Here is a 69,843-nt window from a genome sequence, read left to right on the forward strand (position 1 = left end):
ACAATCCTTTCCCAATTCAAAATTAAACTTGAAATGAAATCAGAAAACTCTGTCAGGATCTCGGCATATGGACCAGGAGGTCGATAAATTATTATAAATATAACAGCTTTTTGGTTTTTCCAATTGGGGCACATAATGGAGAGTGCGAGGCTTTCAAAGGAGAGGTAAGTATAGTTGGGTTTGGGGCTGACAATTAGACTGGAATGAGAGATGATGGCCACACCACCACCTCGACATGTGCTTCGGGCACTCTGAAAGTTCATTTGACTTGATGGTGTAGATTCATTTAGTCTAACAATCATTTTCCCAAAGCCATGTTTCAGTTAGGGCTAGCAGATCAATATTAAGGTCGCCAATTATTTCATTTATTAAAAGGGATTTGGAGGAAAGAGACCTGATGTTTAGCAGTCCACATTTTACACACTTATCATTTTGTTTATTTGCGGAACATTTAATTATTTTTATTAAGTTATGAGATCTGACAGCTTCCTTGTCAGAGTTTAGGGTTGTTTTATTTGTGCTTTTTTACATGGGGCACACACAGTCTCTGTCTGTTTGGAGCTGTTCTCGCTGACTGAGCTGTGCTTCACTGGTCTAAACTGCTTCCTAACGTCACTATAGCTGTGCTTCCCTGAGCTATTCTGCGTGCTAGTCTTACCTGGTCAATCTAGACTAGCAATCATATTCTGAGCTAACAGGGCGGAGCCAGCCTGCGTGGGATGGATGCCGTCTCTACGTATAAGCCTAGGCTTCCCCTCAAATGCCCTCCAATTATCTATGAAGATGACACCATTATGCGGGCACCAGTTGGTCAACCACTGGTTGACTGCTGAAAAGCGGCTGTACATTTCACAATTGGTGTAGGTTGGGAGGGGGCCAGAGAAGTACACAGACTCCGACATCGACTTAGCCAATTCACAGACTGCTGCTATCTGTAACTTAACCACCTCTGACTGACCGCGCCGAGTATCGTTACCCCCCGCGTGCAGTTCCATGTCCCTGACTATGGGGCTCCCTATGACTAGAGTGTCCCGGGTCCAGCTCAGGAGAGCAAACCTGTTCTGGACAGGAAGCTCTCTACTCTCAACCCTATGTCCTTGGTCTTCTACAGTCCTATCTTCAGCCCTATGTCCCTGGTCCGTCCTAGTCCTACGCCTTCTTCTAACTGTCACAAACCTGTCCTGGTCTGATCTCGGCTGCACGGGTTGCGTTGGGGGGCTAGTCTCACTAGCTACACTAAAGAGACTTCCCATATTCTCTCTCTCTACACCCCCCCCCCCCCCCCACACACACACACACCTACTTACCCTTGCAAATCATGATTAAAATATTTTTTTTCTCAGAAACTACATAATGTAAAAAGATCATTCTTTGTTTTTACACTCATCAGGTCCCAATCAGCCTTAATAACAAAGAGAAATTAATAAAACATGTCATGCAAGAGCTTGAGTCTTAGGAGATTAATACTTTTACTTAAGCTGTTTTTTTCATGAAGTATTTTTACTATTACTCCAGTATCTATGGAAGCCCGTTTCTGCCATGAAAAAAAAAAAAAAAGCCCCACAGAAACTCGAAATTACGAGTTTTAAACTCGTAATTATTAGTTTTAAACTCATAATTAGGAGTTTAAAATTCGCTCGTCCTCCTGGTCTGAGCAGAGTGCTAGCTGGTCACAACCCCTGCTGGTTTATTGAGGAAATTATTAAAATACCAAATTCATTTAGTCAAAATTGATAAGGTTCACATTTTGTAAATGTTACATTCCCCAAATTATGAGTTTTAAACTCATAATTAGTAGTTTTAAAAGTCCTAATTACGAGTTTCAAACTCCTAATTACGAGTTTAAAACTAATAATAGTTTCGACTTTCTGTAGGGCTTTCTTTTTTTTTTTTAATGGCGGAAATGGGCTTCCATAGAAACGGGCTTCCATAAGTATCTATGGAAGCCCGTTTCCGCAATGAAAAAACAAAAAAGAAGCCCCACAGAAAGTCAAAATTACGAGTTTTAAACTCGTAATTATTAGTTTTAAACTTGTAATTAGGAGTTTAAAACTCGTAATTAGGACTTTTAAATTCGTAATTAGGACTTTTAAACTCGTAATTAGGAGTTTAAAACTCGCAATTAGGACTTTTAAACTCGTAATTATTAGTTTTAAACTCGTAATTAGGAGTTTAAAACTCGCAATTAGGACTTTTAAACTCGTAATTATTAGTTTTAAACTCGTAATTAGGAGTTTAAAACTCATAACTCATTCACTCACTCATTAATAAGGTTCACATTTTGTAAATGTTCCCAAAATTACGAGTTTTAAACTCAATTAGTAGTTTTAAAACTCCTAATTACAAGTTTTAAACTCATAATTAGTAGTTTTAAAAGTCCTAATTACGAGTTTTAAACTCCTGATTATGAGTTTAAAAGTCGTAGTTTCGACTTTCTGTGGGGCTTTTTTTTCATGGTGGAAAGGGGCTTCCATAAGTATCTGCTCTTTTATTCAAGTAATATAATTGAGTACTGCTAAACAAGAAGAGGAAGAAAGAGGAAGTACAGGGGCTCAGGCTGCACTACACTGCCCTCTGCTGACAGCTCCACGTCAATGATGACTATTTGCTTCTATGTAAGCAAATATGATATATGATAGTTGTTTTTTTTTAATTGTACTTATATATTTCATTCTAGTTTCTCATTGTTTTTCACGTTCAATTCATCTCACTCAATTGAAAACAAATGACCAAACTCAGAGTTTGCATGAGCCTAAAATATGGGGGGACAATGGTCAGCAGTTCTTTAATAATTTAATACATTGCTGTACGAAAGAAAAGTGAATTCAAAATATACAACACTGTACACATTTGAGCTTTTGGGAATCTAGAAAATAAAATACAAAATGGATGATAAAATTATTCATTAATTTATCTACAGAACTCTACAGAGAAAGTAGGAAGTACATCATCAAAATTTGACTGAAAAATATATTCTCTTTTGGGTTTCAGACAGACAGGACAAGTGAAGGTACACTTCAACTTCAACTGAGAATGCATATGAGAAACAGCTACATGCGGGGTAGCAGGTGAAAGTTTGCCCACTAGCCAGAAGGTTTGTGGTCCAATCCCTATGCCCATTGCATACTGTTGTGTCCTTGGCAAGACACTTCTGCTCATTTGAGTGAATGAGCTGGTGTGAATTTCTGTGCTTTTCTCTTGTGACCATAGGCGAGAATGCAAGGCTTTTTCACTTAGTTTGTCCCGAGGTAGCCAGAGCAGACCTATATAACCCACCCATGTATGATTTAGGAGCAGGAGAAAATGAATGAAGAGATTACTTTAAAATGTTATAAGCGATATCTTAATTACTGTAACTAACTTGCCTTTCAACAAGATGGTCTCCAATTCAGTTTTAATGTAGGGCCCTGTTGCCTGGAGTTTGCATTGAAGGATGGGGCACATGCGACAATAGGAACAGTTAAAGTTGCTCTACGTAACTTTTCTAATGGAGGGGCGACTACCTACTTGTCATGAGGATGTTATTGCTTTGCCTAAAATGTTCCACAGTATGACATTAATAATAATAATAATACATTTTATTTGTTAGGCGCCTTTCAAGGCTCTCAAGGTCGCCGTACACATATACACACATACACAATACAAATAGAACAATGTAAAATGATTAAAAATACATTTAAAAACAAATATAGATTAGTTTTTTGTTTTTTTTTTAATCATTTTACATTGTTCTAAACAAATATAGATTACCTCCCGTGGACCCACCACCTGCGGGAGGAGCCATGCGGGGCGGGTGCAAAGAGATCCGGGCGGCAGTCGAAGGCGGGGACCTCGACGACCGGATCTCCGGACATGGAGACTAGCTCTGGGGACGTGGAACGTCACCTCGCTGGGGGGGAAGGAGCCTGAGCTTGTGCGGGAGGTTGAGCGTTACCGGCTAGATATAGTCGGCCTCACCTCCACGCACAGCTCGGGCTCTGGAACCCAACTTCTTGAGAGGGGTTGGACTCTCCATTTCTCTGGCGTTGCCCGCGGGGAGCGGCGGCGAGCTGGTGTGGGCTTGCTCATTGCCCCACAGCTCAGCCGCTGCGTGTTGGGGTTCACTCCGGTGAACGAGAGGGTCGCGTCCCTGCGCCTTCGGGTCGGGGACAGGTCTCTCACTGTTGTGTCGGCCTACGGGCCAAACAGCAGTGCAGAGTACCCGGCCTTCTTGGAGTCCCTGGGAGGGGTACTAGACAGTGCACCAACCGGGGACTCCGTTGTTCTCCTGGGGGACTTCAACGCCCATGTGGGTAATGACAGTGACACTTGGAGGGGCGTGATTGGGAGGAACGGCCTCCCCGATCTGAACCCGAGCGGTGTTTTGTTATTGGACTTCTGTGCTAGTCACAGTTTGTCCATAACGAACACCATGTTCGAGCACAAGGGTGTCCATCGGTGCACGTGGCACCAGGACACTCTAGGTCGGAGGTCGATGATCGACTTTGTTGTCGTGTCATCTGACCTCCGACCGCGTGTCTTGGACACTCGGGTGAAGAGAGGGGCTGAGCTGTCAACCGATCACCACCTGGTGGTGAGTTGGATCCGCTGGCGGAGGAGGAAGCCGGACAGACCTGGCAGGCCCAAGCGCATTGTGAGGGTCTGCTGGGAACGTCTGGCGGAGCCCTCTGTCAGGGGGTTCTTCAACTCCCACCTCCGGGAGAGCTTCTCCCTGATTCCGGGGGAGGTTGGAGACATGGACTCCGAGTGGGCCATGTTCTCCACCTCTATTGTCGATGCGGCTGCTCGTAGCTGTGGTCGTAAGGTCTGTGGTGCTTGTCGCGGCGGCGACAAGCACCACGAACCCCGAACCCGGTGGTGGACACCGGAAGTAAGGGATGCCGTCAAGCTGAAGAAGGAGTCCTATCGAGCCTTGTTGGCTCGTGGGACTCCTGAGGCAGCTGATGAGTACCGGCGGGCCAAGCGTGCCGCGGCTCGGGCAGTCACAGAGGCAAAAACTCGGGGTTGGGAGGAGTTCGGAGAGGCCATGGAGAAGGACTATCGGACGGCCTCAAAGAGATTCTGGCAAACCGTCCGACGCCTCAGGAGGGGGAAGCAGTGCTTCACCAACACTATATACAGTGCGGGTGGAGAGCTGCTGACCTCGACTGGGGATGTTGTCGGGCGGTGGAAGGAATACTTTGAGGATCTCCTCAATCCCACTGTCACGTCTTCCGAGGAGGAAGCAGAAACTGGGGACCCAGATGCGGACTCGTCCATCACCCTGGCTGAAGTCACTGAGGTGGTTGGCAAGCTCCTCGGTGGCAAGGCTCCGGGGGTGGATGAGATCCGTCCTGAGTACCTCAAGTCTCTGGATGTTGTGGGGCTGTCTTGGCTGACACGTCTCTGCAACATCGCGTGGCGGTCAGGGACAGTACCTGTGGAATGGCAGACCGGGGTGGTGGTCCCTCTGTATAAGAAGGGGGACCGGAGGGTGTGTTCCAATTACAGGGGAATCACACTCCTCTCAGCCTTCCCGGTAAGGTCTATTCCAGGGTACTGGAGAGTAGAATCCGACCGATAGTCGAACCTCGGATTCAGGAGGAGCAGTGTGGTTTTCGTCCTGGCCGTGGAACACTGGACCAGCTCTATACTCTTCATCAGGTCCTCGAGGGCTCATGGGAGTATGCCCAACCAGTCCACATGTGTTTTGTGGATCTGGAGAAGGCATTCGACCGTGTCCCTCGTGGTGCCCTTTGGGGGGTGCTCTGGGAGTATGGGGTCCGGGGCTCTTTGCTAAGGGCTGTCCGGTCCCTGTATGACCGGAGCAGGACCTGTGTTCGCATTGCCGGCAGTAAGTCAGACCTGTTCCCGGTGCATGTTGGACTCCGCCAGGGCTGCCCTTTGTCACCGGTTCTGTTCATTATATTTATGGACAGAATTTCTAGGCGCAGCCAGGGGCCGGAGGGGGCCTGGTTTGGGAACCACAGGATTTCATCTCTGCTGTTTGCGGATGATGTTGTCCTGATGGTTTCTTCGAGCCAGGACCTGCAGCAGGCACTGGGGCGGTTTGCAGCCGAGTGTGAAGTGGCTGGGATGAGAATCAGCTCCTCCAAATCCGAGGCCATGGTTCTCGACCGGAAAAAGGTGGTTTGCTCTCTCCGGGTGGGTGGTGAGTCTCTGCCCCAAGTGGAGGAGTTCAAGTATCTCGGGGTCTTGTTCACGAGTGAGGGAAGGATGGAGCGGGAGATTGACAGGCGGATCGGTGCAGCGTCTGCAGTGATGCGGTCGCTGTATCGGTCCGTTGTGGTAAAGAAGGAGCTGAGCCGGAAGGCGAAGCTCTCGATTTACCGGTCAATCTACGTTCCTACCCTCACCTATGGTCATGAGCTCTGGGTAATGACCGAAAGGACAAGATCGCAGATACAAGCGGCTGAAATGGGCTTCCTCCGCAGAGTGGCCGGGTGCACCCTTAGGGATAGGGTGAGGAGCTCGGTCACACGGGAGGAGCTCGGAGTAGAGCCGCTGCTCTTACACGTTGAGAGGAACCAGTTGAGGTGGCTCGGGCATCTGCTCAGGATGCCTCCTGGACGCCTCCCTAGGGAAGTGTTCTGGGCATGTTCCACCGGGAGGAGGCCCCGGGGAAGACCCAGGACATGCTGGAGGGACTATGTCTCTCGGCTGGCCTGGGAACGCCTTGGGGTCCCACCGGAGGAGCTGGAGGACGTGTCCGGGGTGAGGGAAGTCTGGGAGTCCCTGCTTAGACTGCTGCCCCCGCGACCCGGCTCCGGATAAGCGGAAGAAAATGGATGGATGGATGGAAATATAGATTAAAAGACAGAGCAGTTATGGTCAGAGTGGTCAGGATGAGAAGGCCTTTCTAAACATTAAAGGTCATATATTACACAAAATTGATTTGTGTGAGCTTTTAACCATGCTGGAATGTTGTCACCTCATACCTGGAGTTGTGTTTTGTTTCAGTTACACGTGTAACACTATTAGTCTGTCTACATCTTCAACGATCAAAATGCTCTGTTCCACCTTGTAATGTCATGTAGTGGTAGTTTTCAAGTTAACAGCTCCTTTTACCTTTAGTTCAATAGAGATTGGCAATTCCAGGGCTAAAATTATCCAAATGATTGTAGTGAAGGTGTATGGAGTTTAAAAACACAGTGGAGCACTTCCTGTTATACCACATGACATCATAAGGAGGAACAGTGTTTTCTGTTTGTGAGAAGAAGGCTAAACAAACACAACTCCAGGTCTGGTTGTGATGAGGAAACAACATTATAATACAGATCAGAAAATAGTGTGATATGGGCAATTTAAACTTTTGGACAAAAACAGATGACTAGGCCAAATTACAAATCATATCTGTGTATAGGCAATTCTGCCAATGGTATGAATGTGAATGTTTCAATAACAGCAGTAGTAAATGAAAGATAGACTGAATAAAATAAAGATCATTTTAATTGCCATACTGTGGAATATTTCAGGCAAAGCAATAACATCTCCATGGAGGAAAGTAGTTAGCAGGCCTCCCAACAGAAAATATACACAGTGCATCTTTAAGTTTACCTCACTTGTTATGGTGTCAGCATCACCTTTAGTTACACTTGCTCACCTACTAACTGAAAGGTAACCAGTTCAAGCCCAGCTTAACCACATATTTTCTACCCATTGTACGTATGAATAACCTTATGCCTCTTGAGATGGTGCATTAGTATAAAGGTTTTGCCACAGTCTGAACAGCTGTAAGGTCTCTCTCCGCTATGAGTCCTCTGGTGCACCCTGAGACTGCTTTGCTGTGTGAACCTTTTTCCACAGACTGAACACCCGAAAGGTTTCTCTCCTGTGTGAGTGCGATGGTGAATCCTCAAATGGGATGAACACATAAAACTTTTACCACAAACAGTGCACCAAAACGCCCTCTTCCTCCTATGGCTCTGCTGGTGCAGCTTAAACTGGTGTAAACGTCCGAAAGTCTTCCCACACTGCATGCAAGTGTAACCCCGCATTGTTGTAATTGTCTTATTTTGAAAGTTTTGCTGGGAACTATAGTTCGAACTATCAAAAATACTAATTCCCTGGTTTACAGTCGGCCTATCATTATTTTCTCTTTCTTGCAAATGCGTATTGTGCAAGTTGTTTGGAATTCCGGTTTGAAAATTAGCCATTTGTGAAGAATCCTTGGAAAATTCACTATTAAAAACACCGTTACATTGCGTTTGGACTTGATCGGCAGTACTAGCTTTAGCCACCACTTCCGATTGCTCTGAAAATGTGTTTGAATATTCGTCGACAACGCTAGAAAAATCTGGAAAACTAGAATCTATTTCGTTTCCGTCCATTATTGAAGACCAAAGTTGGCTGCTGCGTTCTTCCATAGAAAAGTCACTGTTGTTCATATTGTTTGGTTGAGGTAGCTTTCTAGTGCTATGTTGACAGCTATCCTGGCTGAACCCTGCTTGGTTCTCCTCTTTTTCGGTTTTTACAGTGAAGTTTTGGCCCATGTTGTGGTGAGATGGGTTGTACGTGTGGCTTATGTCCATGTTTTTCTGCGCCGTGGATACTTCAGTTTGGGTTATTTGGCAATTCTTTTCAAATCGCTGCCCTTCGGAAGTTGTCATAAATTGTGCAGAAGAACCTAGAAAATGACAAATTACACTTATAGATTTATCATATAATTAGCTAGCTGTTCTAAGCTCCATTTTGACGACTTGTGACCAATCAAACAATAAACAAGTTTCACGCTACAATAAAAATTAATCTACAAATGAAAATTAGCATAAAATAAAATGAAATATATAAAATGAAAATGAAATAAAATAAAGCAAAAGTCACCTGTGCTGAGAGCAGACGGACTGATCCACAGGTCATCTGGACTCTCCTCTTTCACTGTGAACGGAGCAGAACTGTTCTCAAGAAGGTCTGGAAACTGGACACACAAAAATGTATCATAAGACATTTTATAAACATATAACACATAAAACAATCATCAATATTACTTTTATAATTGGGTTTTGAAATTGCAATTGAATTTCTTCCTTATAAGGCCAACACAAATCTAGAGGCCTAGTTCACTCTTACTCGATACTGGCAGATATGAGCAAAAACCAGGGCACTGCCTCTGACCCAAAAAACATATTGAATTTTGGCTGGATAACTTATGATTTGGGGTCAGAATGTCTCCAAAACTAGACGACAAACAACATTATGACCAACATCAGCACATATTAAATCAGACAAAGTGCTAAAACTGTGGGAGGCTCAAGTATGAAATGCATTTAATCAGTTCAAATACCTTGATATCTCCTTGCACAGTTGCACTGCTGTTGTCCATAGAGATGCCACGCTCCAGGTATTTGTCTGCAAACAATTCCAATGTAATACAAACGTGATAATTATAATGCATCCTTATTAGGCTATGATGAAACTATACATTTAAATCATGAGACATTTACAGATTTCTGCAGACACTGTATGGAGGTAGAGGCAATGCTGATTTGAATGAATTTATTTGTAAAGTGGAAAGGAAATTTATGTGTATTCATGTTGTGAACAAAATATTCTTATATGTTTTTGTGTAAATGTATTTGATCTGTGTCAGTCAGACCCACAGAAGACATTAACATGTGTGAAGGCTCAGTCCCCATCCCACAGGAAACTATGTTGTTCTGCCTGTCTAAGTGTAAGTTCATTATCTCATTGGTGTGAAACAAACGTCGCTCTGCTTGGAAATGTATGTAGCTTTGTCATTCTGGTATAAATACTCAGAGCAGATGCTCCCACAACAATAATATTTAGGAGTAAAACATCACTTATTGCTCCTACCTTTAGGAAATCCATCTGAGTAAGCTAATATCTACCGGTAATTTTATATAAACATATAAGCACAAGGCAGCTGCGCTTAACCCTAGTGCCCTCATGTAAACATTAAACAACGTAATATGCTTCAAACTGACCCCAAATTCAACAAAGGAGGGCCACACTGGTCTGAATATGAACGTCCATCACTCTGTAAACAACACATTCATCTTCAGCTGACCACCTACAGCTGTGAAATAACTGGGTTAATAACGGGGTTAACAGCTAAAATAACATCAATATCAGTTTACCGTATCCTTGTTGCAGCAGCGCGTTCTTGCTCTCCACCGTCTGCAGTCTCCGTTTGAGCAACTCGTTTTCGCTTTGCTTTCGGGAGATTTCCAGGTGCAGAAAAGCGCATTTTTCATCCACCAGTTTGGAGATCTGTGCCACGGCCGAGCGCACCAGAACCTCAAGAATGGACGATAACTGGCTCTGGAACGGCACGCACGTCGCCATGTTTGCGCATTAAAGTTCGTACAATGGGAACAAGCTCAAATCAACGTGTTTGCGCTGTGTAAGAGGTGAAACAGCGTCAGAAACGAGGATTCAGATGTTTTGTAGCAGCTCGAGCTCGGTTTTCTTCCGCGTGAGGTTTACCGTAACGCGTGAAGTAAATGGGCAGGTGAAATGTAGAAAACTGCACAAAATAAATCGTTATTATAATTAAATACATAAAAACGTACAAATAATTATTCGCAATACTAAAACTGTAAGGGACTAAATAATAATAATCATCATCATCATGATGAGACTTATTTAAATAACAAAAATAGTGTAGGCAAAAAATAAAATGGGCTAAAATAATACCTATGCTTTTAAATTCACATTTCTTAACAATACAAATCATATTATATCCTGTAATAATCAGATTCTAATAAAATCAAGACATCCACTTGGCACCCACTTTACAGTGAAAAGCAACACATTTACATTAACTCCTGTTACTTCCATTCACATTTCATAATTGTAATGTGTAATGCGCATTAATTAATTAATTTTGCATTTTATTCCTATGTGGGTTTCTTTCATGGGGTGTCCCATAGAACCCTTCAGATGGTACACTGCACATCAAGATGTGGGCCCATGGTGCTGCTCCTGAGGTTTAACCCAGTCACATTGTAGCATGGGTCAAATGCAGAAGACGCATTTTTCTACAGGGATAAGTCTAGAAATGTAGTACAACGAACATAACATAAGTACTTAAATTCAACTAATAATATTGTAAATACTGTAGAAATAATACTAATTGTAGTCACCTTCACATCTTGGTGTATGCATGAAAGATGATGTATGTTTTTTGGGTTATTGAAAGTATTGAAAATCAGATATTAATTGATACTAAGTATCAAAATTAGATATTCATTTACTAAAAAAGTCACATTCACAGGTCAAAAATGAATATTCCTGAATATATTTTAATAATATTTATAATATAATAATATTTCCTGAATATGTTTATAATGATCCTGAGCTGTATCTTTCACAAATATAAGACACATAGACTAGTACACACCAATGGCTCACTATGAACCCACTGGACACTGAGGGATTACACACATATAAAACACATGGGAATAGAAAGTACTACCATTTAATGTAATAAAACAGATTCTATTGTCTACAGAAATTGAATGTGTTATTATTATTATTATTATTATTATTATTATTATCATCATCATCATCATTGTGGTATTGGAATTGGTATCGAGTCTGTTCCTTATAGTATCAAAATATAGTGTGAAATTTTAATATGACAACACTGACGCATTTAATCACATCACACAAAACCTTTTAACAAATTTTTTTTTTGTTTATTCTTATGTTTAATTATTTTGTCAACAAATTTTGAGTTGGATAATTGTCTTTAAACTACATTTAAATCTGAATTGTTACAGCATAGACAAAATAGTATAAACGTTCATAAAATAAAATCCTAAAATCCAAATATAAAACTAAAATAAATATATTTAATCAAATTAATTTTGTAAATAAAAATGCATAATTTGCAAATTTTCAAATCAAATAAAAAATTTGGGAATCTGGGATACCAAAGCACTTAAAATACAAAAACTAGATAAACAGCACAGTTCAGTCCGATTTTATGTCACATTCATATTATGGCACATTCACAGTCTATTGTTAACACTTCATATATTAACGTATGAAACATGTATGGTACAAAACCTTCAAATCCTAAAAATAATCAACTATTTCTACAATGGTCTTGAGCTCTGGGTCTGAGGGAAGTGTTGGGGGAGGTAGAAGTACATTCTCTTTAGCTACACAATATAATCTGGCCCTATTTTAATGTACTTCATTAAAGATACACGATGTAACTTTTCAGATGGAGACAGAACACTACCTTCTTGTCTCTGTGGTATAGCTTTGCCTGAATGTTCTACAATATGACATTAAGCATTTACCTCAGTGCAGACAAGCAGACCACCAGGCAAAGTTAAAGGTCAGATCTGTGGTGAGACGCGCCAACTCACAGTAAGAATTCATATATTTCAAGGTTTTTAAGTGACATAAAAACACCTGCAATTAAATAGCAAGTTACATTAAAGCCACAAGCGGTGAAGATGGCCCTCGTTCTGGTGTGCCTGCCCGTCCTCATACAGTTGCCAGGGACTCGCGACTACCCCCACATCGCATTCTCCTCGCTTGGCCACTACCCGGGCTACTTTCTGTCCATTATATTCAGGCCAGTATAACGCATCAGTGACCCATGTCTGCAATATATTTTTTAGCTTCTTGTCATTCATCAAATTTATTCCCCAAATTTAGTAGGAATCTCATAAAAAATAACACTATAGTCACCAGTATTATCAGACTTCATAGTCCCTTACATTGAGACTAGGATCACGTAGCTGTGATTTGAATTTGAGCTCTCTAGGCAAATGCCCGTGGGAAGTCATCGAAAAACAGGAAATTAAGGTGTTTTTTGCTGGCGTGTTACCCTGTATCTAGATGTGACATGTGAAATCTGAGCTCATTTAGACTCAATCCGTCCAGCATGTCCTGGGTGTTCCCCAGGGCCTCCTCCCAGTGGGACAGGGAACATGTCGTCAAGGTCCTTGCCTTTGACTGCTGCTGAGTCAAAGGCAAGGACCAGATCTGTCAGCATTGGCAAACGTCATGTAAACAAAATTAATATTGTGAAAACTAAACATTGTTTGTGTATGCTCTTTATTCTTGGTACTAAAAATTATATATATGTGACGATGCCAGGTCAGAGGGGGTTAACATTAAGAGACTGGGTACGAATTAACACAAGGCAACTCTGACACCACCTGCAGAGACTAAGTGAAGGACCATCTCCTAGAAGTGATCCTAGAGATGCTTGGCTATAAGAGCAACCATGGGAGCCATGAGAAAAAATATCCACCATGGAAACAACGATTAGGTTAAATCAAGGCAGTGCAGAGGCCCAGAGAGGTGCGATAAAAAACAGTCAGATGCCCATACCTGAAGCACTGGAAACTGCCAAACAAAGGCTCCAAGCCTTGGCCAGCCGCCTAAAGAGGTACACACGAGATAATGACGCCAGACGAATAAACCGTCTTTTCATCTCAATACTGGAAAGGTATAAGCCATATCACAGTGGCAGACATCCAGGAAAGAGTCTCAGGCATGAAAAAGAATGCACCAGGCCCTGACATGATCCATGTGTGCCTGCTAATGGATGGGACTCACCCTAAATGGCTAACCAAAGGGAGTACAATCCTGATCCAGAAGGGTACAGCCCCATCCAACTATCGGCCAATAACCTGTCTCTCCACAACATGGAAGTTCATGTCAGGCATCATTGCGGCTAAGACAAGTGGGCACATGGGCACAGCGCAGAAGGGCATCGGCAAAGATACCAGGGGAGCCAAACACCAGCTCCTGGTAGACCAAACAGTCGCCCGAGACTGCATAACCCGTAAGACCAACCTGTGTACTGCCTGGATTGATTACAAGAAAGCCTACGACTCAATGCCACACACATGGATCACTGAATGTCTGGAGCTGTACAACATCAATAGTACTCTAAGACCCTTCATTGCAAACTTTATGAGGTTGTGGAAAACCACCCTTGAAGCCAATTGCACAAGTGACCATCAAATGTGGGATATACCAAGGAGACGCACTGTCCCTACTGCTGTTTTGCATAGGTCTGAATCCCCTCAGCCAAATCATCAGCAACACTGACTATGGATACCAACTCAGGAATGGGGCCACCATCAGTCACCTCCTCTACATGGATGATAACAGACAAAATAAAATAAAAAATTCAACATAGAAATCTAAAGCAAGAAAGGAACTAATTAAAACCGTGTCAGGAGTAGTAAGATTCTTGCCAGTAACTGTTATCGAAAATTAGAACTCAATGAGTTCTAATTTTGAATGAAAAAAAAAAGAAAAAAAAGATGAAAAACGCCACCTCAAACTTTGATTTCTATGGGGCCAGTGGGAGCACGATCCGAAAAAAAACAAAAAACAAAAGAAACCCATAAAAATCTGACACTCATCAACAAAAATAGAACATGTCAGAAAATAATATTAGGGCCCCACCCTAAACTGTATAGGAAGTCCGCTATATTGAATCAAATTCAGGAATGACAAAAGCGCATACTGTCGTATTTAGGACGTCTCCTCGAAGTTTTCATCACAAACACTTCAAATTTGATCAAAACACACTCAACCCATGTGCAATTAAAGATTATCAATTACATTTTAAATATCACTTTGGGTGTGGTTATGGTGAATTTTCAACAAAATGTCAATTTTTTGAAAATTTCAAAAAAATATTTCTCTTTCACACATTTTTTGTCTGGAATAAGCCAATAGAGCGTTTATGTAGATTTGCGAGCTGAACACAATGATATGCAAATTACAACGCAATAACAACAAACAAACAAACAAAATGGCTCTCTTCGGCCCTCTTCAATTGGCCAGTTGAAATTTGGCTCACACATCTTCCTTAACATACTGATCAAACAGCCAATGAGGACATACCCCTATCTGCAGCCCAGTTATTGTGGTAACATAAGAAATGTGTCATTAAAATACATGGGGTTCAGACTACTGGACTTTGTTGTAGAATAAATAGATGCTCTATGCTAATCCAACTATTTTATTATAAAAATGTGATCATGGCTCCCCCTTAAAAATTGAAAATAAACCTTTTTAAACATAGAAAGATGAAACTTAGCATAAAAATAGTTCATGACATAACAAGTAAAAAACTATTATGACCCCATCCTAAACCCAACAGGAAGTCCGCAACTGTGGGCAAAACCCATTTTTTGGCAAATTTTACCTCTCACATTTGAATTTTTTACATTGTAGATTTTCATTGAAAAAGCTTGAAAGTTTGTCAAAATGAACTAGACCCATGTGCAATTACAGACTAGTCTTTTGAATTTCTTTTGAAAGTCATAAAATGTGGGTGTGGCCAACCTGCAAGCAAAAAAGCATTAATTGAAGTATTAAATTGTGTGCAATGTGTGCAGACATGCAATGTCCTATTGCCCAGTATCAATATACGTACAATTTGTGCAAAATGATGTTCTGAACGCAATAATATACATTTTACAATTCTGAGGCATTAGACATCCAAAGCCCCCCCTTGAACTTCTGAATAAGAAAAAAAAATGTGTTTGGCTTTTTTGTTCAGGAAGGCAAGCCAGATGTTGATGCTGAATTTCAAATGTTTGTGACAATGAGGACTTACCTCCATTTTCAAAAGTGCTGCCATGGCAATGTCCAACATGTCTCATAGAAATACATGGATTTTGGTTAACTGCGACAAAAAAAGGTTTGTCATAGGCCATTGAAATTTCCTACACATATTCCACACATCACACTGAACAAAAATGAACAATACTATTTCCAACCGTACAGGTGTGACTATGTTTGAAATAGGTTCATTGGAATGAATTGAGTAGTAATATACAGATGCTGATTTTGGGGATAGGGGCGATGTAAACAAGAAAAGGCAGGATCTTCGCATTAGCAGGAACCCCGGGGTCGCAAGGGGTGGCGAGGGCCTTTATCGCCACGTCTGGCTTTAATTTTTATTACAAAACTACCTATAAACATAACGTGGCAGTTTAGTAAAGTGATCTCTGCTTAGGCCTATATCTCACCACTGTCCAACTGTTCTAGACACTGGTGTTTTTGAAATAAAATAAAATCATCATAGTTTTCGCCACAGACCGAACAAATGTACGAGCTCATGCCTTGTTTGCTCACGGTGCAGTTGAGATTTTGATTTTTAAAGTCTACAGAATTACCATTTTGTTTCATGTTTCCTTCCTGTGCAGTTTCTGAATTCATCAAAGGCAAGCAATGATTATTAGGCAGCATTTCTATACTGATTTGTGCATCGTCAAAATCCATGTCTTCAGTTTTGAATGTGTCCTGGTCCATAGAAATCCCAGAAGTCCAAGCTACTTCCTGGTTCATGTTTGTAAGGTTGTCCCCTGGTTCAGTATCCAACGGCTCCTCTTTCGGCTCTAGCTTCACGATTGTAGTTTGGGGACACTCTGGACGGTGCTTTGAGTCTAAGGTGTCCATTACAGTTTGGTTTTCAGAAGAGAGGGTCATGTGTTGAGAATCCAGAGGACCACTGTTGTTCCCTATGAAAAAAAAAAAAAGTTATGTAATGTTATGTAATGTTAGTAAATATAGTCTGGTTAAGATTAATAATCACCAATCATTTGACAAACGGTGCATGTTTTGGGTTGATGGGAGAAAATGGAGGAAACTTACATAGGTGCAGGGAGAAACATGCAAATTTCACACAGAAAAATCAGAGAGTTGAACCTGGACCCTTCTTGCTGTGAGGTGTGAGTGCTAGATACTCAGTCACCATGTTTAAACAGTTTGAATGTCATACTATAAAGTTGTTTTCACACTGCCACTAGTAAGGTCGATGTAAAAGTGAGAGCAGTGCGCTTGGGCCAGTGTGAACCCAAGAGTCACATTCTGATTTGCAATAAAAGCCCGATTACAGAGCACTTGAAACAGGTGGTCTTAGAGCATCTCAACTTGCACTGTAGAGTGAATGTGGTGTGAATGTGGCTGACCTTGGGCAAACATACGCAGTCCATGGTAAAAGTAACCAGTCCAAAGTGATAGGACTACTATTTGTATGAATTGGCACTGCAGAGCTTCTAGATGTGTTTGTCTGGTGAGGCAATTTGGATCATCTTATTATCAATGACACAACATTCCTGCCTCTGTCTAGTAAGCCTGGGTTTGTGTATATGTTGTTAAAAAACACCTATAGTACTCTTAGTGTATTTAGCCACAGGTGAAAGAAAAAACTACTGCATATAGTGGGTGAATGAAGTAAACAGAACTAAATCTAGTGTGCACTGGGGGCACACCAACATGTATTTTCACACACGCATTAACATTTGTGAAAATAATATAAAATACTCTAAATACTCAAAATGTTATCATTGGATCAGTAAATGTTTTAACAAATGTTATGTGCTCTGTGAACTAAACATAAAAATAGCAAATCTAATCTCACTTGCTAATTAAAGAATCCTTTGCATTTAAACCCATGTTTGCAGAGGTCTTAATGACTGGATTAGCAAATTTTACACAGAATTACAAACCTTGGACTGGCAACATATCTTGTTGCTAAACGAGCCCATTCAATTTGTGATTTCGATTCAAGGGTGAACTGAAATAATTGAAGTAATTATTTTACTGTCATTATTCAGAGCAAAAGAAAATTTATTTAAAACTGAAAGCAGTGATAAAGGGCCCTCACAACCCTTGAGACCGGAGAATGGCACGTGACAGTGGGAGAACTGTAAAACTGTAACTGTATAGACCTTAGCTTGACATAGACATCTTAGCTTGACATGTGACTCAATATTTCCAGTGTCTTGTAGGGGATAAATGTTTATGGCCCATTGTAACTTTGCAGGGAGCACTAGAGAGCCATTTTAAAAGATTTTAATCCACACATCATTTTGTCCAGCTCATCAAGATACACAGACATGACATAGGGTTTGTCTGAATCTGATGATGTTCGCAAAAGTTACAGGAATTTTTATACTTTCAAAATTGCTGCTTCGTTAGGAGCTCATTATGACTACACCCTGAGACTTATAAAAAATCTTTTAACAACTTTTGTTCCAAGATATGTCCTGATGTTGCTGCCTCAGTTTGGATTCTGTCGAATAAAGCCTAAGATAGGTTTGTTAAAGTATGAGGTATAGATTTTGGCCTGCATAATTTGATTCAAAATGGCCTTCACGTTTGAGATAGGGTGTGGTCCTCATAGAATTTTTTGCTCAGGGTCACAAAGAATGAGTGTTCCAAATTTCATCGGATTTAGTATAATTAGTATAATTCAAATATTATGTCCAGATTAACAAATCCATCCAGATCCAACCATCCAACCATTTTCTTCCACTTATCCAGGGCCAGGTTGCGGGGACTGCAGTCTAAGCAGGGACCCCCAAACTTCACATACCCCAGACATGTCCTCCAGCTCCTCTGGTGGGACACCAAGGTGTTCCCAGGCCAGCCGAGAGACATAGTCCCTCCAGCGTGTCCTGGGTCTTCCCCGGGGCCTCCTCCAGGTGCGTCTTCCTCAGAACACCTCCCTAGGGAGGCATCCTGGAGGCAACCTGAACAGATGCCCAAGCCACCTCAGCTGCTCCTCTCAGCATGTAGGAGCAGCGGCTCTACTCTCAGCTCCTTCCGTGTTACCAAGCTCCTCACCCTAGCCCAGCCACCCTACGGAGGAAACTTATTTCGGCCGCTTGTGTCTGCGATCTTGTCCTTTTGGTCATTACCCAAAGCCCATGGCCACAGGTGAGGGTAGGAATGTAGATTGACCAGTAAATCGAGAGCTTTGCCTTTTGACTCAGCTGCTTCTTTACCACAACAGACTGATACAGCAACTGCATCACTGCAGACGCTGTACTGATCCACCTGTCAATCTCACCCTCCATCCTTCCATCACTCGTGAACAAGACCCGAGATACTTGAACTCCTGCACTTGAGGCAGGGACTCTCCACCCACCTGGAGAGGGCAAGCCACCTTTTTCCGGTCGAGAACCATGGCCTCGGATTTGGAGGAGTTGATTCTCATTCCAGCCACTTCACACTCGGCTGCAAACTGCCCCACTGCCTGTTGGCTCAATGAAGCCATCAGGACAACATCATCTGCAAACAGCAGAGATAAGATCCTGTGGTTCCCAAACCGGAACCCCTCCAGTCCCTGGCTACGCCTAAAAATTCCTGACGGTGTCCAACATGCACTGGGAAGAGTTCTGACTTACTGTTGGCAATGCGAACACAGCTCCTGCTCCGGTCATACAAAGACCGGGCAGCCCTTAGCAAAGGTCCCCGGATCCCATACTCCCAAAACACCCCCCACAGGACACCACGAGGGACATGGTAGAATGGCTTCTCCAGATCTACAAAAGACATCTGGACTGGTTGGGAAAAATCCCATGATAGAGCTGGACCAGTGTTCTGTGACTGGGACAAAAACCACACTGCTCCTCCAGGTTCAACTATCAGTCATATTCTCCTTTGGACTGTTTGTCATAATCTCTTTGAGGCCGTCTGATATTCCTCCTTGTCCTTGTCAAACTCCTCCCAATCCCGAATTTTTGCCTCCATGACTGCACAAGCAACGGCACTCTCAGCCTGCCAGTACTCATCAACTGCCTCAGGAGTCCCATAAGCCAACATAGGACTATTTCAGCCTGACAGCATCCCTTACTTCTGGTGTCCACCACTGGGGTCAGGGGTTGCCGCCGTGATAAGCACCAAAGACCTTACGGCCACAGCTACGAGCAGCCGCGTCAACAATAGAAGAGGAGAACATGGCCCACTCAGAATCCATGTCCCCAGCCTCTCCCAGGATCTGGGAGAAGCTCTCCCAGAGATGAGAGTTGAAGACCCCCCCCCCCCCCCCGACAGAAGGCTCTCACGATACACTTGGCCCTGCCAGGTCTCTCCAGCTTCTTCCTCCGCCAGCGGATCCAACTCACCACCAGATGATGATCGTTCACAGCTCAGCCCATCTCTTCACCCGAGTGTCCAAGACACGCAGCCAGAGGTCAGATGATGACAAAAAGGTCTATCATCAACCTCCGACCTAGGGTGTCCTGGTGCCACGTGCACTGATGGCCACCCTTGTGCTCAAACATGGTGTTTGTTATGGACAAACTGTGGCTAGCACAGAAGTCCAATAACAGAACACAGCTCGGGTTCAGATCAGGGAGGCCATTCTTCCCGATCACCCCCCTCCAAGTGTCACTGTCATTACCCACATGGGCATTGAAGTCCCCCAGGAGAACAATGGAGTCCCCAGTCAGTGAACTGTCTAGTACCCTTCCCAGGGACTCCGAGAAGACCGGGTACTCTGCACTGCTGTTCGGCCTGTAGGCTGACAACAGTGAGAGATCTCTCCCCATCCCAAAGGCGGAGGGACGCACCTCTCGTTCACTGGGGTGCACTCCTACGCGTGGTGGCTGAGCTGTGGGGCAATAAGCAAGCCCACACCAGCTCGCTGCAGCTACCCGCGGGCAACGGCAGAGAAATGGATAGTCCAGACCCTCTCAAGGAGTTGGGTTCCAGAGCCCAAGCAATTTGTGGAGTTGAGGCTGACTCTATCTAGAGGCCTCCGCCTTCAACTACCACCCAGATCTCTATGCACCGGCCCCTTACGGACCCCACGGGTGGTGGATACTAGGGATGGGACGATATTATATTTTAGACTCACGATTATTGTGGCCAAAATAATCGCGATTAACGATATTATCGCAATAATTATTAACCTGTTAACGTTCCGACGGCCCGTGCCTACTTTACAACTTTACAGCAATGTACATATACTTCTGCGTCACCCACACAAACAATCTACACATCAAATGAAAGCTGCGGCGCTTGTCTTTCTGGATATGCAAACCATTTCCATCTGCAATCACCACAGCGCTGACAGGAAAGACGTATTTACAGAAAAGTCACAAAGTGTGAATCTGGACTTCACTTACCATTGAGCGCTCTGGTTCTGTCAAACATCAACATATTCACACAAAATCGGTCTCTTTTGTTCCGTAAAGGTCCAGAGAATATAATCCAGTCAAGAAATTATGTCCACAAAATAAGATCCTCCATGTCCAATCTGCTGCAAGAAAGTACTCCAAATATGAAATCTGCTCCGTCACTTCTTTGCCTTTCTTTTGTTGATTTCAGGCATAATAAACTTCTGACAGCGCCAACTTTGTTCCCCAGTGCTAAACACGCGTGTCAGCTTGTGATTGACACCAATGTTGGCCAATAAGGTGGGGGTTGTGGGTTACTGAGGCCGCAGACAGCGAATCAGTGCTACAGATGACTGAAAGTTTACGCCCCACTCTTCCCCTTGTAGAATCAACTAATTACATCACACACATTTAGTGACATATTCCCCTTACAGCCAATGAGCAGCGGGACAGGATGATGTAATACATGCCATGGTTTTCTGTAAACAGACGTACCCGGAAGAAAATGTGTACTCCTCAATGCCATGCTGTCGAAATGGACCGGTCCTTGTGCCCGTCGACGAACACTTAATTTTTTAAATTAAGGCACTTTGGTGAATTGGGAAACAAGTGGATGCAGAAATGTGTGCATAATGGCGCATTTTACGCACTGTTGTTTTGCGTTTTAAACATGACGAAATGGACAAACCAAAGGGAGTACGTGATCAAGGACACTGTGGATGTTTGTACAAGTTAAACTAGAGGCATCTTGGACCCGGAGCGGTTCATGGCAAAGAGTAAAGATCCCACAGTGGACTCAGGAGTAAAGGACCTTATTTTTTTTGGATGGATTGGATGCTGTTCTCGATCGGTAAGCGTGGTTTATTCTGCTATTGACTTAATTGTAGGTAAAATATACCGTGTATAATCGTTAGCTTTGCTGCTGTGCACATAGTGCGCATTCGGACCATGCGCTCTGGCACATTTGTGTTCAGCTGTATGAATTAGCCCTTCCCCGAACCGCCACCTTAACGTGGTGGAGGGGTTTGAGCACCCGAATGATCCTGGGAGCTATGTTGTCGGGGGCTTCATGCCCCTGGTAGGGTCACCCATGGCAAACAGGTCCTGGGAGACGGGTCTGACTAAGAGCGGTTCAGAAGCCCATCATGAAGAGAAATCCAACGAGGCCGTTTACGTCGCCCGGACTGGCGTTACCGGGGCCCCACCCTGGAGCCAGGCCTGGGGTGGGTGCTCGGCAGCGAGCGCCTGGTGGCCGGGCCTTTCCCCACGGAGCCCGGTCGGGCCCAGCCCGAAGGAACGACGTGGGGCCGTCCTCCCGTGGACCCACCACCTGCGGGAGGAGCCATGAGGGGCGGGTGCGGAGAGATCCGGGCGGCAGTCGAAGGCGGGGACCTCGACGACCGGATCTCTGGACATGGAGACTAGCTCTGGGGACGTGGAACGTCACCTCGCTGGGGGGGAAGGAGCCTGAGCTTGTGCGGGAGGTTGAGCGTTACCGGCTAGATATAGTCTGCCTCACCTCCACAGCTTGGGCTCTGGAACCCAACTTCTTGAGAGGGGTTGGACTCTCCATTTCTCTGGCGTTGCCCGCGGGGAGCGGCGGCGAGCTGGTGTGGGCTTGCTCATTGCCCCACAGCTCAGCCGCTGCGTGTTGGGGTTCACTCTGGTGAACGAGAGGGTCGCGTCCCTGCGCCTTCGGGTCGGGGACAGGTCTCTCACTGTTGTGTCGGCCTACGGGCCAAACAGCAGTGCAGAGTACCCGGCCTTCTTGGAGTCCCTGGGAGGGGTACTAGACAGTGCACCAACCGGGGACTCCGTTGTTCTCCTGGGGGACTTCAACGCCCATGTGGGTAACGACAGTGACACTTGGAGGGGCGTGATTGGGAGGAACGGCCTCCCCGATCTGAACCCGAGCGGTGTTTTGTTATTGGACTTCTGTGCTAGTCACAGTTTGTCCATAACGAACACCATGTTCGAGCACAAGGGTGTCCATCGGTGCACGTGGCACCAGGACACTCTAGGTCGGAGGTCGATGATCGACTTTGTTGTCGTGTCATCTGACCTCCGACCGCGTGTCTTGGACACTCGGGTGAAGAGAGGGTGGACACCGGAAGTAAGGGATGCCGTCAAGCTGAAGAAGGAGTCCTATCGAGCCTTGTTGGCTCGTGGGACTCCTGATGTGATGTGATGAGTACCGGCGGGCCAAGCGTGCCGCGGCTCGGGCAGTCACACAGGGGCAAAAACTCGGGGTTGGGAGGAGTTCGGGGAGGCCATGGAGGAGGACTATCGGACGGCCTCAAAGAGATTCTGGCACACCGTCCGACGCCTCAGGAGGGGGAAGCAGTGCTTCACCAACACTGTTTACAGTACGGGTGGAGAGCTGCTGACTTCGACTGGGGATGTTGTCGGGCGGTGGAAGGAATACTTTGAGGATCTCCTCAATCCCACTGTCACGTCTTCCGAGGAGGAAGCAGAAACTGGGGTCCCAGAGGCGGACTCGTCCATCACCCTGGCTGAAGTCACTGAGGTGGTTGGCAAGCTCCTCGGTGGTAAGGCTCCGGGGGTGGACGAGATCCGTCCTGAGTACCTCAAGTCTCTGGATGTTGTGGGGCTGTCTTGGCTGACACGTCTCTGCAACATCGCGTGGCGGTTGGGGACAGTACCTGTGGAATGGCAGACCGGGGTGGTGGTCCCTCTGTATAAGAAGGGGGACCGGAGGGTGTGTTCCAATTACAGGGGAATCACACTCCTCAGCCTTCCCGGTAAGGTCTATTCCAGGGTACTGGAGAGGAGAATCCGACCGATAGTCGAACCTCGGATTCAGGAGGAGCAGTGTGGTTTTCGTCCTGGTCGTGGAACACTGGACCAGCTCTATACTCTCCATCGGGTCCTCGAGGGCTCATGGGAGTATGCCCAACCAGTCCACATGTGTTTTGTGGATCTGGAGAAGGCATTCGACCGTGTCCCTCGTGGTGTCCTTTGGGGGGTGCTCTGGGAGTATGGGGTCCGGGGCTCTTTGCTAAGGGCTGTCCGGTCCCTGTATGACCGGAGCAGGAGCTGTGTTTGCATTGCCGGCAGTAAGTCAGACCTGTTCCCGGTGCATGTTGGACTCCGCCAGGGCTGCCCTTTGTCACCGGTGGCACCCCTGGCTGCGCCTAGAAATTCTGTCCATAAATATAATGAACAGAATTTCTAGGCGCAGCCAGGGGCCGGAGGGGGCCTGGTTTGGGAACCACAGGATTTCATCTCTGCTGTTTGCGGATGATGTTGTCCTGATGGCTTCTTCGAGCCAGGACCTGCAGCAGGCACTGGGGCGGTTTGCAGCCGAGTGTGAAGCGGCTGGGATGAGAATCAGCTCCTCCAAATCCGAGGCCATGGTTCTCGACCGGAAAAAGGTGGTTTGCTCTCTCCGGGTGGGTGGTGAGTCTCTGCCCCAAGTGGAGGAGTTCAAGTATCTCGGGGTCTTGTTCACGAGTGAGGGAAGGATGGAGCGGGAGATTGACAGGCGGATCGGTGCAGCGTCTGCAGTGATGTGGTCGCTGTATCGGTCCGTTGTGGTAAAGAAGGAGCTGAGCCGGAAGGCGAAGCTCTCGATTTACCGGTCAATCTACGTTCCTACCCTCACCTATGGTCATGAGCTCTGGGTCATGACCGAAAGGACAAGATCGCGGATACAAGCGGCTGAAATGGGCTTCCTCCGCAGAGTGGCCGGGCGCACCCTTAGGGATAGGGTGAGGAGCGCGGTCACACGGGAGGAGCTCGGAGTAGAGCCGCTGCTCCTACACGTTGAGAGGAACCAGCTGAGGTGGCTCGGGCATCTGCTCAGGATGCCTCCTGGACGCCTCCCTAGGGAGGTGTTTTGGGCATGTCCCACCGGGAGGAGGCCCCGGGGAAGACCCAGGACACGCTGGAGGGACTATGTCTCTCGGCTGGCCTGGGAACGCCTTGGGGTCCCACCGGAGGAGCTGGAGGACGTGTCCGGGGTGAGGGAAGTCTGGGAGTCCCTGCTTAGACTGCTGCCCCCGCGACCCGGCCCCGGATAAAGCGGAAGAAGATGGATGGATGGATGGATGGATGAATTAGACTTAATTTGTCTTGTTTAAAAGGTGTTGTTTTATTCTGCAGTTTGCATTATTGTAGGTAAAAATCTAAGATGTGCACACATTAGCCTCTCATCTGTGCGCACGGGTGAGGCGCGCACTGTTACATTCCTGTGAAGAGTTACGGATCAGACTTTGTTTATTGTTGATATCTGACAGAATATAGTTCAGACAGAGATAAGCACAGAAGCTACAAGTGTCATTGCTATGTCAGAGTGGGCAAACACCACAAACTAACATCTAAACGTTGTATTAGAACTGGAAACATGAGGCAGTGTGGTGCCGTAAAGGCGATTATAATTGTGCGCGATGATCATGATTATAAAAAAATGTCACGAACGATTAATTGCGGACCTTTTTTATCGCGATTAACGATATTATCATATATCGTCCCATCCCTAGTGGACACACAGAAGGAAATTAATTATAAAAATAATAAATTATTAAATTAATTAATAAATTATTATATAAAATAAAAATAAGTTTAACAGGCCCCCTTGTAGGACCCAGAGAGTGCTTGTTATGCAGTCCACTGAATGCTCACAGTCTTCGCGCTGCAGAGACTGCAGTGGTCTGCCGTCACAGGGGCAACTTCAGACCACATGCTTCACACACTTGTGTCAGGACGAATTAACTCATGTTTTATGTCTTTTAAAGATAACAGCTTTCACTCCTTTGCTGAAATCTTGTAGGAAATACGCTGTCTACGGTAAATGCTTTGTTCGCGCCACATGAAAATGAGCGTCTTTTTCAATGAGCTAAAAATGACCAGAATAAAGCAGATATGAGGTCTATCTATGTAAAACATTCCTAGTCTTCAAAAAATGCCTTTATTTTTTTTCTGCATATGGGCTACGGCCTAAAAATATCAGCAGAATCTACTAGCCCTCGGTTTCTCTGGATCTTTTACAGCATCAGCCATTGAAAAAAAAACAAAAAAAAAACATATTGATGGAGCTCTATGCCTTACCTAATAGGTGTCCCCTGATCTTGATGTTGATGTGAGTTTTCATGTGTCCTTTGAGGCTGCTGGTTTGACTGAAGAAGCGGCCGCAGATATAACACCCATAAGGCTTCTCACCTGTGTGGATCCGAACGTGCCTCTCCAAATGTTCACTCCTCCAAAACACCTTCGGACAGTATGGACATGGATACATCTTCTTTGGTCTAGGCGCTCTTTTAGGCAAGTCTAGCATGTTACTGTCCTTTATGCAGTACTGCTGACTGCCACTAGAGGTGTCCATAGGAGGAGAGAGCGGCTGTAAACCCAAAAATGAGGTTGAAGGTTCAATTCTCAGGCTTAAATCATTGCATTCTTGGGGAATTGTTTTGGAAATCGTTTGGTGGTTTTGTACAGGTTCGATTCTTGGCTCAACAGGTTCAGACTTGACAGGTGCATACTTGACAGGTGCAAATGAGATGAGGGTGTCATGGTTTTGGGTGAGGACGACAGGGTTGGGTGCCGTTTGTTGGGTCTCCTCTGGATTCAGTGAATGATTTTCAATGGACTCGTTTTTGGGAGCCAACTTCTCTCCAGATGCCGAGTTTTGGACTGCAAGTTGGGCATCTGTAGGAGAAAGACAAATCATATTAAAAGTACATTTTAAGTAGCAAAACATTTTAAATTGAACAGTTTGAAGTTTTTAATTTGAAACTTGGCAGTTTCTAAAGTTGTAAACAGATGAAATATAAAAGACAAAAATAAAGGAATAAATCAGCCGTTGAAATTACATAGATTACATAAGTACTTGATATAGTAGATAAATTGTTCCTTGTGCCCAGGCTCCTACTTATTCAAAAACTATTCAAAAGAACTCATCAATCAATCACAATATTACATTAAATTTTTTGTCATGTAAAAATACTTAAAATTTTTATTTTTATTTCCCGCAAATAAATACAACAATTTAAACCCCAAAAATGTTTACATTTCTTCCACCAAAGTCTGAACTCTAAACCACATGCTTTTACTGACAGAGGATTGGCTGTAGAGCTCTCCATTAAAAAGATCCAAGCTGATCATTGACCAATAGAAATAATCAAATCTCAGTGTAACCGGTTCAGACATATGTATAATTAAAATGGTGTTCTGTTCATACCTGGTGTTTAATTTTATGTGCAGCCTTGGTCCTCCAGCCGCTTCTATGTTGTTTTTTTTGTTCTTTGCGTGTCCTTCGCCTTGCCCCTGGTATAAATTTGGGGTTTGACTCCCGCCTCTTTCATTTGCGAATTAGTGTTGGGAAGAGTGTGAGCTGGACCAAATTGAGGCACATGTTCATACAGTTTTATATTTTTGTGAAGCAGATTAAAGGCCTCCAAAAGTTACTGCTGTGCCTCCTGACTCCTCAGCACCTCACAAAATAACAGAACGCAGAAGTGCAGCAGTCACACTTGGTGCTGTTCAAACCGTGACATTGCCATTGAGCGATCTCCTGGCCTCCGTGCTGCTGTTGGCATCCTTTGGCTTCTCTGCTCTGCTGCCTCTCCCTTCTTGCACCTTTGGTGTGCTGTGTGCTGGACCCTGTGACGTCACCCTCTTGCCGCCGAATGCTTCCCTGAGCGCGGCCTGTCAGGTTTTGGGCTTGCGCAGTGTTAAAGGATATTGGCTGTTTCATTCTGACAAAATGCTGTTAAAAGTGAATTTGATTTTGTTTTGAGTTAAAATAAAAAAAAGGCTCTTCATTGGGTTTAGCCAACATGTTTAACTCGAATCTGCCTTGTATTGGGAAGGGCAAGGCCTTAAATACTGATAGTAATTCCATGAACTCTGTTATTAATAGGACTGTGTTAAGCCCACCCATTGCCACCTCTACTCCCATTGCTAATGTACACTCAGACCCCACACGTGTTGTGACACATGATGCACTTAGTGATATAATACCTGATTTGGCAAAACAAATAGGGGATAGTACTGCTAACAATCTGAACACCATGCACCAGCATCAGCCCTGCCAGACTCAGCTGCCTGCTGTCGGTGTGCCCCCCACTCCCCTGGACTTTTTGGACTTTTCCCAGCTGAAAGTTGTGGTTCAGTCTTAAGCCAAACCCCACCGTTGACTGGAGTGACACATTTTCCGTGCAGGAATGGGAGGGGATGATGAAGTTCTATCTGTCTAGGGCTAACTGTGAACCACCTGAAGAAAAATATGAACTGATAATGTCTAGGCTGGCAGGCAAAGCTCGTGATGTGGTTAAGGTGTCACTCCGCTGTCGCCCTGATCTGGGTGGGTGTGATTTGATTACAGCTGTATTTGACATCCTAAAATGGCACTTTAGTGAACTCACATGCTCCAACATGCCAATGAGAGACTTTTACAGTGGACTATTGGATTCGTCTGAATAAATCTATTGATGCAGTGGAAGAGTGCCCCAGGAGATGTGGTAAATCTGTGGAGGACCCCAGCTCTGCGGTTGTGATGATGTTCATAAGTCACTGTCCTGACCCTGCTCTTTCTCTGTCTTTTTAAATGAAGGCCCCAGAGGAGTGGACAGCTGTTGAGGTTGCCTCCGCCTCCAGTGTTGCCAAACTTGATCGTGTTGCCCAGTAAATGGTGGCCATGTTTGACAAGGTGCTTTCTCTGTGCACTGCCTCTTTGACAAATAACCAGAAGTGGGCAGGTCACGGTCGAACCCATCAGCGTCCCCCAGCGGCGGGCTTGTCAAGTTTGTGGTTCCGGTGAACACACCACTCATTGACATTGTAGATTGTACAGGCATATTTATTTATTTGACTGGGACAATGCATATTGATGAACAGACATGATTCAACATGAATGTAAATACGCCAGATTATAGCCAAAGGCTAAGTTCCATCTGTTGTCCCAGGGGCTGGGGTCACAATGAGGAATGAATGTACACAAAAGGGCAGGCCTCTGCCCACCACTCCTCCCCTTAATGTTGATTTAAACTAGTCAGCCTGTGTGATGAGAGGGGCAACACGGGCGATGTTACTGATACCCTCATCAAGCCATCTGATCCTCACTCTGTGTATGTCAACTGTTGTAAAAGCTACCCTGAAGACAGGACTGTAATTCTGGTTGGGTCTCAAAAGATTGAAGAAGTCACTGAGCTGTTTTATACTCCTGTGTCTGTCAGCAATAAGATGTCTTTGAGAGAGATGCTGGACTCTGGCAGTATGTCATGTACACTCAGTGAGTTGGCGGAGGCCAAGTTGAGAGCTGCCGGCATGGTCCTAAATCCGTAACCTGTTCCTGAGCAGGTGGTTCTCATGGGTTGCGGTGGTCTCGTTACTCAGCCTAGACGTATCTATGAGTTGGACATTGAGATCTATGGTTTCAAGTTCATGGTGCAAACAATTCTGGTTCCTGGACAGAAGGATGAGTTTATTGTTGGCACAAATGTGATCCGTCCCATTGTCCAGAAGATGAAATCTGAAGAGAAATATTGGGAAATGATATCCTCTTGTACCTCCGATGCGGACTGTCAGCAATTCCTCCAGTTGCTGTGTTGCACTTCCCGGTGGTTGGGCTCTGAGGTTCTGGACAAGGTTGGAACTCTGAGATTACAACAGGCTGTTATATTGCTGCCGCAGATGGAATACATAGTCTTGGGCAAGCTGCCACCCTCTGCTCCTCTGTTACCTGGCAGCACTGTCATTGTATAGCCCACGTCTGCACATTCCACGCCTAAGAAGATCATGGTTGGCCGAGTCATTACACCAATGTGGGGAGATCACTGGGTCCCCATGAAGGTCCTCAATCCCACACAGACTGCTGTCACCCTGCAATGAAATGTCAAGCTGGCTGATGTGTTCCCCTGTGTGGCCTTAGAGGATTTTCCTGTCACCCAGGGTCTGTCCACTGCTTCATCTGGTCTCCCAGGTACTCCTCCTAACCCTGTGCAGTTGTTGAAGGACTGTGGGCTCAGTGACACTGACATAGAAGGCTGTCAAGTGTCGGGTGAGTGGAAGAACAAGCTGGCTGACCTGCAGTCGAGCTTCCAGGACGTGTTTTCCAGGAATTTGTCTATTGAATTCACCTTACCGATGACCGTCCCTTCAGGCTCCCTTTTTGAAGAGTGCCACCTGCTCACTATCAGAAGTTGAGAGAGGTTCTGTCTGAGATGGAGATGAGAGGCATAATCAGTAAGTCTGCCTCTCCTCTGGTGCTGGTGTGGAAGAAGTCGGGAGACTTGCGGATATGACTTTCGCTGGCTTAACGCTAGGACTTTTAAGGAGGCCCACCCCCTGCCCCACCAGTCGGACTGTCTTGCTGCCCTTGGAGGGAACGCCTTATTCAGTACTGTGGATCTGATTTCAGGGTTTTACAACATCCGTCTCCATGAATCTGACAGATGTTACACAGCCTTTACTACACCCCTTGGCCTGTATGAGTACAATCGCTTGCCCGAAGGCCTCTGCAACAGTCCTGCCTTCTTTATGCGAATGATGCTCAGCATATTCGGTGATCTGAATTTCTCCAGTCTTCTATGCTGCTTGGATGATTTGTTGGTGTTTGCTCCTTCTGAGGAGGAGTTTTTGAGTCATCTCAGTGTTGTCTTCTCCCGGTTCAGTCTCACCAAGAATGTGATGCTGTGGTGTCCAGAGTGGCCTTCTATGAGAGGAGGAAACAAAGGCCTTCCAGGCGTGAGGGTGCCCATGAAAGTCAGCAGAGCCTGAGGACTTTGACGCAGTGGGAAAGGCTGGCAATCCTGGATGGAATTCTGTACCATGTCACTAAAGATCCTTTGACCAAGCACAAACGCTTCCAGTTTGTTGTCCCGGAATCCCTCAAGTCATCTGTGCTCTCTGGCATTCATTACTATGCTGGTCACCAAAGGCAGCCATGCACTCTATCACTGGCTTGTCAGCGTTTCTTTTGGTATGATATGGAGAAAGATGTACACAACTACGTGTCTACGATGTGTTCTCAGTAAGACCCCTGAACCATCTGCTAGAGCCCCACTAGAGAACATAAAGACCAGTTTACCAGTGGAACTAGCGTGCATTGACTTTTGGTCTGCCAAGGACAGTAGCAAGAAATCAGTGGATGTCCTTGTGGTCACAGACCATTTTACTAAATTGGCCAACACTTTCCCTTGCCGCGATCAGTCCGCAAAGAGTGTGGCTAAGAAGCTTTGGGAGGGGTTCTTCTGTGTCTATGGCTTTCCCCAGTGCATCCACTCTGACCAGGGTCCGAGCTTCGAGAGTGAATTGGTGGCAGCGTTGCTGGAAATGAGCGGTGTCATCAAGTCTCATATCACACCATACCACCTTATGGGCAATGGATTCACAGCGAGGTTCAACAGGACATTGGGGAATATGTTGAGATTGTTGCCCCCACGGACTAAGCAGAAGTGGCCATAGATGATTCAGGCCTTGAGATATAATTGCACAGCTCATAAAACAACAGGATATGCCCCCTTCTACCTGCTGTTTGGGAGAATTCCCCGGTTGCCGGTCGATCTCCTCTTCAAGAATGTTCTTCATGATGCCTCTGTTGGTGACTACAAATGCCTATGTCAAGTCACTCATGGATCATCTTCATTCTGTCATGACCCTGGCTCATGGACACAGCGTTGTTGAGAAACACCAATCAGACAAACAACCAAACAGAACAATAAGCGTGTCAAAGGCTTACCTCTGTCAGTTGGAGACTGGGTGCTGTTGGCAAATAAGGGTGTCAAAGGAAAGAGGAAGCTGTCGGACAAGTGGGAGGCAGTAGTTTATGATGTTGCTGCTAAGTCAGACCTTCACATCTACAAGATCAAAGATCAAGCAGGTAATGAAAAAACTGTGCACCGCAACTTACTCCTTAAGGTCAATTTCCTGCCACTGGATGGTTTGCTGGATGTAACAGAGGCTCAGCCTGCTGCTGGTGTCACTTTTGCCCTAGAGGAGCATGAGGTATCCATGGTCAATGGAGAAGCCAAATCCTACCTTCCCACTGCCCCTCTGAATCTGAGTGAGTCCAGTGTTGACCGCACCACATCCTGGGTCTATTTGATTTATGGGGCTCCGCCTGGTGTGAGTTGTAACCATTTGTTGGGCCACTTGCTAACTATGTCTATGTTCCTCCTATTTTATGCACATTGTGAATGGTTGTTATTAGGTGGTGTAAAGGGCAGCACTTTTTGCCTCTTGGTCTTTAGATGGTTTTCTTGCCTACTGGACTTATGATTTCTGTGACTGGCTTTCTTTTTGACAACCTGTGTTATGTGCTGTTAGAATTTTGTGTAATTCTAGGTATATATAATTACACAAAATGGTGTTTTTGTTCATTACAATTCTGTTCATACCTGGTGTTTAATTTTATGTGCAACCTTGGTTCTCCAGCCGCTTCTTCTATGTATTTTTTTCTTCTTTGTGTGTCCTTTGCCTTGCCCCTGGTATAAATTCGGGGTTTGAGTCCCGCCTCTTCCCTATGCGAATCAAGTGTTGGGAAAAGTGTGGGCTGGACCAAATTGAGGTACATGTTCATACAGCTTTACATTTTTGTGAACCTGATTAAAGGTGACTACCTCCAAAAGTTACCATCGTGTCTCGTGGCTCCTCAGGACCTCACAAAATAACACAACACAGAAGTCCACCGGTCACATCAGTCTCTTTTAAAATTGTTAGCTGCACAAATTCCAAAACTCCAGATTTAAGGGTTCTATGGCTAAACGTGCTATAGATTAAACTAAAATGTCCAACTGTATGGCATAATACAGGCCTTGCAGCTGTGCTTCTCATGGCCTGAAGCTTGCTCGTTCTATGGGATTTACGGCTTAGATCTAGGCACAACTCTGCCTGACTGCCTACATTCCAAACCTCACCTTAAAAACTTAATTTACTAAAGTTACAGATGGAGAAAGGTGTACATAACTGTAAGAGTGAATCACAGTTTATAAAAGAAAATCCACAAATGAACCTAGTCATCATTTGTTTGACTTGGGTCCATAAAATTGCCATGCTGATCTTGTGGTTTAAAGTCTTTAACAGAAAATAACTCTGTATGTTTGAAAAATGCAATCACATATTTATTCCAGTGTTTCAAGCTATTGTAACAGTCCTACTATGCCATAGTCCACATATTCTCTGAGCTTGCATGCTAGCTCCATTCTAGTCGCATCTCTCTGATTTGTCAGAAGTGATCATATGGTGCACGTCGCTGTCATCACTTGACGGGCAGTGGTGGGCCAGTATTGAAGTAACCTTTGTGAAGTGTGCGGATAGAGGTAATACTTAACATTGTGCCAGTTTTTGTTTCAGGTGAATAGGTCCAGTAATCACAGAGATATTAACCATAAACCAGGTCAACAAATCTGCAATCTGACAGTTGAACAGCAACTTCCACCATAGAATTCTAACCTGTTCTCAAGCTCAGTTTTAAAACCAGTTGGTAGTTAGGGTTAGGTTGGTGGTCCTATTGATTACATTGTACTTTTGCCATTAAATATCCAAAAGGTAAATTTACAAATGTTGAACATGATTATTTATATTAGTGACTAGACCAGGGTTCACCAACAAGGTGGCTGCGGGCACCAGGTCGCCCCCAAGGCCTACAAGAGTCACCAGCAGGCCGGTTCTAAAAACAGCACAACTCACTAATAAGCTGAATCTAAAATTAAATTTTATTCTGTTGCTCTTTTTTTTTTTTAAATCACCCTTTATGTAGATTTATGTCGAGTGTCCTCGACAGCACACTTTCCTTCACCTCCCATATCAACAACATCACCCGGTCCGCCTATTTCCACCTCAGAAACATCCACCGCCTCTGTCCCTCACTCACCCCACACACCACCGCCATCCTCATCCATAGCCTGGTCACTTCCCGTATAGACTATTGCAATTCTCTTCTGTTCGGACTCCCACAGAAATCACTCCATAAACTCCAACTGGTCCAAAACTCAGCTGCCCGCATTATCACACACACACCCTCCCATCACCACATCACACCTGTCCTGCAACAGCTCCACTGGCTCCCCATCACGCACCGCATACACTACAAAATCATACTCCTCACATACAAAGCTCTCCACAACCTGGCCCCTCCATACCTGTCTGACCTCATTCACATCATCACACCTGCCCGCTCCCTCCGCTCCTCCTCTTCCCTGCACCTCATTGTCCCTCCTGCCCGTCTTGTCACTATGGGGAGCAGAGCCTTCAGCTGCTCTGCTCCCCAGCTCTGGAACTCCCTCCCCCATGACCTCCGCAACACACACTCACTCCCACACTTCAAATCTAAACTCAAAACTCATCTGTTTAGAAAGGCCTTCTCACCCTGACCACTCTGACCATAACTGCTCTGTCTTTTAATCTTTGTTTTTAAATGTATTTTTAATCATTTTACATTGTTCAATTTGTATTGTGTATGTATGTATGTACGGCGACCTTGAGAGCCTTGAAAGGCGCCTAACAAATAAAATGTATTATTATTATTATTATTTATAAATGACAATATCTTAAAAATATGTTCAGTATACATTAAGTTAAGGTGAAATCTGACCTACTCAGTTCAAAGGTTAGTATTGTGCACGTGACAAAAACAGTGCTCAGCCCGCGAGCGCTGTGAAGATGAGCACTGAATGCAGTTTCTTACCCAAAAATATGGCAGAAAAAAAATAATCACTTTCACAATGAACTTTACGACTGTAAAAGAAACCTGCATGTGTCTCATCTACGAGGCGACTGTGACAACTGCAAGCAGTGCAATGTGGTGGGACGTTTCACTACATGTTACAAAAGCTCCATGCTAACTACCCACCAGGAGGTGCACGACAGGCAGAAAAAGCCTTGAGCTAAAGGCAGCTTTGGGTAAGCAAGTCTTTTTTCACAAGACCGGTGAAAAAGTCACAAAAAGCAACTGAGATTTATTTAAAAATATGTAAGTTGATTTTTCTTTAGCATTACATAGTTGATCACTTTTTTAAACAGGTGCAACAAAGTTCATGTTTTGTTAAAAAAGCTTGTCAGTGGCTTGTGAAAATGGGACACTTTTCCTATGAGATGTAGTGATGTAAGTGATCATCTGAAAATTTTACAATTATTAACATTAAAGAAGTTAAAGAGCTGAATATTGATATCGGTTTCCCACCTTGCTCATTGTTGATAATTGTGAGAAATCATTAATGTGATCAGTGTCTTCACATAGATGATTATCATTAATCATTATTAATAATGTATAACTAAAGGCAAACTGAGCAAATATGTTATTTACTGATAACCCTTTGTGTGCCTGTGAAGTAGCTCTCAGTTTGAAAAAGGTTGGTGACCCTCGACTACACCAAAGACCTCACTGTATTACACCATAAATCAGCATTTTCACAACATTTATTTTAACTGGTGTGATGTTACTAAAACTGATATCGGGTAGGGTAATCAAAATGATCAAACATCAGACACTAATTGTCTAGTTTCGATATCAGTTTTAGTATCACTCATTTTAGCAACTGATACTATAAAAAAAAAAAAAAGTCACATTAACAGGACAAAATTTTAGATTCCTGAACAGTTTTAGTATGATTTTGAGCTTTATTTATTTATTTATTTAAGCTTTATTCTTTATCCTAAATCTTTACTTGTATTGTTATGGATCTCTTTGACCTATCCTTTGTTATACTATCTGTTATTACGCACGGGTATACTGTATCTCTTGTCTGTTAGCCTACGAGATGATGTGTGCAGCGGCTTTGAGCCACTTAGATTAAACTAAACAGGTATGATTGTTCTGATGGTATAAATACACTGTATGTATGTTCATTTGTCAGCTGAGGGTGAATCAACACTATTAGGGACAACAGCTCTTTGACAATTGTGCCCAATTGATTCAATAAATCAGACTCTTTGATTCAAGACAACTTCTCTGTTGATTTTATAGTTTAAGGTTTTTACTATTACAAATTCCACAACAGAACGATTATGAGACCTCATCCTTAGATAAAGAAAGTACTTATATGTTGTATATGAAAATCACATTCCATTACTGCAAAAGGAGCATATTTTATCGTCATGTGGTATTGTAAATGGTATTGGGTATTGCAGAGTTCAAAATGTTTGTATCGTGACAACATTAATATGAACCCAATCTCTCTTTTCCCTCCTTACCTCGGATGTGGATCTTGCGGTGCTCCTTTAAACTGCACTTCTGGTTAAAACAGCGTCCGCAGGTCTCACACTGAAATGGCTTCTCTCCTGTGTGGATCATCTTGTGTCTCTCCAAATGTGCCGATCGCTCAAAGCACTTCCCACAGTATGGACAGATTTTTTCCTTCTTCGCCTCCACGCTGTATGGGTTAAATCCAAAATGTCTCCCACTCACCCCCACTTCCACAGAAGAATTCGGCAAATGGGGCAGGCTATTTTCAGACCGTCCTAAATTGGCATTTTGTGATGCGGTTTGGTCATTGTCCCTTTCCAAAATGGAGATTCTGTGTGATTCTATTGGCCTTGAAAGAGGGTCTTCACTTCGGTCTTCTAGCGTTCTACTTTGCACCAATGACACAGGTTGGTTGTTGTGGCTGGTTGTTGGGATAAAAGTGACAAATATGGAGGATGTGTCTTTGTTTTGGATAGACAGGTTGTCTGTGAAAACAAACATCAATGTTAGTTCTTATCTGACTTTCAGAATGATAGAAAATTATGACTGTTACAATAGCAAATGACAATTAAAAATAAAATATTATATCTTTTGAATGGTGGAAAGTCCTCTAAATGTCTCATATAACAGGAAGCTGAAACCCATGATCTGCACTGACTACTTAGGGTGCGCAAAAATATCAAAACAAAGATATATTGTATAGTTTAATTTAATGATACAGTATTGATATCATGGCCTGCTGTATTGATATATATATATATTTTTTGTATACAGTACTACAATTGTTTGGCTTCTTTAGAGGAAAGAAAGTTGTTTATGCAGAAAATCTGACATGTGATTCACTGTTTTGATTAAAATAGGTGTATTTCATATTAGCTTAGCACAGATAATGGTTTAATAAAAACCTTTAATATCACAGTTGTGCTTTAGTAGATATGTTGTGATCCTTTAGAGTCGTTAAGCTGCACATGTAAATGTGGCGCTCATATAAGCTGCGAATTAATAACATTGACCAATGAAACAGTGTGATGTGTTGTTCTCATTAGTAAAAAGTGTACTTGGTTATGTTAATTCATCTTCAGTAAATGGAAGATAAATGCATCATTAATGTTTATTTTTTGTGAAAATGGGGTTGAAAGCCTATATTTTCCAATGAATCGTATTGAATTGATTTGAAATATATTGTATTGTATTGTATCAAATTGAAAATGTACTGTATCGAGGTATGTATCGTGGCCTATGTATTGAGTATATCATATCGGCAAAATCTTAAAGATGCCCAGCCTTACTGACTACTTCACCAAAATGATCACAGGTGGTGTGGGATTGCCATTAGAGAAGAGGACTTTGGTACTTAATTGTTTAAAGGTACAGAATATAACTTTTTGGAGATAGCACGTCACCTGCAAGATTCCATGCAAATAGAGTAGAAAACATATTTTGGAACATTCTCAATAGACGTTTTAAACCATACTGTGAAATACTATAATCAAATAAATAAGATTTCCATGGAAACATCATCTCTCCCAGTAAGGATCTTGTTTTTCTACTTTTTTCAATGCAGCAAAAGTGAAAAACATGTATTTTTTTAGACTATTTTGGTGAAAAATTACATACTATGACTTTAAGATACACTACATAATATTTCTGGCTGAGGGTGTGACCTGCTTGTGTATAGTATTTGTTTTGCATGCATTCCATTACAGGCATTGTCCATTCCATCCATTTTCTTCCACCTATCCGGGGCCAGGTCACGGGGGCAGCAGTCTGAGCAGGGACTCCTAGGCTGTGTCTCAATTCGCCCACCTGGCCTTAGAATCACCATTGGAAGGGCGGTTCGAAGGGCAGTGATGTGATTTCCGGCGCGACAAGGGCTGTCCCATTTCAACACACCCTACTGAATGCGCCCGACAAACCTGCCCTTCCCTTTGCACCGTTTCCATGGAGATCGGACGTAACCGAAGCCTGCATCCGTGCACACTTCACGCACTTCTATATCCCGTCATGCACCGCGGCTACGCAAAAAAGAGAAGAAAATGGAGTCCGTTGCGCAATACACGTTCAAATGTTCGTACTGGTTTACCTCATCTACAACAGAGCAACATGAAACTGTTAAATCTGAATAAAGATCTGTACAGTGTGTTTGATGATTAAAAAGGAGGAGAGTTACATGGAATAAAGGAATGTGGAGTTATTGCTAGACAATAAGAGACATTATTATCATTAAAAATTATTACTGCAATAAGAATAATGTAAGAATCTTCGTTTCTATTGTAAGTGTCAAAGACCAAGAGACTGAAACATAAAGTCAGAAGAGTTTAATGATCCACACAGGTAATGTGAACAATAAAGCAACGGACTCTGAGGAAAGGGCAGAACAGAGTCCTGAGACGTGCACAAAATCTTCCTCAGTTCCGGTACATTCCATAGGTCTGCGCCCCTCGTGGGCACGTGTCATTTACCTTCGTGTTAGTAAATCAAGACACTAGCTTGATGTAGCGCTGCACTGCTAAAAAATACCTTATAATAATCAGATGAAAAGAACTGGCACGGCATAGAAGGGAAACAGCGCCCTCTACTGTTATTAAAGTGGTGTAGCCACTGGCCAAAATACCGAACCATTAAACTGGAATATCCCACTATATGTACAACTAATCAGTGTCTCTGGTTTATAGACTATGAATGTCAAAATGATATTGTTACCTCTGTCTCTGTTGTTACGTTTTCACAAGGTTTATTTTGTTAAAGTTATGAAGTAGCTACAATTGAGTAAAAAAATCACCTCGAACGTTATATTTGCCTATTGATATTCAATCTAAACAGAAAGAAACGGCTGTGACGACGACATCTTGACTTTTTTCTATTAAATAATAAATCATTAAAAATAACGTACGTAATGTACGTATCGTACGTTCAAAGACAGAGGTGGAAGTGCGGTCCGTGGTGTGGGCCTGTCCCACTTCAGCAAGATGGAGGCTACACTGAGGAGGGCAGACTCTCGACCGGAACCTTGAAACTACACTTTTGAAGAGTACTTCGTAAGGACCCTTGAAGGGTGCATTTGGCGAATTGAGACACAGCCCTAGACTTCCCTCACCACGGACATGTCCTCCAGCTCCTCCAGTGGGACCCCAAGGCGTTCCCAGGCCAGCTGAGAGACACAGTCCCTCCAGTGTGTCTTGGGTCTTCCCCGGGGCCTCCTCTCAATGGGACATGCCCAAAACCCCTCCCTTGGGAGGCGTCCAGGAGGCATCCTGAGGAGATGCCCGAGCCACCTCAACTGGTTCCTCTCAACGTGTAGGAGCAATGGCTCTACTCCGAGCTCCTCACCCTATCCCTAAGGGTGCACATGGCCACCCTACGGAGGAAACCCATTTCGGCTGCTTGTATCCGTGATCTCGTCATTACCCAGAGCTCATGACCATAGGTGAAGGTACGAACGTAGATTGACCGGTAAATCGAGAGCTTTGCCTTGCAACTCAGCTCCTTTTTACCACAAGGTGTATTGCTAAGAAAAATCTTGAAAAACCACGGATCTGATCTGTGACTTGGCCTGGTGACGTGAACTGTTTGTATCCATGGAGAAAGGTTTAATGTCAGACTGTGGAACATTCTAGGCAAAACAATACATCTGAATGAAGACAAGCAGGTGACGGGCCCTCCACCAGAAAAGTTACGCAGTGCATCTTGAATGTTGAGGACTCATTAGGCCATGAACGATTATGAAGAATATGTTTATATATGGTAATTTGTATTGAATTCATCTGACCTTCACCAATCAAATGCCACGTCACAACCCCAACACTTTGTGTCGCTTCACATTTCTCTGACAACTGGGTGGGATGTTCCTTGTCCAACTTCTGCTGAGAAAGTCTTAAATCCCATTTACTTAGCAACAAATAAACGCAATTTGTTATAGCGTTGTCAATAGAATAAAAAATCAAACACATTAATCAATACTAAATCCAACTAGTCATTTATCAAGTCAAGTATCAATGCTAAAAAGTCACATTAATCTTGAGTTGTATCAGAACAAGTATAAAAGCACACAGACTTGTATATGGACCACTATGGAACCTACCTGGGCGAGAGATTATAGAGATACCACATGGTAATATAAAAGAAAGAGCTATTAATGTTGATGATCTCATTCGGCTGTGTGTTTGTTTTTATTTATTTTTTTATTATCATTGTGGTATCAGAATTGGTATTACCTATTGAATCGATTCCTTGGTATCAAAATTGAATTTTAAATGTTTGTATTGTACTCATTTGTTATACATTTTCTATCACTCTACCTTCCCCTTCTCTCCCACTCTTGTAAATCTAGAGCTGTGAAGTGCTTGTGGGAACTTAGGGTTATTCTGGTTCCCAGGGCTCTGCTGTAAGCCTTACCCTAATCATAGCTCCCCACCCCCTAAACTCAACTGGTAAACTCTTCACACAGAATACCACTTAAGAAAATCCTGGCTTTCTGAGTACCACTAGTCCTAAACCAGGTCAATATGGAGTGATGGGCAATATGACACAAAATTAACTTGAATGAATTTGATTAATATGAATTTAATGAATTGACTTTAGATTAAAGTATCTGCATAATCTGATCCATCACAAAAGAAAAAATATAATCTGTCAACTGGACAAAACGTTGTAGGAGTGAAAACATTTGGCTGCTCATCCAAGCCCCTACTTCTGGTCAGATTATTGGTGAACACTGCCTTATATTTGTCAGAAGGGAGGAGCTAACTACACTGAAACTCAAAACAACTATTCTTTACATTTTTTTGTTTGTAGGTCTATTGTGCTACGCTAAGGGTGCACAGTGCTTGAGTCCTAGTTAGCCTAGTCATTTTAGCCCCTAATGAGTGGTTTCACACCTATTAGCAACCTTGCTAGCCCTGTTGTTCCCTATGTTCTTTGTTTTGCTTTAGGTCTGAGGTCGGATTGAGGATAGATGATGTCTGAGGCCCCATTCCTGTTTTAACTTTGTGAATCAAGTGTAGAATTGTGCACTTTTACTATACATTACTGTTAATGCACCGGTGGTGTAGAAACTGGGACTGTGTATATTCTGCAGATAATTTACCTTTCCATTGTGTTAAATTTCTGCAAGGTTCGTGCTCTTGTTTTGATAAATCACGCAGACCCTTATGCATTTTGGCCTGAACTCGTTATGCCTATTTATTAGGTCCCAGGAGCAAAATCTGCACTGTGCCCCTACTGTCCCTGACATTTTACCCTCTTTAGAGAGGGGATATTATGCAAATAGATTTTTTTTTTAATTTTGTACCCTGTTATAATGTTGTTCCCCCATCAAAAACATGCCTAGAGAGGTTTTAGATGTCATCCTTGCGTGTAATTTTGAAATCTCTCCCCAGCCCTATTCAAACCCATTTACAGTTAGCTGTAACATTATGTGTGAAACTTATAAAACAAGTTGTTTTTGGTGAATAGAGCATTTTTAAAACAATAAGAAGTGATATAGTATAATGGGTTAGCAGCTAATACCACATAGAAGTAAAATACCCTGTCTTTATGAGTCAGGGTTATGTTTGAGTTTGAACTCTTTACACAAAGTCCAACAGAAACAACTCTCTAGGATAGTCTATGCAGTTGTTTCCACATGGTTCTCATTGATATCTGAACTTTGTGCTTTTTTCCCCCTCATTGTTTATAATGCTCCATGATAGGAAATAAACTGTCTGGGATAATGTGAGACAGTAACTTAACGCATAGTGTAAACAATTAGGGTATTAGTTAATTTCACTGAACTACCCAGAGGTGTGAAATGTCACCCGAGTCATTATTTGCACAATCGTTCATGACCCCAACAAATCATCAGTCTATATTCTGATTATCCCTATTTTCAGGTAAACAGTTCCTTCCTGATACCAACGTTTTTGTGACTACCGTTCCCCATAGTTATTTATCTGAGTAAACTGCACTTCATTCATTTCTAGTTGTTGACAATAGGCTTCTTCATTTTGTATTGTACAGGTCAAGAACACCCATCGTGATTTCCCTTATAGTCATTATACCTAGGCTTATACCTTACTGCTCTTTTAACACGAGGCTATCCTCTTTTGAAACCAAATCCATGCCATCCATTTTATTCTAAGCGTGTATCGAAACACATATAGCTCTGCGTATACATGCATGATAATCATACATGCATGATAATCATACATGCATGATAATCATACATGCGTGATAATCCAGTGGCCTATTTGGAAATACTAGCCTCCCATAAGAAGGTCTTTAAACTGTATGCCCTCGGTTCAACTCCACGGGCCATCCTCTCTGACTAACCCCGTGTTCCGTGCTCCCTTCTCGGCGTGGCCCCTGCCTCCTGCGCCGCTCTCAGCTCCACCTGAAGCCGGGCAATATCTCCCTTCAGCCGCTTGATCTCGCTCTCCCGGTAGCACGTCTCCAGGCGCAGCACCATCATTCCATCCTCCACGATTTTGGAGATTTCGGTGACCGCGGTTCGGCACAGAGATTCCACTATAGCGGCGATACGAGTCCGAAGTTGCCCGCTGCTCAACATCGTGGCTTGGTCAGACAGACCCAAACAAACCCGGGGCGCACGGAGGAAGTTTAACTCACGAGTCCACCGTGTCTGACCATGAACCGGAGACACCAACCGGGCTAAAGGAGAGACATTTCCCCGCTCACCGCTCAGAAACACCCAGGTTCTGCTCTGATACGACGTGTCGATTTGTGCTAGCGGCTGCTAATTGGCAACAATCGACAAAATAATAGAAAATACGTCTCGTTTTACGGAAGTGATGTAATTACCGTAACTGCACGATTGCGCACGGAAATAGTAAATCAGTTTCGTTCAAATGTTGTAAGATGCAACATTACAAAGTCGGCTGTGTAAAGGTTTGGTTTTTCAATTTACTCTGATGTGCAACACATTCCTGGGACAGTAACTGTATCATAACTACATTAATTAAAAATTAAGTACACAACTGAAGATATTTATTGTCAGAAATAAACACATTTAACATGACAGGAATATTTTAATTACTAACATGACAAATGTTTAATTACCAAAATGTGTCATAGCAGATCTAAAGTAAAATATTTAATTATAAGTGAATAAAATGTCATAAAGCAGAAGTTAACAGCCATCTTTTACATTTTGTTTAGAAGTTAGTGCCAATTCCAGGGCTGAAATAAACCAAGTGCAGGAGTATGGCATTTAAAACAGAGTGGAGCATTTCCTGTACTACCACATGATGACATCACAAGGTGGAACAGTGTTTTCAGTTTGAGAGAAGAACTCAGCCTAAATATGCAGGATTTGTGTGTTAAACGTGTGAATGAAACAAAACACAAGTGCAGGTCTGTTTGTGATGAGGAAACATTATAAACAGATCATATATATCATATATTTTATATATATTATAACATTACAACAGAATAGTGTAATGTGGGTCCTTTAAAACTGAAATATTGATCTAAAACTACTTAATAAAAGTCCAGGATTTACAGGCTGGAGCTGACCTTGTAAATGTCATCACAACAAAGTGCCACAGAGCAGGGTGAGTGTACTGATGGTGGTAGAAATGGGGATAGATTGGAGTAGCAGCTCTCCCATCTCTAAGGGACCGTCCAGCCACCTTTTGTTTGCTTGCTTGCTTAAGTTCATGATGACAGGTGAAAGAAGGAACAGAGATTGACTGGTAAATTGCGAGCTTTGCCTTTTGAATCAGATCCTTCACCACAACAGTACAATACAATCACCGATCCACCTGGAGAGGGGGACACTTTTCCCGGTCGAGAACCATGTCCTTCGGATCTTTTAGAGTTCCATAGTTCACCTTTTAAAGTGGACTTATTATGCAAAATCAACTTTTTAGAGGTAATATTGTGCAGTTTGGAACCTAAATTGTGTGATCTAGTATTGCTGTGTATTGCTTTGATTTTAGAAAAGTAACTGCATTCTAAATACCACCAAATGAAAAAGTACCAGTATACAGTTACTCAAAATTACTATTCTGAATTAATCTTCTCGGTACATTAATTCCCAGACAACTTTGCAGCTCTTTGATGTTCTGACATTTGGGGTAGTGCCAGCTCCCACTGGGCTAGTAGTTTTAAATCCATATTATATATTCAAAATATAACAATGAATCACTGGTGTCATAGACTATAACTATATAGCAGACATAAGCACAATATGTCTTCTTTAAGTCTTGTTTCTTCCTTTGTTAGAATTTGTTTAGTGAAACTTTTCCATGTTTATCTGTGCGACCTCTCGTGCCGAACACAGTTATCTTGTCTTGAAAACATTTTACCACATGTTCTGCAGCTGAACGGCTTGGCTCCGGTGTGCACGCTTTGGTGACTCATTAGTCTCTTCTTGGCTGTAAACGTCTTCCCACACTGATCACACCTGAGATCGGCATAGTTCATCTCCTTTGCATTTAAACGCCTTTTTGCTAACTTTCTGTTAAAGCCCCTGTTTTGTACATGATGGGCTATAAGAAATGGGGAAAATCCAGGTTTCTGTGAGAGCAATAGCTCCTGATTCTCATTTAGAAGTGAATCCAGTGGTAGATCGTCGTGTTCAATAAGAGGGAAATCTTCTACCTGTTCAGAATAGTGCATGCGGTAACTTTGTGTTGTTTCATGTGTTGATTCACTGCTGTCATCAAATACACAAGTGGCATTAGCAGTAGTAGTATCAGAAGAAGTAGTAGTAGTAGTAGTAGTAGTAGTACACAGTGGAGCTGAAGACCATAGACCATGGTGTATATCAGGATAAGTTGTCGCGAACTCTTCAATCGGCTCACACTTCACCATAAGTTTAGAGTCGTCTGAAAAGACAAAGATCTTTTAGAATTGCACAGTGAAAGTTTTCTTGTGGAAATAGCAGAAGACGAAGTTCAAATCTGTCAACTGGACAAATCGTTGTAGGAGTGGAGACGTTTCGCTGCTCATCCAAGCCGCTTCTTCAGTTCTGGTCAGAATGCTGGTGGCCACTGCCCTATGTCTATCTGAGGGGAGGTGCTAACCACACTGAAACTGTAAACAGCTACTGTTTCCAGATTCAGCTGAGACTACCCTATTCAGCCCTTAACGACCCTGCTATTGTTCTCATTGTTCTGGGTCTGAGGATGGAATTATAGATTCCTGTTTAAGGAAGGATTTCTCTTTCCTAACAAAAATAGCTTCTTTAACTCCCCTCTCAAACCATTTCTTTTCTCTGGCTAAGATCTGAACTTCACTATCTTCAAAGGAGTGGTTAGTGGCTTTGAGATGGAGATGTACGGCGGACTGGGGTCCAGAGGAACCCTCACGCCGGTGTTGGTACATCCTCTTATGGAGTAGGTGTTTAGTTTCTCCAATGTAACGCTCATTGCACTCTTCACTACACTGAATGGAGTACATTACTACATTACTTTGTTTATGGCTCAGGGTTTTGTTCTTTGGGTGAACCAGTTTTTGCCTTGAAGTGTTTGTGGGTTTGAAAAAGACAGGAATCTTAGTTAGGAAAGAGAATCCTTCCTTAAACAGGAATGGGGTCTCAGACATAATCTCTCTCCCATCTATAACTCCATCCTCAGACCCAGAACAATGAGAACAATAGCAGGGTCGTTAAGGGCTGGGTAGTCTCAGCTGAAACTGTAAACAATAGCTGTTTACAGTTATAGTGTGGTTAGCAGCTCCCCTCAGATAGATATAAGGCAGTGGCCACCAGCAATCTGACCAGAACTGAAGAAGCGGCTTGGATGAGCAGCGAAACGTCTTCACTCCTACAACGATTTGTCCAGTTGACAGATTTGAACTTCATCTTTTGCTATGGATCAGACCTGGACAACTGGGGGTCTACACAGACATTTTCTTGTGGAATGTTCCACAGTATGGCATTGAACTTGTAACTATGAACGGAAATGTTCAAGATGGCTTTTTTCATTTTCAGTTAACTATTCAGTTATTATATTGTTTTTTTTATGTGTTACTGTCTGTTTATGTCTTTTAATCCTTTGTAAAGTGCCCTTAGGTGTCTAGATAAATATGACAAATCCATCCATTTTCTTCCACTTATCCTGTACCAGGTCGTGGGGGCAGCAGTCTAAGCAGGGACTCCCAGACCTCCCTTATCCCAGACACATCCCCCAGCTCCTCTGAGGAACCTCAAGGCATTCCCAGGCCAGCTGAGAGACATGGAGTCCCTCCAGCATGTCCTGGGTCTTCCCCGGGGCCTCCTCCCGGTGGGACATGCCCGGAACACCTCCCAAGGGAGGCCTCCAGGAGGCATCCTGAGCAGATGCCCAAGCCACCTCAGCTGGCTCCTCTCGATGTGGGGGAGCAATGGCTCTACTCTGAGCTCCTCCTGTGTGACCAAGCTCCTCACTCTATCTCTAAGGGAGCACCCAGCCACACTGCGGAGGAAGTGCATTTCAGCCACTTGTATCCACAATCTTGTTCTTTCGGTCATTACCCAAAGCTCATGACCATAGTTGAGGGCAGAACGTAGATTGACCGGTAGATTGAGAGCTTTGCCTTTCGACTCAGCTCCTTCTTTACCACAAGAGACTGATATAGCGACTGCATCACTGCGGACGCTGCACCATTCCAATTGTCGATCTCACGCTCCATTCTTCCCTCACTCTTGAACAAGACCCCGAGATACAACTCCTCCACATGACGCAAGCACTCAACTGCAAACCGTCCCACAGCCGCATCAACAATAGAGGCAGAAAAACATGATCCATGTCCCCAGCCTCCCTAGGGATCTGGGAGAAGCTCTCCTGGAGGTATGAGTTGAACAGACAGAGTGCTCCACCAGATATTCCCAACAGACTGTCACAGTACGCTTGGGCCTGCCAGGTCTGTCCAGCTTCCTCCTCCACCAGCGGATCCAACTCATCACCAGGTGGTGATCAGTTGACAGGTCTGCCCCTCTCTTCATCCAAGTGTCCAAGACACGCGGCCGGAGGTCAGATGTTATGACAACAAAGTCGATCATTGACCTCCGATCTAGGGTGTTCTGGTGCCGTGTGCACTGATGGACACCCTTGTGCTCTAACATGGTGTTTGTTATGGACAAACTGTGGCTAGCACAGAAGTCTACTAACAAAACACCACTCGGGTTCAGATCAGGGAGGCCATTCTTCCCAATCACCCCTCTCCAGGTGTCACTGTCATTAACCACATGGGCATTAAAGTCCCCCAGTACAACAGTGGAGTCCCTGGTTGATGCACTGTCTAGTACCTCTCACAGGGACTCCAAGAAGGAGTTTTCTTTTCATACGTCGACGACTGAGGGATTACACAGACAACTCAAAACAACTGTACATTTTCATCTAGATTCAAAGCAGTGTTCAATTTCTGGATTTCAGATGACATCACAACATGCTACAAGCCTATACTATTTCATGCAGGTGGGGGACAGCTAGATACATGTTGGAAAATGCATATGCACTCATACAGTGAGTTCTACAAGGTGTAGTCCCAAATAGAAATGATCAGGTTCAACATTTATGAATTTACGTTTTGGATATTTACAAAGCCAATCAATAGAGAAATCCAACAACCAAACAATATCACAGCCAAATTGAACGTGTGCAGAGCCGTTCTTTCACCTTTGGTCCATACTTGTTGGCAGGTCTCGGTCTCCTCCTGTCTCTCCTCCCGTCTCTCCTCCTGTCTCTCCTCCTGTCTCTCCTCCTCGGGGCTCACAGCCGCCTCCTCCCGGACTCTGAGCTCATCCACAGCGGCTCGCAGCTCCAGTATCTTACGGTCCCTCTGCTCTATCTCCCGCTCCTTCTCTCGGATCTCCCGGTCTCTGTCTCGGAGCTCCAGCCTCAGCTCCATGGCTCCGTCCTCCACTAAAGCGGTCACTTCAGCCACTACCGCCTTCAGCAGAGCCTCCATGACGGCCGTGAGCTGCGAGCCGAAAGACGACGGGAAAGACATGTTGTTCTCGGGCAGAATAATCTCTCAACCTCGGTAAAACTCGAAGGAAAACTTGAGAGCTCCGTATCTTTCTGTCGCTTTTTGTGTTGTTTACTTCCGGGAACAACTTCTTCGGTCACAACCATATGGGAGATGGGCGTTCTGTTGTGATGCTGCCCTCTGCAGGAGACTGTGGAATTCACGAGTCTAGTGAAAGGACTTCCGGCTCTTTTATAGGATCCAAATCTTTGGAATTCGTGCATTTCAAAGAGCCATTCAAAAGACTGTCTCTTTTACTATGTATTTATATGACAGGATGTTATATAAATTTTAATTTCATTTTAACAACAAACTAATAACAGAGAGAAATTACCATGGGTAAAATGTGTTTAAAAGAGCAGGAGTGTGTTTACCCTTTGAAATGATGCATAATCTAAATAAAACATTGCACTACAATTATATTATTATTTTTGCAAAAAGCTCTCACTCGTGTTCCTTATGCTTCTGTGCTAATTCTTGTGTTAGCTCAACATTAATCGGTATAACAACGTATAAAAATTAGAAAGAAAAAGATTCACTTCTTTTAAAAAATGAGATCCAGCTCCAACAATTCAAAAGAGTCAACAAAATTCACAAAAACCTCTTCTGGAAAACCACTGGCTATACTTATCCATTAGGAAATTCTATAAAAAGCCAATATATTAAATATAGTACATTTTAGTTTACATTACAACAAAACTGTTAACTGTAATGTCTTTTATTATTACTAAATGTAAAAGCTGTGTATGTTCACTGTTTGTGTTCACTAAATCACAAAATATTTCAAAAAACTATAATTGTATACTTCCCGTATAAGAACACTTTTTACAGTATATTTCAATATTCCAGATAATCATGGTGTAAACGCTTTGTGTACCAGAATTTGGTGAGATGTCAGATGAAGAGCTGCCGCTTATGTAATTGTTTGGAAATAAATATCCAAGAAGAAAACATTTCACAAGTTTGCCATAGTGTCCTTGCGTCAAAAGTCTTTCTGTAGACAGCAGACAGCCTGTGTGTTAAAATGTTCAACTGTGAAAAATTTGAGAACTCTTGACCACTCTTGAAGATAAAATATGTTGTTTTTGATAATAGCCATTACCTGGCAGAGGTCAGATTGACAATATGTAGAAATCAAATAAGAGTGCTATGTCCAGTCCGGAACGGCTATCCAGAAAGAGCTGAGAAATCAAACTTTTGTTAAATTCAGTTAAATCCAAACATCTTACTCTCCACAAAATGCACAAAGCACTTCCATCTGCACAAGTTTCAAAGTAAAATTTCAATTTCTGCTCAAATTTGACCATTTCACATTTGTTGTCCTTTGTTTTGGTTCATTTGGGTGCTTTACTTTTGGCTCTGGTCAGCCAGTGACTCCAGTGATACCACACGATCACAACCTAATGAACAAAGTAAGGTCATAATCCAGTACCCCTATTTGCAGCAGTCCAGTTTTTGGTGCCTCCCAACGCTGTCGCTGCGGGTAAACCTTCGGCCACATTTGTGGCAGCTGTACGGCCGAGCCCGTGTGGACACCTCTGGTGAGTGATCAGCCTGGTCTTTCCTGTGAATGTCTTTCCACACTGATTGCACTTGACCCACTGAACTGTCCCAGTGAGGGAAACAGGTCCTTATTGACACTCAGAAGAGAGTCCAGCGGCGGATCTGCATGTGGAAGATTAGAGAAGTCTGTTTCTTGAGAACTGTATGTGTTGAAACTCCGCGTTGCATCAGTACTACTCTTGTCATTTGAATAGTGAGCAGAAGCAGTGATAGTAGTACTTGTACTAGAAGTAGTAGTATCCGAAGTAATAGACAGGGGACCTCGGAGAGGAGATGGAGTAGTCAGAAAATCTGTCGGTTCCCATTTCATTAAAGACTCCTGTTTCTTCTCTGAAAGACAAAATATTATGGTAATGTCTACAGGTCATATCAAGGTTTAGTTGCTAACTAGAGATGCTAGTATTCATATATTTTACATTTCATAAAGATTCATTTCAACCAAGTTAACTTAATATTTGAGGGATGCAAAATCTGTTCAGATTTTCTCCTCAGGTTTCATTAGCTAAATCATTTTTGTTTGTTACCCATGGCAGCAGTATAGAATGTTAGCTAGACAAGCCATTATCATGGCATTATCAATTTGCAAACAAAGTGATTTATTATTGGTCTTAAATTGGTATGTAGCCTGGGCTCTTGCTAGTTTTAAAAAGATACAATAATCACAATTGAACCGGAGTTGTGTTTTAAAGTGCAGTAGAACTTGATTTAGATATTGAAACTGGCAATCCAAATTAGAGGCTCTTTCAGCTCTCTGATCATCTAAGAACTAAAACATGAAATTATAATGCATACATTTTTTGTAATTAAGAGTACATTAGCATTACAGTTGTTATTAGTATAAAAAAAATGTGACTTGAACAGGTCTACTTCATATCTGGGACACAGAATAAGTTGTGTTTGTGAAATATGAAATACAAATGCAGCTCCTACCTCGCTGAACAAAGCAGTGAATGTGATGTGTTTACATTTACGTACTGTTTGTCTCACCTTTGGTCCACACTTTTTGGCAGGTCTCGGTCTTCTCCTGTCTCTGCTCTTGTCTCTGCTCCTGTCTATCCTCCCGTCTTTCCTCCTGTCTTTCCTCCCCGGGGCTCACAATCGCCTCCTCTCGGCTTCTGAGCTCCTCCACAGCGGCTCGCAACTCCAGTATCTCCCGGTCCCTCTGCTCTATGTCCCGGTCTCTGTCTCGGAGCTTCCAGCCTCAGCTCCACCACTCGATGCCCACCGCTGCGGTCACTTCTGCCACCAGCGCCTTGAGCAGAGCCTCCATGACGGCCGTGAGCTGCGAGCCGAACCCAGCGGGGAAAGACATGGTTTTCTCGGGCAGAATAATCTTCCAAAAACGGAAACAATCGAGCACTGTTTACCACTGTCTTTTCTGTGGTTTCTCCTCGCTAACTTCCGGAGCATCTTCCTCGACGGTCACAAACGCTGAGGGGAAACACCGCAGTAGCGAGAACAGCGCCATGACAGACAGTAGTGACAGACTCGGTTCATTACAGCCTTTAGAAACAGACTCATGCCGCCATGTGTGGACTGCACAATGTTCATAACATTACAGCTTGTGGCAAAAGACGAAGTTTAAATCTGTCAACTGGACAAATCGTTGTAAGAGTTAAGACGTGTTCGCTGCTCAACCAATCCCCTTCTTCAATTCTGGTCAGATTGCTGGTGGCCACTGCCTTATACCTATCTGAAGGGAGGGCTAACCACACTGAAAACTGACATCTATTGTCTCCAGCCTGTAGTTACAGACTCATGCCGCCATGTGTGGACTATACAATGTTTATAACATCACAGCTTGTAGTGACAGACTTATGCCGCCATGTATGGACAGTACAATGTTTATTAGGAGCTTTTGCCTGACAAATCTTGACTGATATCTCTCTGTATTTTTCATACATAGTTAAATCCCCACTCCCTACTTGTGTCACAAGTGATCAACATGATGGCGCAATTAGATAATTAAATTTTAGTGTTTTGTTTTGTTGTTTTTTTTTTCCTCGTAAGCAGAGTACAGACTATGCCTGTCTCTGATTGGTTAATCCATCTGTCAATCACGCTCATCTGAAACCGGGAGATTCAGTGACCAGAACCCAGGCAACATACGATTAACTTTGGACTTACAATTTTGTTTTGATATTAAAAACTTTGATGATATGACTATTATATTTGTACTTTATCTAATGTAAAAATAATAATAATAATAAAAATAAAAAAAGTAAAATCTAGAAGATTTTCTTTTAATTCTGTGTAAAATATATAGACCAGTGCAAGGTAATTAGTCATTGTCAATAATTCTGAGAAGGTAGAGTTGCCTGAATTATTAGACCCAAAATTAGACCTTTTATATGTCATTTAATAAAACAAAGCAAGCATTTTCAATAAAACAAAGCAAGACAAAACATTTTCTAGTAGAATTTTGCTCTTCGTTTATTTGTTTATTTATTTATTTGGTTTGGACAAAGCATGTTAATGAACAGACATGACATGACAGACATGAACATAAACACACCTGATTATAGCCAAAGGCTAATTTCCATCCATTGTCCCTTCCTACGACCAGTTAATGGCCGCCGCATTGCCACAGTAGCAGTCTGCAGTGGACCTCTAGATTTATTCAAGGCCTTTTTTGCTTCACCCAATTCCATGTGGTTTCACATTCCACGGGTCATTTTCGATAAATCTGGTGGTCTAGATTTGTTATTGAGGTGCGACTATGAAATAATCAAGATTCCATTTGCTCTATCAAATTATCACGGTCAAATATTGCGCTTTTGGAAAATTATATTCACACATAATTTCACTCCACATTGGTTGGTCCTCGACAATATTAATCAACAGGAAATCAATATTAAAGCCTGATTAGGTTAAAATTGAATTCCTGTTTGTAACTGATTTAATGGACTGCAAATGTGGTGTTACTGGATTATATGTGTTTTATTAATTCAATTTCGCTTGTACAAACAGAGATTATCACCAAATTTGTGAAGCTATTCCAACAGTATTAATACACCTGATCCAAAATACCATTGTTCATTCCAGTGTTAAATCATCTCTACCAAGCTTAAAAATCGACTATCTCAAATTGTTAGTAAAGCATGTAACAACAAATTTATTACAGATGCATTCAAGTCCATACTTTTCCATACTTAATTTTCAAATTGCGTTGAATTGCCAATTCTACCTAAAGTAAAAGAAACACAATTCAAAATTTGTCATAAAATTTATCCAGTGTCCAATTTTCTTAATAAGCGGTTCAAATTTGAGAAGTCAGGCTGTGCCTTTTGCGATTTCCCTGAAGAAACCATAGAGTATTTGTTTTTTACCTGTCCTGTGTCCAAGATATTCTGGCATGACATTAGAGAGTGGTAATACCTTAAAATCCAAAACTTCCCAAATTTAAATGTTAATCATATTTTATATTGTGTGAACGATGTGGGTAGAAATGTAATTGACTCTGTGAATGTTGTTTTCCTTTTGGCTAAATACCATATTCATTGTTGTAAATTGAGAGACTCTTCCCCCCTGCTTTCAACATTTTATGAATGAATTTAAACAATTTTACTCCTCCTTGAAATTGCTTAATCTGTCTGTGCCAAGAAAATTTGTGTTTGATGTCTCAGGTCCTTTTGTTTTGATTTGGTTCTGTGGTGTATGGTGGGCTCCTTTTTTGTGCCTTGCAGAAGCTGTGTTCCCCATGTTCAATAAAAAAAAAAAAAAAAAGTACACTCTAATGACGTTACTGATGAACTTATTGTAATCCTTTCTGTGGATGTTGTAGTTTTCTTAAAGAGCTGTACGTGATTGCTCCTCGTTAGGATGGTCGGGCTGTCCAAACGCAGCTTTAGCTCCTTCTCCTGTTTGCCGACGTAAATCCAAAGGTAAAGGAGTTAGGAACTTGGAGCTATGATCTGAACCATTTGGAAAGAGCCTGTGATATGACACATTCTGCACGAGAGTGTTCGACGCCTAACCACTGGGGGCGCTCGAACACACTCAAACCCCTGTGTTTCAGCTTCCGGGTTCAATTCTGTTTTTAAATAGATCTCAATCCGCAACGGCGGAATCGACTCCCGCGGAGCCCCACAGACATGCACCGTCCCCCCGGTAGAGCGCAGTTCAGCCCCGGCTTCAGCCCCGGCTTCAGCCCGGGCCGCAGGGCCTCTCCTCGGGGACCTGTACGCGGCGGCTCTCCTCGCTTCTCTCCTTCGGGGTCGTCCGCAGGCGGAGGTCGGGAGTTTGCCGTAGCCCCTCCTTGCTTCTCGCCCCCTGGGTTTCAGGGGGCTACGCCGCGGGGACCCGGAGCTTCGGGGTTCAGAGGCAGGCGCCGAGGAGGCTTCAGTCCCGGAGCCGGAGCCAGAAACCAGGTGAGAACCGTGTGAGAAATGTATGTGTCAAGTGAGGGCTTTTGTTTGGTTCCAGACCATAGACTGTATCTACTGTGTGTTCTACAGGACCAGAGACTGTACTTACTGTGTGTTCTACAGGGCCATAGACTGTATATACTCTGTGTTCTACAGGACCATAGACTGTATATAATGTGTGTTCTACAGGACCAGAGACTGTACTTACTGTGTGTTCTACAGGGCCATAGACTGTATATACTGTGTGTTCTACAGGACCATAGACTGTATATAATGTGTGTTCTACAGGACCATAGACTGTATATAATGTGTGTTCTACAGGGCCATAGACTGTATATAATGTGTGTTCTACAGGGCCATAGACTGTGTATACTGTGTGTTCTACAGGGCCATAGGCTGTGTATACTGTGTGTTCTACAGGACCATAGGCTGTATATACTGTGTGTTCTACAGGGCCTAAACTGTATATACTGTGTTTTCTACAGGAGGATGCATCCGTGGAGAGATACTTCAGTCCGAACATGCTCAAGGACCCTTGGAAAGAACTGAATCCAGTCTCTAAAGACCAGCTCCAGACCGGGTCTTGACTGGTCTAACCCACGACTATTAGACCGGGACCAGACTGGGACTATTAGACCGGGACCAGACTGGGACTATTAGATCAGGACCAGACTGGGACTAACATCGATCGTTTTTAAAGTTTGAAGTGGAGTTTGACCTGAAGCAGATTTACGCTTTTATGTATTTTTTAAGTCACGTTAAAAGAGAACATTTAATTTATGTTTTAAACTGCCACTGAGTTGTTTAATACTTTGTATGAAAACAATGAAAACAATGGGAAAATTAATTTGTCTCGAATTGCAACTGAAACCATATGTGCGCATGCGCAAGATGCGAGTACCCGGAAGTGTCGTGACAGAGGAGCACGGATCAGGTAGGTAATTTTTAACCCCATTAAAACTGAATAAAACCGAGACCGTCACAGATGGTCCGGAGCAGTCCAGATCAGACACGGACCCTAACCCCGCGCGGGCTGGAGCCGAGCTATGCGCGCTGGAGCTGCGTGCGTGTGGTTCGTTTGGTTTATGTTGAAGTACGACCCGCTCCCCCCAAGACGCCGAGTAAATCAGTCTGACCCATAGACTATACATGTACTACTTTACATACTAATAAACCTATATTTACAGTCTGCGGTTTCTTACTGAATGAACTCCAGGAACAGCGCGTCGTTTGGCTGTGAACCTAGTCCACGAGAGCGCCTGGACTCCGCGAGAGCGAGTGGGCTCTTATTCACAGAGCCCTTGAATAACAGCATTACGATTTAGATTTTAAATTCCATAAAGGTGACCTTTTTAAAGCCCAGAGGAGTAGAGGAAATTGTGTTCAAATCAAATATAAGTTTTACTGGTAACTATTGTAATGCTACAAAAACAGTTTTTCTCGGATTCAGCTCCTCACTCCCTAACCCACTTGCGTCTTCTTGTTCCTGACGGATGGAATTGTTGAGAGTTCAGAGACATTGTGGAGGTCAGCCAGGTGTACTTTCAAACTTTACATATTTTCACTTTACATATTGAGAACGTTATTGTGAAAAATTGCAGGGAATTTTACTTTCACAATTGGGGCAAGACTCTGGCTTTCTCAGAATCAGAACTTTTTATTACCATCGTTTGTGAACACAGTTCACAAACTAGGAACTTATTTTGGTGATAAAGTGCAACATAAAACATAAAACACACTGAATAAATACAAATAAGGGCATGCACGAAGTTAAAAAAAGATATGCTTAAAAATCAAATAAAATACTTAAAGGTAGAAAATATATACAACAGTGCAAACATGACTTATTAAAGTGGCCGGTGTTATAAAGTGTCCAGTTTTGTGCAAATATTATAAAGTGTTCATGAGACAAACTGCAGAGGGGAAGAAACTGTTCTTATGACGAGAGGTTCTGGTCCCAATGGACCGTAGCCTCCTGCCAGAGGGAAGTGGCTCAAATAGTCCATGTCCAGGGTGAGAAGTGTCAGCTGCTATACGGCCTGCTCGCCCCTGAGTCCTGGAGACGTACAGGTCCTGTAGAGATGGAAGGCTGCAGCCAATCACCTTCTCAGCAGAGCGCACAATGCGCTGCAGTCTCTGTCTGTCCCTGGCAGTGGCCCCAGCGAACCACACAGTGATGGAGGAGGTGAGGATGGACTCAATGATGGCCGTGTAAAACTGCACCATCATCTGGACCGGCAGCTTGCGTTTCCTCAGCTGCCGCAGGTGGAACATCCTGTGATGGGCTTTCTGGATGAGGGAGCTGATGGTTGGCTCCCACTTGAGATCCTGGGTGATGCAGGTGCCCAGGAAGCAGAAAGAGCCCACAGTGGTGATGGGGGAGTCCGTCAGGGTGAGGGGAGGCAGGGGGGCTGTGACTTTCCTGAAGTCCACAATCATCTCCACTGTCTTCTGGGCGTTAAGCTCCAGGTTGTTGCTGCTGCACCAGGATACCAGCCGGTCCACCTCCCTCCTGTAGGCAGACTCATCGCCGTCCGAGATGAGTTCAATGAGGGTGGTGTCATCCACAAATTTAACCAGTTTGACGGAGTCGTGGCTGGAGGTGCAGCAGTTGGTGTACAGGGAGAAGAGCAGGGGAGAAAGTACACAGCCCTGTAGAGAACCTGTGCTGATAGTCCGAGTGTCCGACACATTCTTCCCCAGCCGTACGCGCTGCCTCCTGTTCGTCAGGAAGTCGGTGATCTGTCTGTGTCTCTGTCTAATTTATTGTGTTTTGAAGTGGATTAAATCATTTAATCAAAAAACAGATTTACCAAATATTTTTACAGCAGCGGTCAAAAACAAAAGGGGCACCAGCATCTGCTCCTGTCTGCTCCAGGTGAGATGTCCAAGTCACATGACCCCTGGCAGGACGCCATGGACCACGCTGTCGCTGTGGCCCGCAAATCAGGAGAGGTTAGTCCAAACCCATCTAAACCTGTTCAGACCCTTTAGACTTGTCTCTAGACCCTGATCTCTGCAGATGATCCGTGAAGTGGTTCAGAATCAGGACCAATCCAGTTTGGTCCAGACCAAGTCATCTGCTGTGGACCTTGTCACAGAAACGGATCAGAAAGTGGAGAGGCTCATCATCCAATCAGTGAAGAGCAAGTTTCCTTCCCACAGGTATGCCCCGCCCCCAAACCCCCAAAATGAGCGATATTACCTACAGCTTTTGACTCCAGTCAAATGAAGCTCAACGAAGCTAGCAGTTATAGGGGCCAATTTGGAGCCCAGTTATGTCCGCGAGTATCATAGCAACCGAAGAGCCAATCCATAGCGAGGATGTTGAAGGTAACTAACAAATTCTCCATCTAAGGCCATCCTGACCGAGACTAGACCAAGATCTGGAGATGATCCCGCTGCTCCTGACAGGTTTAACCCAGAGACACTGAAGAATGGGTCAAATACATGTTTAACTCAGAGACACTGGCTGATCAGTCAAATGGAACAAAAATGAGATTCTGATGGTTTTCTTTGTTCTTCTCTGGTGTCTGTCCAGGTTCATTGGGGAGGAGTCCGTTTCCTCTGGGGAGCCTTGTATCCTGACTTCTGACCCTACATGGATCATCGACCCAATTGACGGCACCACCAACTTTGTCCATAGGTGAGGAGCCAAAAAAAAGGTAGAGAATAAACACACACACATATGTACATGTAGACGCACTCATGTACATACATGCACACACATGTACTTACACATTTACATACACACACGCACACACATGTACATACACGCGCACTCATCAGAATCAGAAGGCTTTTATTGCCATCGTTTGTGAACACAGTTCACAAACTAGGAACTTTGGTGATAAAGTGCAACATAAAACACACTGAATAAATACAAATACAAATAAGGGCATTCACAAAGTTAAAAAAGATATGCTTAAAAATAAAATACTTATAGGTAGAAAATATATACAACAACAGTGCAAACATGACTTATTAAAGTGACCGGTATTATAAAGTGTTCATGAGACAAACTGCAGAGGGGAAGAAACTGTTCTTATGACGAGAGGTTCTGGTCTCAATGGACCGTAGCCTCCTGCCCGAGGGAAGTGGCTCAAATTGTCCATGTCCAGGGTGAGAAGTGTCAGCTGCTATACGGCCTGCTCGCCCCCGAGTCCTGGAGACGTACAGGTCCTGTAGAGATGGAAGGCTGTAGCCAATCACTTTCTCAGCAGAATGCGCTGCAGTCTCTGTCTGTCCCTGGCAGTGGCCCCAGCGAACCACACAGGGATGGAGGAGGTGAGGATGGACTCAATGATGGCCGTGTAAAACTGCACCATCAACTGGACCGGCAGTTTTCTTGATGAGGGAGCTGATGGTCGGCTCCCACTTGAGATCCTGGGTGATGCAGGTGCCCAGGAAGCAGAAAGAGTCCACAGTGGTGATGGGGGGAGTCTGTCAGGGTGAGGAGAGGCAGGGGAACTGTGACTTTCCTGAAGTCCACGATCATCTCCACTGTCTTCTGGGCGTTAAGCTCCAGGTTGTTGCTGCTGCATCAGGACACCAGCCGGTCCAACTCCCTCCTGTAGGCAGACTCATCGCCGTCCAAGATGAGTCCGATGAGGGTGGTGTCATCCGCAAATTTAACCAGTTTGACGGAGTCGTGGCTGGAGGTGCAGCAGTTGGTGTACAGGGAGAAGAGCAGAGGAGAAAGTACACAGCCCTGTGGAGGTCCTGTGCTGATTGTCGGAGACATTCTTCCACAGTCGCACGCGCTGTCTCCTGTTCGTCAGGAGGTCAGTGATCCACCTGCAGGTGGAGTCAGGCATGTTGAGTTGAGCGAGCTTGTCCTGGAGCAGAGCAGGGAGGATGGTGTTGAACGCAGAGCTGAAGTCCACAAACAGGATCCTGGCGTAGGTTCCCAGGGAGTCCAGATGCTGGAGGATGAAGTGAAGGGCCAGGTTAATGGCGTCGTCTACAGACCGATTGGCTCTGTAGGCAAACTGCAGAGGGTCCAGGAGGGGGGAGGTGAAGGACTTGAGGTGGTGTGCAGGACCAGGCGCTCAAATGACTTAATGACTACAGACCTGTGGCGCTGACGTCTTTATTCATGAAGTCCAGTGATCCTGGGCTTGTTGCGGATGGGGACAATGGTGGACAGCTTGAAGCAGGCTGGGACGTGACATGACTCCAGGGAGGTGTTAAAGATGTCCATGAAGACAGGAGCCAGTTCCTCAGCACAGTGTCTAAGGGTGGAAGGAGAGACACCGTCTGGGCCCGGGGCCTTACGGGGGTTTTGCTTCCTGAAAAGCTTAGTCACGCCCTGCTCCAAAACTGTGAGGGCAGTGGGGGAGGAGGAGGGGTCTGAGGTGGGTTTGGCTGTAATGTCCATGGTAGTGAGGGAGGAGGAGAAGGGGTGTGAGACTTCAAACCTCGCATAAAAGCTATTTAACTTTTCTGCTAGTTGTTTGTTGTCCACGGCGGGAGGGGCTTTGGGCCTGTAGTTGGTGATTTGCCTAAGCCCTCTCCAGACAGAAGCAGAGTCGTTGGTGGAGAAATGCTGCTCCATACGTGTATTGTACTTTGCTTTAGCCTTTTCCACCTCTTTGCTAAACGCATACTTGCAACGCGTGTAGCCTTCACGATCTTCTGCCCTGTAAGCCATCTCCTTTTCCCTCCTCAGATGTCTCAGTCACGTACATACAGACGCACTCATGTACATACACACACACACACACACACACACACATTTATACACACACGCACGTGCACACTTGTACATACACACATGTCCATACAGAGACACACACATGCACATACATGTGCACACACATCTACCCGCGCACACTAGGGATGGGTCGATATTAAAATTTAGACTAACAATGATTGTGACCAAAATATTTGCGCTAAACTATATTATCACGCTAATTATTAATTATTAAACCAAGCCAGTATAATCCTCATATGTGGACACCAGGACCTTGTAGAGGAAAAAAATTGACAACCCAAAATGTGTTGTGATGTGTGTGTATTCAGATTAATTCATGGTTGCTGTAAAACCATTTGCCACTGCTAGCAAGCAGTGCAATCAGCTGTGCAAAATGCTGTTCAGCTAGCTCTAACCTAGTGATAGCAAAGTCGACACAAACACAGATTCATTCAAATCCAATCTAACACACGCTACATTCAAATGTTTATTTCACATGGTATGTTACTTACAATGGATATTTTTGGCTCAAGTTTGCCAAACAATGCAGGATGATTGTCTCGTAAATGTGCACGTATGTTCCTTGTGTTTGCCCTCGGAGCCGCAACTTTTTTCAGCAGGCTCTGCAGATTGGTGGCTCATCTTGTTGGTCTTGTTTTTGAAATGCATAATAATTCCACACATCAGACTTAAACTTCTTGAGTGGACGATATAAATGTGTGTCGTCACTGGGATCCAGATCCACTGCTCACTAGCCATTACGGTGACTGAGGTGAACCACCATCCCCAATTCAGAATAGACACAGAAGCTAACAACTTTTATTGCAATGAGAGGGTCACCTTGTGGGCAAACACCAGAACTAACATCTAAACCTTGCATTGAAACCGGAAACATGAGGCAGTCTTATGCCTAATTGTGTGCGATGATCACGATGATTAAAAAAACGTGACGAACGATGAATTGTGATGATCTTTTTATCGCAATTAACGATATTATCTTATATCGTCCCATCTCTAACGCACACATGTACGTACACCCACACACATGTACATACACACACACACACACACACACGTACACATATGTACATATTTACACACATGCGCACACACATGTACATATGCGCTCACACACAGGTACATATGTATACATGCACACATGTACATGTTAACCTAAATATTCAGATAAAGTAACACAACAGTGAAGCATTCTGACCTGGAGGGTTTCTATCATTTTTGAGCAGTCTCAGCTCCAGAGCAGCTCTCAGGCCTGGATCAGGCTCCTGTAACGGTCCTGGTACATTTCAGTGAGGTATTCCTGAGGGAGAAGTCACCAGGTTTCCTCAATAAAACCTGCAGATTTCACATTCGCTGCAATTGATCTGACCTCATAACATCTGAATGTTCCAGAGGTTAGGCCTTCCTCATAGCCTTCTTATGAGTCAATAGGCATGTTTAATGCCTTTTTAGAGATTCGTCAGAGTGGGAGTGACTCCATGGCCTTTTGTTTGAGTGACAGTTCTTCATTGTACCATGGGGCAGGAGGTCTGGGCCTAACAGCCCTGTTTTAACAAAGCTACAATGTTAAGAAGTTTTCAGGGAGTCCATAGATCTGTCAACAAACTGATCACTTATAGTTGGACTAAAACTGTTCTCAGCAGGGTCACATGACAGGGTCCCTATTATTTTTTCAAAGTCAAATGTTCTTGGTTAAAAACATGTTTCCTGTTGTTAAAGGTATCCATTTGTTGGAGTGTGCATCGGCTTCGCTGTCAACCAACAGGTGAGCCACGCCCGCACCCTGACAGACACCTATGACCTTAAGTCAGACCTATCATGCTTATGCATGCTATGTCTGTCTCTGAGACTGTGTGGATCTTCATTGTAAAATGAAGTCCACTCACATCTGGGTTTGAAACTGCGAACCCGAATGAGGAATTAGCAGCCAATTCCCATTTGCCCCTTTACCGAATGTCATTACAACAAAAACACAAAAACCACCAACGCGCTGGCACAGACACAGATGAGCAGACACTTGCATAAATGTTTTAGGTGGAATGGGGCGTGGTCTACAGCGCCATCGAAGACAAAATGTTCACAGCCCGAAGAGGACGAGGAGCCTTCTGTAACGGGCGCCCACTACAGGTGTCGACACAAACAGGTCTCAGGAGTCATACTTATTATTATTATTAAATTATTAATATTATTATTGAAAATAATATGTATTATTGTCGTTGTTAAGTAATAGTATTAGTATTTATTATCATTAACGTCACTATTATGAGAAGTGACTTTTAACTGTCTCTAAACCCTGGGGCTCAGATGTGCACAGGTCGATGGTGGCCACAGAGTTTGGCTCCGACAGAGATCCCCAAGTTGTCGACAAGATCTTCAGCAGCCTCCACAAAGTCCTCTCTCTGCCGGTGCATGGGTCTGTACCCTGAACACTGCACTCTCCCCCCCCCCCCCCCCCCCACCCCCCCCCCCCCCAACCTCTGTCACGGAGTAGAGCTTTAGAACTGTAGCTGGAGGTTCTCCTCTGCTCCTCTATTCTGCTTTGCTTCTCTTCTGCTTTGACGCTCTTCTCTGACCCTCTCTTCTGCTCTCACCCTCTCCTCTGACCCTCTCTTCTGCTCTCACCCTCTCCTCTGACCCTCTCTTCTGCTCTCACCCTCTCCTGTGCTTCTTTGACCCTCTCCTCTACTCATCTCTTCTGCTCTGACCCTCTCTGCTCCTCTCTTCTTCTCTGACCTTCTGACCCTCTCCTCTACTCCTCTCTTCTGCACATCTCACCCTCTCCTCAGCTTCTCTGACCCTCTCCTCATCTCGTCTCCTCTACTCCTCTGACCCTGTCCTCTGACCCTCTAGGGTGCGTGGGGCTGGCTCTGCTGCTCTGAACATGTGCGCTGTGGCCAGAGGTTCTGTGGAGTTGTACTATGAGACGGGGGTCCATGTGTGGGACATTGCGGCAGCTTCCGTCATCGTCACAGAGGCCGGCGGCGTCCTGCGGGACACGACGGGTCAGTGCCAAAGAGACACACACACGTGCATGTACATGTTCGCCTCCCTCTCAGTAATAATAAATCTGTACTCATGTAGGGGGCGCTCTGGACCTCATGTCACGTAGAATCGTCGCTGCCAACAACGAAACCATAGCAACAAGAATTATCGCGGAGCTGGAGGTGTACTCCTCCGAGAGGGACGACAGAGCGCCTGATTGTGAACCCGAATGAGGACCTCCCCACACACAGGCACACGCACACAGACAGGAGGACACCTCAGAGTAGTACACACACACGCACCCATGCAGGAGAGCACCGCAGAGTAACGCACACACAAAAATAAGAGCACCCCAGAGTAACACACGCAGATACACAGGAGAGCACCCAAGTGAGGACCCCAGCAAGGACCTGAGAGTACCATCATGCTCTTTTGGTCTGAATCTACTGTTCAAATCTGATGCCCATAGACTGTATGAATCTTTCCTGAGTTTATGATCCAGCCACTTCACCTCTTTGAACTGTCCCTGAGGTTGTGGATTCGATCGCTTTTATATTGGCGTGAGTGTTTAAATAAAAAATAAAAATAAAAACTCTTTTTTTCGAAAGTTTACAGATTTGTGTGGCTATTTGTCTGCCTCCTTTTCTCCCTTCTCTCCTTCTCACCTCTCCTCCCTCTCTCCAGATTTTCTCCCTTCTCTCCGCTTTCCCTTTTCTCCCTTCTCTCCTCTTTCCCTCTCCTCCTTTTCTCCCTTCTCTTTCCCTTCTCCCCTCTCCTCCTTTTCTCCCTTCTCTCCTCTTTCCCTCCTCCCCCCTCTCCCTCTCCTTTTCTCCCTTCTTTCCTCTTTCCCTTCTCCCCTCCCTCTCCTCATTTTCTCCCTTCTCTCCTCTTTCTGTTCTCCCCTCTCCTCCTTTTCTCCCTTCTCTCTGCTCCTCTTCTATATGTGCTGGATGTGTACATATTGAGCCCTGTCTAATGGGCAGGGATCAGTTGGATGTTTTTAATGGCGAGGTCAGTCTCTGAGTCTCTGCAGTTTGACCGTCCTGTTTATCTTAAGCCATTTTATCCCTTTAAAAAATAAATAAAATCAATGGGCATGTTTGCTCTCCTTTTATCCCCCGTGAACAGAGCCCTTCCCTGGGATTCTCTCCATCCTCCTCAGCTCCATCAGCTGGCTCCAGCCACGTGACCTGTAGCGCTCACGTGACCGTGTAATCCCCTCCTCCTCACGCGCCGCTGCTCACGGATCGGACCGAGCTGAAGATGGCGGAAATCAAGACCGGGATCTTCGCCAAAAATGTGCAGAAAAGGATCAACCGTGCGCAGGAGAAGGTGAGTTCCTCCAGGAACGGGTCTGAGCTGGGTCTGGGCTTGGGTCAGAGCGGGTTTAACCGTGTACACCAGGATCAGGGCCAGAAGATCATGGACGGGCCCGGACAGTGGACTGGGCTCTTCTATTCGCGGTCTAGACCTGGGCCTGATATTTGGCCCGGTTTTGTCGGGTTTGGCCCGGTTTTGTCTCTGAGGTTTAACTCGGGTCTGTGGCTGTGTGCGTCATGTGACCGCGCTGTCGCTGTCTGTGGTGCTGAAGCCTCGAGGGCGCGTGCAGAGCTTACTTCGGATTTGACTCGGATTTGACTTGGGACTAGAGCAAGTTTGGGCCGTCTGTTGGGTGTAGGTTCATTTGGTTTGGTTTAATTTGCGTACAAACAGATTTACCCTCACCTCCGCAAGGTCAGGCCTGTGCGTCATGACGTCACTGCACCGCAAGATGCAGTGTGAGGGAGCAGGACTGTCCCCTCTGAAGACAGGGACAGCTCCCCCTCTCCTCCTCTTCGCCTCTCTCCTCCTCCTCTCTCCTCCCCCTCCCTCTACTCTCTTCCCCCGTTACCCTTTAATGTCTAACACTGACCTAGGTCACTTGTGAGGAATGTGGAACCACCTCTGTGTCACTTTTTATTCAGTCTCATTTCTCAAAGAGGCATCTGACTTTGACAAAGATAAATCTTTGAACATGAGTCGATCTGAGTCAGATCTGGCTCTAAATATTATTCTTGTTGTGGATTGTAGCAAGCTGTTTGGGAGCTGTGAGAGTCAGTGTTTGCTCTGAGGCATTTGGGCCAAACTAAAGTTGAATAACACTACAGGACACTCTACAGGTGTTACGGTCAGGTACACTGTACAGGTGGATTTGATGTTCCGACACATCGACGTAACACTGGCTCTCCATCAGGAGCCAATCCAAAAGATCACCGAAAAGAGCCACTTGTCTCACCTGGCCTCAGAGGGGTGCTGCTCAGAGAACGGACAATCCTTTACTCTCTTCAGCAGCACGGTGGCTGAGTGGCAACACTCATGCCTCACAGCAAGAAGGTTTGGTTCGATGCCCGTGTCACCCAGTCCTTTCTGTGTGGAGTTTTGCATGTTTCTCCCCGTGTCTGGATGGGTTTCCTCCGGGTACTCCAGTTTCCCCCATCAACTAAAACATGAACGCCCTTCGAGACAACTGTTGTTGTGATTTTGGGTGTTACAAAAATAAACTGAATTGAATTGAATAGTTTTTATTGATGATTCACCTCTGACCTCAGGGTGCAGGTTTTACAGAAACTGATTCAGGACCTTTGACCTCTGACCTCTGGGTGCAGGTTTTACAGAAACTGGGAAAAGCTGATGAAACCAAAGACGAACAGTTTGAGCAAGTCGTGATCAACTTCAGACGACAAGAGGTCAGTCCACCTCTCCTCTCTGCTCCTCCTCTCTTCTCCTTCTTTCTCTGCCCCCTCCTCCTCTCTCTGATCCTTCTTCCTGTGCTCCTCCTTTCTCTTTCCCTGTCTCTCCTCTACTTTCTCCTCCTTTCTGCTCCTCCTGTCTCGTCTCTCTCTCTCTCCTCTCCTTCTCTCTCTCTCATCCTCCCCTGCTGTCTGCTCCTGTCTCCTGTCACTCCTCCTCCTCTCCTCTTTCTCTCCTTTTTTCTAACACTCATCTGTTTCAGTCTGAAGGTTCTCGTCTTCAGAGGGAGATGAAGAATTACATGGCAGCCATTAAAGGTGAGTCCTTCTCTGACTGGTGGTACAACCCCTTTAATCTGAGGTTCATTGGGCAAAGCACTTGGACCCCGTGTGTGAACATGTGATTGGCTGCTGTGTGTCATGTGTCTCGTGTTCTGTGTTCTGATTGGTTTTCGTCTCTCAGGGATGCAGCAGGCCTCCATAAATCTGACCCAGAGTCTTCACGAGGTCTATGAGCCTGACTGGCATGGCAAGGATGACGTGGTGCTCATCGGCAAGGTACTCCCTCCAGCAGGGTTTGGACTGGATTTAGACTGGGTTTGGGCTGGGCTTGGATCAGTTTTGGACCAGATTTAGATTGGGTTTGGACCAGATTTAGACTGGATTTAGAATGGGTTTGGATTGGATTTGGACCGGGTTTCAATCGGGTTTAGACCGGGTTTGTACTGTATTTAGTCTGGGTTTGGACCGGATTTACACTGGGTTTGGAACTGATTTAGATGGGATTTGGACTGGGTTTGAATCGGGTTTGGACCAGATTTAGACTGTGTTTGGATTAGGCTTAGTCCAGATTTAGACAGGGTTTGGACCAGGTTTGAACCCGATTTTGACCGGGTTTGGATTGGATTTACATTGGGTTTGGACCGGGTTTGGACTGGGTTTGGACCAACAAACAGAACTAGTTCATTTGAAACTGGTCCAAAGTTATTCCTCACTTAACTCATGCATTCTGAACATCCTAATGATTCACCACGATGAGTTTATAAGCACTTTTCAGAAGACCAGAGCAGAGTTCTGCTGTGATGGTAAAACCAACAACAACTAGCATGCTGACATTCCTGATTATCGGACAATAAAAGACTTTATAATTAGACACAAACAGTACACCTCTGTACTGGGGCCACATTGCCCACAAAATTAAAGGAGGAGACTCAGAGAATTTCAATCGAAAATATAAAAATATTTACTTTACTGCACATTAGTAAAAGTCAAAGTTAAATCTGTCAACTGGACAAAAAGTTGTAGGAGTGAAGATGTTTGGCTGCTCATCCAAACCGCTTCTTCAGTTCTGGTCAGATTGCTGGTGAACACCGCCTTATATCTATCTGAAGGAATGAGCTAACTGCACTGAAACTGTAAACAGCTATTGGTAACAGTTTAAGCCTTAATGGTCTACATTCAACCATTAATGGGCCTACTGGCTCACTCTATTGTTCTCTTTGTTTCCTTTGTTTAATTTGGGTCTGAGGATGGAGTTATAGATGGGGGACAGGTCATGTCTCAGCCCCCCATTCCTGTTCAAGGAAGGATTGTCTTTCCTAAAAAAAAAAAAAAAAAAAAATGCTTCTTTACCTCCCCTCTCAAACCATTTCTTTTCTCTGGCTAAGATCTGTACCGCACTATCTTCAAACGAGTGGTTACTGTCTTTGAGATGGAGATGTACAGCAGACTGGGGTCCAGAGGACCTCACACCGGTCTTGGTACATTCTCTTATGGAGTGGCTGTTTAGTTTCTCCAGTGTACTGCTCATTGCAGCGAAACGTCTTCAGTCCTACAACTTTTTGTCCAGTTGACAGATTTAACATCAGTTTTTACTGCCGAGCAAACCTGGTCGAATGAGGGATTACACAGACATTTCCAAATGTCTTACATCATACATATGATGCCTTCTGTTTGTTTATTAAATGTAGAAGGTTTTTACCTTCTACATTTAATAAAAAAAACATTGAATGAGCGGCTGTGTTCAAACTTTTCACTGGCCGTGTATGTGATCTACAGGGGGCACTCTCCTTTCCCTATAAAACCATTACAGTATGTTGCATATGTTATTACATATGCTACATATGTGTGTCTTGCTCCCTGTGCATTTCAGGACTGTGATGCACCCTGTAGGGGCCGCTCTCTCTATTGCTGTAACCCCATCTTCCTCCCTGTGCATTTCAGGACTGTGATGCACTCTGGGAGGACTTCCACAATAAGATCGTGGACTCGACACTGTTGAACCTTGATGCTTATCTAACACAGTTCCCTGACCTGAAGGTGAGCAGCAGGGAGTGCTGTCTGCAGTGTTTTCTGGTGTTTTCCAGTGTTCTCACTGTTGTTCCCTGGGGCAGACGCGAGTGGCGAAAAGGAGCCGTAAACTCATCGACTACGACAGCGCTCGCCATCACATGGAGACACTGCAGGCGCAAGGACTCAAGAACGACCGCAAAATGATAAAGGTACCACCGGAAAGGCACCTGACACACAGGGAGGGCATCTGACATACAGGGAGGGTATCTCTGACACAGGATGGAATGCATCTGACTGTGTGTGTGTTTCAGGCAGAGGAGGAGCTGAAAAAGGCTCAGAGAGTTTTTGAGGATCTGAACGTGGGACTTCAGGATGAGCTGCCAACGCTGTGGGACAGGTGAGGCCAGGGGTCACACAGAGGTCAGAAACTAAGCACGCCCAGATCCTATAGTTGCTATAGTAACCGTACTCCAGACAAAGCTCAATGAGTTTTACTGACAAACACTCGCTGAGAGAACACTGTGAGAAAACAGAAGAAAGCTGAGGAAAGTCTAACTTCAGTAAAACTGAATTTTGAGGATTCTGCTCAAATATCATCTATTTGTTTCTGTATGTAAGAATAAACTCTGAAAGAGCCAAACTTTGATCTAAGGATACTTAAGCTGAGACACACGTCTGACTACAGTCACAGACCACGGGACAAACACTCTTAAAACATTTACACACATGTGACTACAGCCACAGACCATGGGACAAACACATTTAAAACACTTACACAGGTTAAAAAGAGACAAATACAATGGCAGAGGCTAACAGGGCTAAGGCTAACGGGGCTAAAGCAAATGAGGCTGAGGCTAATGAGGACAAATAACTTTCTGCTTCCGTTTCAGCCGAGTTCAGTTTTACATCGACACGTTCAAAAGCGTCACAATACTCGAAGCAAAGTTTCACCGAGAAATCTCCCTGGTGAGTACCCACCCCCCCCTTCACACACACAGGATTACCCCTACACAAGAGTACCCCACAGACCCACAGTACTGTTCAGTTCACTCTTGTGGTTGTTTTCAGGGATTTGGGGTCACTCTGCTTCTCTCCTTATCTCCTCTCCCCTCATCCCCTCTGTCCTCGTCTCCTCTGTCCTCGTCTCCTCTGTCCTCGTCTCCTCTGTCCGCTGTCCTCTCACCTTTGCTGTCCTTGTAAACGCCAGGTGTGTGTGATTGACAGGTGCTAACAGGTGTGTATGATTGACAGGTGTGTATGATTGACAGGTGTGTATGATTGACAGGTGTGTGTGATTGACAGGTGCTAATAGGTGTGTGTGATTGACAGGTGTGTGATTGACAGGTGCTGACAGGTGTTTGTGTGATTGACAGGTGCTGACAGGTGTGTGTGTGATTGACAGGTGCTAGCAGGTGTGTGTGATTGACAGGTGCTGACAGGTGTGTGTGTGATTGACAGGTGTGCCGGCAGCTGTATGAGGTTATGACCAAACTGGCCGAACAACATCCAGACAAAATGTTCAACATCCAGGGAGCACCGAGGTAAAGACTCAAATAAGACCTGGTTTAGACCTGGTTTAGTCCGGGTTTAGACCTGGTTTAGTCCGGGTTTAAGCCTGGTTTAGACCTGATTTAGACCTGGTTTAGAGCGGGCTTAGACCGGGTTGAGTCCTGGTTTAGACCTGGTTTAGTCCTGGTTTAGACCTGGTTTCAGCCTGGTTTAGGACTGTTTTAGTCCTGATTTAGTCCTGGTTTAGACCTGGTTTAGCCCTGGTTTAGTCCTGGTTTAGGTCTCGTTTAGGTCTCATTTAGTCCTGGATTAGTCCTGGTTTAGACGTGGTTTAGACGTGGTTTAGACCTGATTTAGTCCTGGCTTAGACCTAGTTTAGACCTGTTTTAGTCCTGGTTTCAGCCTGGCTTAGACCTGGTTTATTGCTGGTTTAGTCCTGGGTTAGTCTTTTTGAGGTCTGGTTTAGCTCTGGTTTGGTCTGGTTTAATCCTAATTTAGTCCTGGTTTAGTCCTGGTTTAGACCTTGTTTAGTCCTGGTTTAGGCCTGCTTTAAGTCTGGTTTAGTCATAGTTTAGTCCATAGTTTAGTCCATAGTTTAGTCCTGGTTTAGACCTGACTTAGATCTGGTTTAGACTTGGTTTAGACCTGGTTTCGACCTGGTTTCGACCTGGTTTTAGCCTGGTTTAGACCTGGTTTAGTCCTGTTTTAGTCCTGGTTTAGACCTGGTCTA

General features: G+C 44.2%; 6 protein-coding genes across 9 annotated transcripts in view; 3 read left to right on the forward strand and 3 right to left on the reverse strand.

Annotated features, from left to right (window-relative positions):
* Positions 1-7,486: 7,486 nt before the first annotated feature.
* Positions 7,487-10,417, reverse strand: LOC117384821 (zinc finger protein 8-like). Its single transcript, XM_055228516.1, has 4 exons — positions 10,098-10,417; positions 9,284-9,348; positions 8,824-8,917; positions 7,487-8,626 (listed from the first exon to the last, which is right to left on the reverse strand). The coding sequence occupies exons 1-4, from the start codon at positions 10,303-10,305 to the stop codon at positions 7,653-7,655; spliced, it is 1,341 nt and encodes a 446-aa protein (XP_055084491.1). The 5' UTR covers positions 10,306-10,417; the 3' UTR covers positions 7,487-7,652.
* A 1,480-nt stretch (positions 10,418-11,897) lies between these two features.
* Positions 11,898-42,740, reverse strand: LOC117384824 (zinc finger protein 83-like). Its single transcript, XM_055228513.1, has 4 exons — positions 42,316-42,740; positions 36,015-36,491; positions 25,935-26,531; positions 11,898-16,475 (listed from the first exon to the last, which is right to left on the reverse strand). The coding sequence occupies exons 1-4, from the start codon at positions 42,551-42,553 to the stop codon at positions 15,973-15,975; spliced, it is 1,815 nt and encodes a 604-aa protein (XP_055084488.1). The 5' UTR covers positions 42,554-42,740; the 3' UTR covers positions 11,898-15,972.
* A 230-nt stretch (positions 42,741-42,970) lies between these two features.
* si:dkeyp-68b7.7 (merozoite surface protein 9) lies at positions 42,971-48,044 on the reverse strand. Of its 2 annotated transcripts, none has more exons than XM_055228524.1 (2): positions 47,620-48,044; positions 42,971-44,834 (listed from the first exon to the last, which is right to left on the reverse strand). In XM_055228524.1, exons 1-2 carry the CDS (start codon positions 47,938-47,940, stop codon positions 44,814-44,816), a joined length of 342 nt encoding a protein of 113 aa, XP_055084499.1. In that variant the 5' UTR covers positions 47,941-48,044; the 3' UTR covers positions 42,971-44,813. The 2 variants fall into 2 exon arrangements, with proteins under 2 accessions (XP_055084499.1, XP_055084498.1); XM_055228523.1 differs by having other exon boundaries at positions 47,607-48,044.
* Positions 48,045-53,580: 5,536 nt separating this feature from the next.
* Positions 53,581-54,630, forward strand: mplkip (M-phase specific PLK1 interacting protein). Its single transcript, XM_033983075.2, has 2 exons — positions 53,581-53,891; positions 54,374-54,630. Exons 1-2 carry the CDS (start codon positions 53,616-53,618, stop codon positions 54,473-54,475), a joined length of 378 nt encoding a protein of 125 aa, XP_033838966.1. The 5' UTR covers positions 53,581-53,615; the 3' UTR covers positions 54,476-54,630.
* A 156-nt stretch (positions 54,631-54,786) lies between these two features.
* impa1 (inositol monophosphatase 1) lies at positions 54,787-62,908 on the forward strand. Its single transcript, XM_055228526.1, has 9 exons — positions 54,787-54,822; positions 56,717-56,843; positions 56,911-57,053; positions 57,430-57,534; positions 61,321-61,366; positions 61,636-61,744; positions 61,906-62,014; positions 62,452-62,603; positions 62,683-62,908. Exons 2-9 carry the CDS (start codon positions 56,772-56,774, stop codon positions 62,814-62,816), a joined length of 870 nt encoding a protein of 289 aa, XP_055084501.1. The 5' UTR covers positions 54,787-54,822; positions 56,717-56,771; the 3' UTR covers positions 62,817-62,908.
* An 898-nt stretch (positions 62,909-63,806) lies between these two features.
* The window catches only part of amph (amphiphysin), an 18,545-nt gene continuing 12,508 nt past the window's right edge, over positions 63,807-69,843 (forward strand). For all 3 annotated transcript variants that reach the window (XM_055228510.1, XM_055228512.1, XM_055228511.1), the window contains exons 1-9: positions 63,807-63,915; positions 65,229-65,309; positions 65,576-65,630; positions 65,776-65,870; positions 67,536-67,631; positions 67,706-67,813; positions 67,916-68,001; positions 68,495-68,570; positions 69,063-69,145. In XM_055228510.1, coding sequence (XP_055084485.1) covers positions 63,847-63,915; positions 65,229-65,309; positions 65,576-65,630; positions 65,776-65,870; positions 67,536-67,631; positions 67,706-67,813; positions 67,916-68,001; positions 68,495-68,570; positions 69,063-69,145 — 749 coding nt within the window. In that variant the 5' untranslated portion in view covers positions 63,807-63,846. The remainder of the gene's footprint in view (positions 63,916-65,228; positions 65,310-65,575; positions 65,631-65,775; positions 65,871-67,535; positions 67,632-67,705; positions 67,814-67,915; positions 68,002-68,494; positions 68,571-69,062; positions 69,146-69,843) is intronic.

This window comes from Periophthalmus magnuspinnatus, chromosome 17 (genome assembly GCF_009829125.3).
Source record: "Periophthalmus magnuspinnatus isolate fPerMag1 chromosome 17, fPerMag1.2.pri, whole genome shotgun sequence".
NCBI lineage: Eukaryota > Metazoa > Chordata > Actinopteri > Gobiiformes > Gobiidae > Periophthalmus > Periophthalmus magnuspinnatus.

Excerpts from the sequence above, each read along its gene's own strand:
- LOC117384821 (XM_055228516.1), bottom strand. The coding sequence starts at position 10,305 with ATGGCGACGTGCGTGCCGTTCCAGAGCCAGTTATCGTCCATTCTTGAG. Across the intron at positions 8,918-9,283 it reads CTGTGCAAGGAGATATCAAG|TTTCCAGACCTTCTTGAGAA; the intron begins GTATTTGAACTG and ends TTGTGTGTCCAG. Across the intron at positions 8,627-8,823 it reads TCCGTCTGCTCTCAGCACAG|GTTCTTCTGCACAATTTATG; the intron begins GTGACTTTTGCT and ends GTCATTTTCTAG.
- LOC117384824 (XM_055228513.1), bottom strand. The coding sequence starts at position 42,553 with ATGTTGAGCAGCGGGCAACTTCGGACTCGTATCGCCGCTATAGTGGAA. Across the intron at positions 26,532-36,014 it reads CCGCAAGATCCACATCCGAG|ATGCCCAACTTGCAGTCCAA; the intron begins GTAAGGAGGGAA and ends TTTCTCCTACAG. Across the intron at positions 16,476-25,934 it reads GATCAGGGGACACCTATTAG|GGAACAACAGTGGTCCTCTG; the intron begins GTAAGGCATAGA and ends TTTTTTTCATAG.
- si:dkeyp-68b7.7 (XM_055228523.1), bottom strand. The coding sequence starts at position 47,940 with ATGTCTTTCCCGTCGTCTTTCGGCTCGCAGCTCACGGCCGTCATGGAG. Across the intron at positions 44,835-47,606 it reads CCAACAAGTATGGACCAAAG|ACGACTCTAAACTTATGGTG; the intron begins GTGAAAGAACGG and ends TTGTCTTTTCAG.
- mplkip (XM_033983075.2), top strand. The coding sequence starts at position 53,616 with ATGCACCGTCCCCCCGGTAGAGCGCAGTTCAGCCCCGGCTTCAGCCCC. Across the intron at positions 53,892-54,373 it reads GAGCCGGAGCCAGAAACCAG|GAGGATGCATCCGTGGAGAG; the intron begins GTGAGAACCGTG and ends TGTTTTCTACAG.
- impa1 (XM_055228526.1), top strand. The coding sequence starts at position 56,772 with ATGTCCAAGTCACATGACCCCTGGCAGGACGCCATGGACCACGCTGTC. Across the intron at positions 56,844-56,910 it reads TGGCCCGCAAATCAGGAGAG|ATGATCCGTGAAGTGGTTCA; the intron begins GTTAGTCCAAAC and ends TGATCTCTGCAG. Across the intron at positions 61,367-61,635 it reads GCTTCGCTGTCAACCAACAG|GTGGAATGGGGCGTGGTCTA; the intron begins GTGAGCCACGCC and ends TAAATGTTTTAG.